General features: G+C 43.1%; 1 protein-coding gene across 2 annotated transcripts; it reads left to right on the plus strand.

The window, feature by feature from the left end:
- The first annotated feature begins 2,567 nt into the window (after positions 1 to 2,567).
- Positions 2,568 to 54,193, plus strand: LOC146990365 (uncharacterized). 2 transcript variants are annotated; one of them, XM_085772421.1, is made up of 3 exons: positions 2,568 to 2,927; positions 25,048 to 25,461; positions 52,118 to 54,193. In XM_085772421.1, exons 1-3 carry the CDS (start codon positions 2,735 to 2,737, stop codon positions 53,656 to 53,658), a joined length of 2,148 nt encoding a protein of 715 aa, XP_085628547.1. In that variant the 5' UTR covers positions 2,568 to 2,734; the 3' UTR covers positions 53,659 to 54,193. The 2 variants fall into 2 exon arrangements, with proteins under 2 accessions (XP_085628547.1, XP_085628539.1); XM_085772413.1 differs by having other exon boundaries at positions 25,048 to 25,509; positions 52,118 to 54,192.
- The last annotated feature ends 17,896 nt before the right edge of the window (positions 54,194 to 72,089 follow it).

The following is a 72,089-nucleotide window of genomic DNA, read 5'->3' on the forward strand; positions in this document are numbered from 1 at the left end:
CTGATGACGTTTCAGTAGAACACAAGAACACAAGAACGTATATTGAGAAAGGGCCCTTATCTCGTAATTACGAGATCCTGATGTTGTAATTACGAGAAAAGATCTCGTAATTATGAGATAAAGAAAAAGGAAATGTCTATAAATCCGCTCTTGTTGTCTCAATAGATGAATACTACGGTGGTGCAGTGGTTAGAGCAGTTGCTACCCCTACAGAATACCGAGGATCGAATCCTGGGTGGAGCACATCGTTCTTGTTTTGTATATTAGGCCACTGTAGCCTACATTATTAGACGGCGGGGGACACACCGGCCCATGTTAACCGATTGTGCCGTTCATACACACCAAAGACCCCGGTGCCTGGCCGCCGCCGCCGCCGCTGCTCTAGTGGCGGCCAGGCACCGGGGTCTGTGGAGCAGGTTCATGAAGCCTGGTTGTCCCGACATGACTCAACTCACAACACTGTAACGTTATGCTGTGTGTCTTGTAGCCGAAAAGTAGGCTATAACACACACAACATAACGTGACAGCCGCAGTGTTGTGAGTGAGTCATGTCGGGACAACCAGGCTTCATGAACCCGCTCCACAGACCCCGGTGCTTGACCGCCGCCGCCACTGCTGCTGCTGCTGCTGCTCCGCGGGGAAGGCGAAGCTCACTGCCAGGATCACCGCCGGAGCAGCACCCGGGGAAGGCGATCCTGGCAGTGAGGGTGTGTGAGCCCGGCCGCCGCCGCCGCCGGGGGCAGCCAGGCTCACACACCCATCCTGGCAGTTAAGAGGAGAAACTTTCTGCTTCTAAGTTGTTGTTGTTAAGTTTAGGAGCAGCGGAGCGGCTCGCGGCTGCAGCTCTGTTCACTTCACACACTGAGAATGGAGTTTGTTTTCTTCCGGTAGACGTAAATACGTAACACGTGTACCCCCTGTCCAATCAGAACGCTTCCCGACCCCCAGACGTTAAGCAGAATGAAATAAAGGCTATTTAATATATATATAATGTGTTTTCCATGTTAACCCCAATTTGGAATTATTATTTCCATGTAAACTCGAAGGAGAATATTTTAATTCCAAACTATTTAATTCAGAATAATTAATTCCGAATTTTAAAAAATAATGTAAACGCCCCACCTGGGGTTCGATCCTCAGTCTCCCATATGGGAGGTATCTGCTCTACCCACTGTACCACCGGAGACCATTGTTTCAAAATGATACAAGAGCGGATTTATAGACATTCCCTTTTCTTTATCTCATAATTACGACATCAGGATCTCATAATTACAAGAAATGATCTCGTAATTAAGACATCAGGATCTCATAATTACGACATCAGGATCTCGTAATTACGAGATAGGTGTCTAAAAGAATTTTTATCCAGTGAATGCAATGCGCTTCCGTACTAAGGCCTAAATAGTGTATTTATAAATATAATTTTGATAAAAACTTGTTCCTACATTATTTTTCTAAGCATTGGTTTAAAGGGGGGTCTAACCTGCAATATGCTCTTTAAATTAAAAAAAAAAAAAAGAATCCATGAAGGAGAGTACAGTTGAAGTTTCTGTGGCCATCAATTCTCAGATATTTCTGGCAAGAGGAGACATGTTACTGAAGGCAGGATTTCTGAATGCAGCAGCAGTGCGTGAAGCTGCAGTTATTGAACTGTAGCTTGTCATAGTGAAAATGCATTGTAATAAATGTATGTTGTTTTATAAAAGTGTAACAAATTCTGTAAAATGTCTCTCTGGTGTATTTTGTACTACTTGATGGAAACATGTTCTGTTTTGTTAATAAATTCAGAGTTTATTGAACGAACTTTTTGACTGCATGCTGTCGGTTCGTCAAGATTGCATACTGGAGGATGTAAGAAGGGTAGATTATCCAGCTGTTAAGGCATATGAAACAATGGACAGTGTCAGCTAATGCTGATGCTGCGGTGCAATCACAATAATGTCCAAGGGTGTTTTTATTAGTTCATCCAGCTTCTGAACACGATCGCTGACTTCTCCACTGTGATGCTGGAAAGACTGGGCGCTGTTATTCCTGAGTGAGTGAGTGGTTAGCACTGTTGCCTCACAGCAAGAAGGTCTTGGGTTCGAATCCGGGGCCGCCCAGGGCCTTTCTGTGTGGAGTCCGGGTGCTCCGGTTTCCCCCACCACTAAAAACATGTCGGCTAGGTTAATCCTCCAGTCAGTGCCCCTGACCAAAGGCACTGGCTCATAATCTGGAGTTGGTCCCCGGGCGCTGCACCGCGGCTGCCCACTGCTCCATCAGGGATGGGTTAAATGCAGAGAAAGAATTTCACTGTACTAGCTGTATATGTGACTAATAAAGTACCTTTACCTTTTACCTTTACCAGGGGAAACTAATCACAGAGGCCTTCTTCTTGTTCTTCCAAAATGTTTCCCTACCTGCATGTACATTTTTCTTTCAGAAAAGGAAGAGTGAAGAAAGCCCTGTAAGACTGTCCAGTAGAGGGCAGTGATGCGCCTCGACGAGTATAGGTTACACTTCCGGAAACAACAAAGCAGAGAAGAAGCAGGAGGAGGAAGAGGAGCAACAATACATCCATGGGAGCAACGCGGGTCTCCTTGGAGGAGACAACAGATACCACGATGTCCTGTGGTTTAAGAGGTGTTTGTTGAAGTTGTCGCGGTTTCTAGGATGATATCTGTGTACGTACCTAGAGTCGCGGTTGAGGAAACAATAGAGTGATTTGGCGGGAACAACCGAGAGTTTGAGTAAAATGTCTGAGGTCGAGGATCCGAGAGGATTCGTTACCGAGAGACTCACCGCCGTCTCCCAGGAAACCTCAGCGGCCGTGGACGGAGTCGTAGCCGGGAACGAGGCGGAGGCTTCGGGCTTCAGACAGGAGATCGAGCGGCAGAGGAACATGGTGGATGTTCTCCTGCAGCCTCGGGTCGTCCTCCACAAAATCGGTTGGTGATTCAGTTTTAAATCCACGAACATCAAAATCCTGGTTTGTAGAGAAAGTTGACATGTTGTAGCATAGGGGAGAGTGGGGTAATGTGAGACACCCCCTGTATCTAGAAAACGGAACACATTTATGGTCATCTGACCATTATGTTTTCAAGCTCCTTCCATTCCCCCATGGCCATGAAGGAGAGGACCTCATGATGCTGTGGAAAGCATGTTTTTTTCACAAAAATATAATTTTGCATGTAAAAGTAAATTTTCTTGGTGTCAATTTAATCAACTGTTGTGCCAAAACAAATTGATTCAGGTAGAAAAACTTACTTGATACATGATGATGAACTACCAACACATAAAACCATGTGATGATGCTGGCTGAAAATTAGGCTGAATTTCTAAGAGAGGTTATTTTTTCTAAAATGGGGGTGTTGGGGTAAAGTGAGACAAATGCTGCGGGGTAAAGTGAGACCATGGATGTATATAATAAATCCATGAGTGAGACACTGTGAGCACACCACACACAAAGATTTAGCCTACACTAGAATCTCGTCCCCCAAGCCAGAAATCTCGCGTGATCAATGATCTGTAGCCACACTGCTTTGTTATGCTATGTGCTCTCAGTCAACTCGCTTATTTATTGGTTAATTAACTCAATTTTAGTCACATTCCACTTTGTCGGCTCCCCCCACACACAAGATGACTTTTGATCAAAATGGTCACATTGTCGGGGCCTACAATCTGACCCCCAGACTATCTAACTGGTTCTATCTGTCATTTGAAAGTTAATTAAAACTAGGGCCGGGACTCAATTAAAAAAATTAATCAAATTAATTAGAGGCTTTGTAATTAATTAATCGCAATTAATCGCATTTTAATCGCATATAAATATTTGACCTGAGCATTTTTTTTCACATGGATTTTAGTATACCATTGAATGACTGAATACATAAGCTTAAGCAACAAAACATTGTTTTTTTTCAAGGTGGTACTTAACCAAGACCAACAGACTAGGGATGCAAATTATCGATTAATTCATTAATGATATTTGATACAGATTAAATGGTCTTTCCTGCCAATACACTATGATAATTACTGTAGTATTTAACTAGGCTACTTAAATCACAGTAGCATAAACTGATTTGTTGAACTCAGCCTGATGTAAACATTAATAAAACTCAGTAACCAATCACACAGGCAGCTCCATGTTGTCCCTGTGTGATGTTCAGGGACAGGTCAGGACAGTCTGAAGACAGACAGCTCTGAGGTGAAGTCTTATGCACCATGAAACACTGACAGGTCTGTAGCTACATCTTGACCACATATCAGCTGTTCAGCTGCAGCAGAGGAAACTCCGCTGTTCTCAGCTTTTTTTTTTTTAAACATGCCCTCCCCCTCCCCTCCCCTCCCAGCGGAGCGGAGCAAGCAACAAGCCTGCTGCTGCCTGCAGAAACCGAATGCGGAGTAAAATGTCATATTCACAGTCACAACTTCCACAATAAAACCAAAGATTACCTGTTCAACATAAACTCAGCACCGCTGCTGCAGCAGCCTGACCGGGTCTCTCTGCACTGCGGCGCCGCGGAGCGACAGGTCCCGACTCTTCCTGCTTCTCTTCCCCAGACACAGGACCCTGTCCTAGGTCACCCAGCGCGAAGAGTCTCCGTGTAGCTCGGCTGTGCTCGGTGCTAGCCCACTAATAGCGGCGGTGCCAGCCCCGATGCCGCCGCTGTGCACCAGCTGCCGAGGCGGTGCCAGTTGCCGTCGTCGCCGTCCCCGGCAACGGGACCGCGGCGACCGCCGGTACGGGCAGCGCCGCCATTAGCAGCCATTAGCACAGCCTCATGCTACAGGGAGACTCCTCGCGCTGGGTGACCGGCCACATGGTGTTGTGTCTGGGGGAGAGGAGCAGAAAGACCGGGGCCTGGAGCTCCGCGGCGCCGCGGTGCAGAGAGACCCGCTCAGGCTGTGGCTGCGGCTGGAAGCGGCTGTGTGACAGGGAGAGGAGGAAGACCAGTAGCTCAGCAGGGCCGCGTGTATATCGGACCACAGGACCATAATCGCTGTATAAACTATGTAAATAATAATTACCAATGCTCCAAATCGTAGACCATAGCTTTAACTCGTTACTCACTGGTTTCTTAGCGATGGTACAGCCTGAGGCCAGTATACAACAGGTAACAGTGTTGTTGTCTCTTTTCACCTCCTCTCTCCCTTGCAGTGATCAGTGCATGGATGTATTATATTAACAGTGTCGGCGGCTTGTTAGATGATTGTGCTCAAGTGTAATCAGTATGCCTGAAACTCATCCAGTGAGAAACGTTCCGCGGTGCAAAATAAGTGCGATTAAATGCGTTAATTTCTTTAACGCGTTAATGTTTGTGTAATTAATTAATCGTAATTAACGCGTTAAAGTCCCGGCCCTAATTAAAACATTTTGTGTTGTATTTGGTTTTGGTTTTGAGTCACTTTGTGTTGAGAAAACAAAAGTGCTTAATTGACCAATCCCCATGATTCTGCTACTAGTCCGACATTAGTTCTGGAAAGTGTGGTTGTCATAGCCTCGTAAACCAGCCTCTTGCGGAAGTTCATTTCATTTCATTCCGAGGGAGAGTCTGGCCTCATCCCCATTCTAAGCGTTTGGACTGAAACCCTCAGAAGGCCGAGCCAATCAGTGTCGCCCGCTGTGATTGACACAGCACGTTGGCCAATCAGGGACCGACTGGTGCAACGCCCCGTCACTACACCAACTTGCTGATTGGCTGAATGGGGTTGTCTGTCAACGCTACTACCAAAGATATTAAACCGTCTTTGCTACTACTCCCGCCCAGCTCCCGCCCACCCCAAACACTTAGAGGGGGGATGAGGCCAGACTCTCCCGAGAAATGAAATGAAATGCATGTCCACGAGAGGCTGGTTTACGAGGCTATGGTTGTCAAGCTAGCTGTCAGGATTCTAACTGTGACAACATGTGTTATGGTAGTTTCAGAGTGGAAAAAGTAAGTGGATCAGTTTACCCCCTTGATTTTTCTAGTTTGTCTCAGTTTACCCCTGACCTGGGGTAAAGTGAGACACGAGACCACTTTTTTTAAAACAATCATATTTTCACTGTCCTTCGTCCTAAATACATTCTGATAATTTACATTGCTAGGCAACATCCTGAATTAATGGGAAATGTGTACATTTTACTGATAAATCATTTTAGCTCGCTTAGAGGGGAGCAAATGTAAAAAGTGTCTCACTTTACCCCACTCTCCCCTACTAACTTACATTTAACTTTTTTTGCGGGCATCAACAATTGTATCGGGAAGTTATTAAAGCAGAAGTAAGCGATATTTTTGTGTTAATATCAGGTGGCAACCCTCCGTGACGTCACCCATTGGTTTGTGAAGGGCCGTTTGTGAAGCCAGGAGATTGGCTTTCAGGGCGCCGCCATCTTTGATTTTTGGAGCCAGAAGAAACCATATTTGGACGAGGGGGCGGAGCTAAGGAGGGTCGAGGGGCGGGTCGGACCCGTGTCTCCGAGGCTGCTAATTTACCCAGCAACACCGGCTAACTGCCAAGCGGCTACGCTGCTAACACCATTAGCATCTACAACTCGAGGTAAACTTCATATTTAACAGTGAAAGTAATCTCAGTAATCAAGCTTATTAAATACATGTCATGTTTGAACTACACGAAGATCCCATGAGGAGTAATGTGTCACGTTATTGTAGCCGATGTTAGCATTAATAAGCTAATGTAAAGCTGTGAAACGTATTGTGATATTGTGTTTAAATTGTTTTACAGAAACGGGAGAGTTTCTGTCTCAAACTGTAAAGCTGCAACACATTAACTGTCATGGACTGAGACTGGTGGGTGACGGCTCCTGGACTTGATGTTACCTCACCTGCATCACCGATGATCGGCTGCTGGAGCTCCGACCTGTCGACCACGTTACACTGCATTCACCCAGCTATTAGCTATTATTTTACATTCCTATTATATATATGCACATTTTTTTTATAGGTTACCAACATGATGTTGTACTGGAAATTCAGCTAATATAATACAAGCTTGCCTTTTGACAGTATGGCTCACCTTTACATCATCCACAGCTTATAAAACGTTTTCAATGCTGTAAAATGCTAAAATTAGTGCATCTTAAACCTGAAATTAATTTATTTACTAAGATTTGCTTCACTGATTTTTAATGGGCCAGATCTGTACAGTAACATGAATGCCAAGACACACTGCTGTAATCAATAAATTCAGGAAAAACTTAGAGGACTATTTCTATGTATGCTTTCATTACACACAAGAAAAACACAAATGTTTAATGTTACCCTCCTTGAAATGATAATAAAGCATCCAGAGATGAATATCAGAGCTTGTGCTTTCCTGATGTTTCTTGTCAACTAATCTATGATACTGAAAACAATAATTCACCAAAGTGTCACATTATATTGGCCACGAGGTCATGTTAAATATGTAAAAGAAATACTACAGTATAATCACAGTAACTTTCTTTATTATTACATTTTCAATGATAACAATCATGGTCTGAATAAAACATTTGTATTAACTGGACTATGAAAATAGCTGCTTCAAAATCTTCACTGTCAATTTTATGTTCACCCTAAAAAGTGTGAGGTCAAATGTGGACATGGAATAATAAACAAACAGTTGGTCTGTTCTCTCATAGGAGGTTTTCTGGTTTCATCATCATCACAGCTCCACACATGATGTCCTCCTTCTGTTGGCACCGGTCACTCAGCTCTCACAGTGGCTCCTTAGAATCACAGTAAAACACAAGAACTTTAAAACATTGTTGAGAGGTGCAGGACTGTCTGCTTCAGTTTTTTGTGTGTGATTTTACAGCAGTAAATGACAAATCCCCACCTGTATTTATCAGTAACGTTACAGTATGATAAAGTTACGAGCAAGATAACAAGTTGATGGATAAACCTGGGGGGGTTGCAGCGTGTAGACCGATCCCACCGATCACTGTTCTGCTAAACATGACGCTGTGGTCGTTAAATATTAAACCGGATTTATCTCGGTCCGGTAAAAGTCAGAGACGAGCTACGGTTAGCATGGCTAACACGGAGCTAACGGCGAGCTAACGTTAGCCGTGTGTAGCAAAGTGAATCGGTTATTCACATTAACTCTAAAATTAACTTGTCTTGGACGGTGACAGTCTCGTGTTCTCCGGTCAAAACACACAGGAGAACACACGGGAAAGTAATCAGTGGTCTTCTGGAATATACAACAAATTAAATATAATTTTTACACATTCAGAAAAAAAAAAAATACTCACCAAATCGTGATATCAGCTGAAATTAAAACTGGCTGAAATTAATTAACTGCCAACACTGTACCTGTGCTATATATCATCCACACATATCGACAAAATATCAGAAATTAAATAAACTGACTGAACACAATAAGCAAACGACGGGAGCTCCCCGGTCCTCAGTGTCTGATCCACCGGTGTCTGACCTGTGACGTCTCAGTCATCAGGCTGTCAATCATTTTTCGTGCTGGAAGGTGATTGGTCAGTTATACCAACCTTTAAGGACTAATATCTAATTAATTATAGATTTTTTTTCAGATGGACCACCAGGTCATATTTAAGGATGAGGAACTTAAGCTGTTTAGACCGTTATCAGTTGTGAAAAAAAATTATTGATCGAGTATTTCATGATTGAAAATGAATGGGAGTGGATTGGAACCAGGGCTTCTTGGAAACACCCCTAGCGGATCTCGGGGGGATTGCAAGTAAAGTCACTTCCGCGTTGGCTTCACTTTTCAGACCGGAAGTCTACGTCCATTTTTTTTTTTACAGTCTATGGTTAATATAAGTCTTAAATAGTTGTATCTTCCGACAGCAATCACTTACATAGAGTGTTTGGACCGAAATACGGGTTTGTCAGTCACTCTGCTCTGCGCTGAGCCGAGGAGAAAACTTTTCTCGTATCCTACAAGTTTTATCCAATGAGGAGAGAGAACGGCATGAAGGGCTGTGTGTGTGCAGTCCAGTGCAGCCAAGGGATGCGCCTGAATGTGGTGACGTAGGGACGAGGACCAATAGATCCATGACGAGGGCGGGGGCTGCTAACTTCATCGGCTGACTAGACGTTATGGTGCGTTCAAGGCAACTTGTAACTCGTGTTTTTCCGACCTGTGAAGTCGTACCAGTTCGATCTGGTACGAGTTCACGGGTCGGAAGTTACGAGTGACCGTTATGGTGCACTTTCACAGGTACAGGGATGCAAACAGCGCGCCGAAAAGCGAAACTCGCCTCGGGGGGGGGGGGGGGTCTCAGCTTCTCAGCTGGGGTCAGTAAAATGTTTTTCTAACAGGCTGACAGTGACAATCACGTGAAACTGAGGCAAACTCATTCATGGTTGTCTCTGATTATACTGATAACAGCCTTCCTCCAATGTAGACGCGCGACATGCGCGCTCATTAAAGTGGCGCGTAGCCGCGTGCAGTCAGTGCGACGGCAACGCCGTTTTTTCCCCCCGTGCATGTCCATGGCAGGGGTCGCGTTAACCGGATATTTTCCGTCATTAGGCCATCCGTCATTTTGACAGATTGCAATTCACAGCCATGGCCGTCTGGCCATGTGCATTTGTTTACAATGAAGCCGGCGGATAATCAATAAATGGAGCGGTGGATAACGTTATAAAACATATACAATGTCACAAAGTCACTACGGTGAGAATTAGATTAAAAAAAAAAAAAAAACCTCACAGCTGGCTGGTGCGCTCAGTAGAAAACGCTGTAGTAGGCTACATCCTCTAGGCCTGTGTGGCGCTGTTAGTGCTGCCACACAGAAACACTAACAGCCGGGGAAGAAGACAGAAAGCTTCCCCGCAGTATTCAAACTCCTTCAAGTGGATTAAATGTTGACTGGGAGTCGTGTCAGTGCAAATATGACGGTCGATAATGATTTAACGGGCGAGATTTAGCTGCAGTGTCCGAGGGGCCGACAGTAGTCAGCTGTTAAGTTACGTAGCTGTAAGCTACACAGCGGTGTGTCTCGGTACAGGTAGAGCAGTGGGGATAGGACATCACCGTTTCACACACTCGCCGCGCACAACTCTTCTAAATAATAATAATAATTTTATTTATAGAGCACTTTCCCTCAAAGTGCTGTACAGTTACAGAACGTTTAAAAACACGTGAAAACAGACACAACAATAAAACAACAGTTCAAACATGGATGACAGAGAAGGCAAAAACACCTACTCATACGTGACAGTATACAAGTGGGTCTTAAGCTTAGCTTTGAAAACCTCAACTGAACATGACTGCCTGATGTCCAAGGGTAGACTGTTCCACAAAGTAGGTGCGCGGAAGGAAAAAGCCCGCTCACCTGCTGTCTTTTTATTCACCTTAGGGACACTCAGGTAATCACTCGCCTGGGAGCGCAAAGGTCGTACAGGTACATAAGTGTAAACAAGATCTGACATATAGATCGGAGCAAGACCATTTAAAATTTTATACGTCAACAACAGCACCTTGAAATCGGCTCTAACCCGAACAGGGAGCCAATGAAGAGAGGCCATTACAGGGCTGACATGTTCATAACGGGATGATCCGGTCAGCAAACGGGCTGCTGCATTTTGGACTAACTGCAGACCACGAAGGCTCTTTTTGGGCAGTCCAGATAAAAGTACATTACAATAATCTAACCTTGAAGTTACAAAGGCATGAATAAGAGTCTCTGCGTCTTTCAAAGAAAGGATAGATCTTATCTTAGCGATTTTTCTGAGGTGAAAAAATGCAATTTTAGTCACCTCCTTTAAATGTGACTCAAAAGAGAGGGTCTGGTCAAAGAGCACTCCAAGATTTTTTACCTTGTCCTTGCAGTGAATAACACATTCATCCAGAGATACAGTAAAGTGATCAAACCGGTGGCATAACTTTGCTGGTCCGATAGCTATCATTTCGGTCTTCGCTGCATTAAGCAGCAGAAAGTTTGTTGATAGCCAGGTCCTCACAGTGGCCAAACAGGCTGTAAGTTTATCAGAGCAGGACCCATTTTCTGCAACAACTGGCATATATATTTGTAAATCATCTGCATAACAGTGAAAAACAATTCCAAAGGAACGCATAATCAGACCAAGTGGTGCCAAGTATAATGAGAACAGTAATGGACCAAGGACAGAGCCTTGAGGAACCCCGTACCTAACAGGGCAAGACTCAGAAAATGTATTGTTATAGAGAACACAATGAGATCGATCTGACAGGTAAGATCTTAACCATTTAAGTACCTGGCCTGAGATGCCAAAATAGTTTTCGAGCCTGTCCAGAAGTATATTGTGATCCACAGTATCAAACGCAGCGCTAAGGTCTAACAATAGCAAGACAGATGTTGTCTCTGAATCCAGGGCCAATAATAAAACGTTTACCACTTTTGTGAGTGCTGTTTCTGTAGAGTGATTAGCACGAAAAGCAGACTGTAATGGCTCAAATAGATCATTTGAAGACAGGAACTGTAAAAGTTGGTGTGAAACCACTTTCTCAAAGACTTTGGATAAAAAAGCTAGATTTGAGACTGGTCTATAATTAGCTAAGGAGTTTGCATCCAGATTAGGTTTCTTCAATAAGGGTTTAACAACAGCGGTCTTAAAACATGATGGAAACACTCCAGTGGCTAGCGAGAGATTAAGGATATCTAAAATATATAGACCTAGCGTTGGCCAAAGCTCCTTTACAACCCATGCCGGGAGAGAATCAAGAGGGCAGGTCGTGCTTCTTGCGGCCATAACAATCTTAGTTAGTGTGGCCAAAGAGGTGGGTTCGAAAACAGAGAGAACTTGTTTTACAGAGCTACATATATTGACAACAGAGTCTGATCCCCCAGCAAGAGAATGCGTTACTCTGGATCTGATGTCCTCGACTCTATTATTAAAATGTTCCATAAAGTCCTGTGCTGAGAGGTCAGTGCTGATGACTAGCTGTCGATCTTGTGTCAACTTAGAGACAGTGTCAAATAAAAGCCTTGGATTGTGCTTATTATTCAAAATCAGATTAGAATAGTAGGCTGCCTTCGCGGCAGACATTCTGGACTGGTAAGTGGTCAAGCTGTTTTGCCATGTTTGATAATGACCCTCCAGTTTAGAGTGACGCCACTGGCGCTCCTGTTTTCTGCAGCTTTTCCTGAGACTTAACAAATCCTCATTTAGCCAGGGCATGGGATTTTTCTGAGAGCACTTCCGAGACTTTGCCGGTGCCACCAGATCCAACAATCCCTGGAGTGCACTATTAAAATTTTCAGTAAGACTGTCCACTGAAAGGGATTTGGTGAAAACTGAGTCAACTGTTGATGGCAGTCTAAGGTTAAGATCATTCAGGGCCCCAGGTCCTATATAACGAGACAACTTCATATTTGGGGATGTTTTTTGAGAGGAAAATAAATTAGGAATCATAATATCAAAAAGTAACACTGAGTGATCTAAAATTGGCAAGACAGAAATTTCATTAATTGACACAGACACCCCATAGCCTAGAACCAGATCTAATGTGTGTCCATGCTGATGTGTTGGTCCAGAAACAAACTGTATGAGGTCAAAAGACTCAATAACATTTAAAAAGTCTCTAACCAGGGGCTTGTCGTTACAACAAACATGAATATTGAAGTCACCAACGATCAGTATCTTTTCATAATGTAAAATAAATCTGGATAAAAAGTCAGCAAACTCCGAGATAAACTTATCGTTGTACTTCGGTGGACGGTAAATCACAGCAATTAGAACAACAGATGGTATATTTATCGTGAAAAGCTGCAATTCAAAACTAGTGACATGATCACAATATGAAATCAATTTGCATTTAAAACTATTATTAAAAAATGAGGCAATTCCCCCTCCTCTACCAGTCAGCCTAGGAGAGCTGAAAAAGCTACAGTCAGGAGGACAAAGTTCCAACAGGGGTGCAACTTCCCCGTCACGCAACCACGTCTCAGTTATAAACATTAAATCTAAGGCATGAGAGTTACAGAGGTCACGAAGTACAAAAGTTTTGTTGGATAGTGACCGGGCGTTTAGGAGAGCCATCTTGATTTTGGCCTCATCATCAGTCACTCGTGGGGTGCAGTCCAGCCGACGCAGGTTTTCAACATTCACACCACCGCTCCCACGCCACCTCCAGTTTTTTGGTTTATAGAGTCTGGGTTTAATCAATGTTGGAATATTTAAGGGTTCTTTAGTTAACATAGGAGGATGTGAGATACTTGCAGTTGGGGCAATAGTTTTGATTGGGGGACCAGCAGCTAAGGGGGTAGCTGACAGGGAAGGCCAGCAGGGGGAGCTCTCAACAGACTTAGCAGCCACAGCAGCAATAGCAGTAAAAGCAACAAGACCCGCACTGTCAAGGCCAGGGTTGTGAGGTGAACGGATGAAGGACTGGGCAGGGTCTTGCTGAAGAGACCATCAATTTAAACTGAAGGCGATGAAATTTATGAAGTTGCGACTCAGCCTTTCGGTTCCCATCCTGTTCAGGTGGAGCCCGTCTGATTTAAATAGGTCACGCTCTGTCCAGAAATAGTCGAAGTTGCTTATGAAGCCTAGCCCAGTGGCAGTTGCAAAGCTGTGCATCCAGAGGTGTAAGCTAAAGAGACGGCTAAAGCGTTCTGAGCTTTTTAACATGGTGGGTATTGGGCCAGACAAAACACAAATCTTTCCAAGACTTTCTACAGTGTTAACCAATGATTCCAGATCATAATGAAGTTGAGTGGATTGTCTGGACATAACATCATTGGTGCCTGTGTGTAGGAGAACTGTTTGTGCAGTGGGATGGAGATCGATAATAGACGGTATCAGCTCTACAAAATCAGTAGTTTTACCGCCAGAAAGGCAGTAAGTGATGGGACCTGGAAGATGGACATTTCTAATGATAGAGTCGCCGATTATAAGAATTTCAGGGGGTTGATTTTTGCAGCCATTATCATAAACCGCTAGTTTAGGCGGCAGGGATAGGTGGGCGGTGACAGGAGCATCAGGAATATCAGGAGAAGTGGGGACACCTGCGCCGATGACGTCATCGTTTCCGCTCGACGTGACAGGCTCTGTGTTTAGTCGGGGGAATGAGGACTGTGGGACAGGGAGAGAAGGCCAGGATTCTGCGTTGGATGATAAAGGAGGGGACAAACAACGGAGACGTTTTCCTTTGGACATTTGTGGACTGGATGGAGGAGTGCGGCGTTTTCTGTTTTGGGAGCCGAGCAGCGCTGGCTGCTGCAGAGCGGTGTGTGAGCATGTGTCTATGTGCTCGGTTAGGTTCTCTTCAGTGAGATAAAGCTTGAGGCAAAGGCAACGTCAAGCCTTCTTTTAATGTATTTTGCCCGCCGTGGCATTGTTTATAACACTTAAAGCTGAGTGGGGTTTGGTCCTGTCTGAATTTGTGCTGCATCTGGCTGTGTGGTCTATAGCTTCAGTTGTTTCAGTGATGCGCAATGGCTGCGTGCGTGCGTAAAAGAGAGATGAGAGAGAGAGAGAGAGAGCGAGAGCTAACGCCAGTGCACTATGCGGTGCCTATGTGAAAACGTGCTCCTTTGGATGTTTTGGTATAACACATGGGTTAGCATGTTGATTGTTGACAGAAAACTGATTTCATCATCACGTAAGTTGTATTTAGATGTTGAGTGGCAGAAAGTGACCCCCTCATTCACTGACTGACCCACGGTTAGATGTGCTCTGACGCCGACTCTGCTCCGGAGCATTCTCTGTTCAATTTGTTTGGACTTGATATGAATTAAACATGAATTAAAATTGAATGCTATTGAATATGGCATTATTATCATAAAAAAAAATTAAAGTGACCGGTAAAAATAGATTATGACGAATTTTTTATGACCCGGTCAGTCAAAATGACCGGCGACGAAAAAGTCTAGCGCAACCTCTGGTCCATGGAGCTGTGCGCCGCGGACATGCACGGTTCCCTACGTTGCTGTGTCAGGCAGGTGTTTCCCACGGAGCTCTGCCCCGTTTCAGAGGTGAAGGAAGCCCTAAGTGGAAAGACGTCGCCTCCGCGATGTAGAATGTAATGTGTTCAATTCAAAAAGTGAAACTAACACATTATATATATATATGTCCACAGTGGCGGCCTTAGACAGCTGGGGGCCCGTTTCAATATTTCATATGAGGCCCTACCCTGTTAAACATCAAATTATTTTCCAGCTATGTGCCCATGTGTCGCTGATGCTTTAAACCCTGAAAGGACGCAGTAAACGCACTATCCATGCATCCCAGGTACACACAACACATTAAGTGTTAAAATCACTATCAGGGCAAGAAACCAGGACTTAGCAGAAAAAAGTGAAGTTGGTTTTCATCAAAAAGCAAAATCATTATGTACATTTTCAGACAAACTACAGGCTTTAACAATATTCTGAATTTAAATTGGCAACAAAAGTAATGAGAGCAAAGTGCTCCGCGTTATTTCAGCACCACGACCACGGACAAGGAAAGGACAAGACATGCGGACAGACAGACGTCTACAGGCGCTGATCCTGTCGGTGCTGCGGTGCTGGAGCAGCAGACAGACAGCTGTCTCCTCCATTATTACAATCTGTAAATAAGCTGCGAATAATATCACATTTTAGTTGTGCTCTCGCTGTGTTTTATTTCTCTGTTAAGTTGGGACGTACTCATAGATCGCCTGTTTGGAGGCATTTTAACCCGAGGAAAAAAAGAAAAGAGGAGGAAAGTGATTGACAGACGTCAATCATCAGGTTACGCAACTGGGCGCACGTCAGGAGGAAAGCAGGAAAAACAAAAGGACATTAGAAACACTAAGAGAAAAGGAATAATACTGGGAGAAGGAAAACGAGGGTCTATTGATAGTTTGCGGGCCGTTTTCAAAGGTAAGCTACGTTGTTATTGATATTTCCTGCCTATTGTTAAATAGGAGCGACTAGTAGGCTACAGTCGCGGTGTGGCATGATACGCGCATCAGTCGTTGTAGAGCGGATCAGGGGTCGAGTGTGTGACCGCCCGGTGGACAGAGCTGTTTGTGTGTGTGTGGTGGATGTAGGCCTGTGTGTGTATGATAAGGTGAAACCTATGACTTATTGTAGCCTACTGTCTTTTACTTGGTGGCTGGCAGCTGGGGGCCCCCCTGGTGGCTGGGGCCCGTTTCAATTGAAACGGTTGAAACATAGGTAAGGCCGCCTATGTATGTCCATTACACACTGAATTAAACATCCCATGTCTTTATTTATTCAGTTTATTTTAATAGTAATAATTATGACTAACATTCAGTGAAGACCTAAAATTCAGTATCTCCAAAATTGAAATATTGCAAAGGTTTTTTTTGTTGTTTTTTTTTAAGCTTTTTTAATATAGAAATGTTGGCCTTCTGAAAACTATGTCCATCTATATGGACATGAGTGGGTTGCCTGGAACGCTACAAAGTCGTAAGTCGTGACTTGAAGCTGTAATTTGCGGTTTCAAAAGCCTGCCTGGAACGCAGCATTAGCCAAAACGACCGGATCGCTTACTTCTGCTTTAAGACTAAGGGACTGTTCATTATTTGATCATCAGTGCCACCGGAGGGATTCACGGGACTTTTTTTTTTTTTTTTTACATGACCCCCCTGTCGTAGCCAGTAAATTTGAACATGACCCTGCATTAAAGCCTTATCAAAAGATACATGTGTGTGTGTGAAAGAGAGGGAGAAAGTAGATAAAACCAGCTAACTGTTAGCTACCGTAGCCCAGGCGTCGGTCTCCCGTCAGGTAAAAACTGCCGTTTATTCCTCAAATGTAGTTCATGAAGTTGTTGAAGTTGTTGAAATGTAGTTCATGAAGTTGTCTCTGGTACAGTTATCCATCACTGCAGTTGAATTAGCCGCTAAACTGCTGGACGCTAAAACCGAGGGGGGTGTCTGTGTGTTTACAATTCACGAAATGTACCAGGCTGTAAATATGTTTTTTTAAGCTGTAAAGTTGGCTATTTTAACATGGGGCTCAATTGGAGCCCCCAGCGACAGCCGAGGGGATTGCAGTTTTTTGAACGCGGAAGTGAGCTTCACTTCTCAGACCGACAACTGCCCCCTTGGCTTAAAACATAGACTGTAAAAAAAAAAAAATCATGGTTTAAAATCATGGGAACTAGTAGGGTTGTCACCAGGACCAACACTTACTGGGGAACTGCCCATTGGTCCGACCTCCCATTGGTTCGACCTCCCGTTACTCCGATAAAATCAACCACAAGTCAGACCAATAAGAGGTCGAACCAGTGGGTGGTCCCGTTAGTTCGAACTGTCATCGCTACTTTGTGACAAGCTCTTCCATTGATAGGAGCATGCAGCTTTCTCTCTCTCTCTCTCGGTACCACGCTCGAGCGTGGCTGAACCTGTTCGGAGTGGGAGAGAGAGACAGAGAACCCAATCCACCTGTCTGTAATGTAAGTTTGATTTGATATGAGTGTCAAGGTTTAATTACGGACACCAATGAGCGCGCAGCAGTGCGTAAAAGTCGTGCGTAATGACAGCTCCTCGTTGGTGCAACACAATAAACTGCACCTCTTCTTCCACTTGTGTCTTATTGACAGGTGGAGCCTATATGAATAATGATATAAATGCATAGTGAACGGTAAGAATGGAGAGTTTGACTAATAACTAGTCCAGTTCGAACTAATGAGGACCTCCCATTAGTTCGAACTCTCATTACTCCGATTGTCGGACCAATGGGAGCTCGAACCAATGGGAGGTCGAACTAATGGGAGGTCGAACCAGTGCCATGGACCCCACTTACTGTAGGTACCAAGTACCGCGAGTCTCTCTCTCTCTCTCTCTCTCTCTCTCTACGCACATCACACACATACACGCGCGGCCCAGAATATCACCATATTCAGTCAGAGAGCCAGATCATGTCAGATCGCGCACAACCATCATAAATGCTGATCAAGATGTTTAAACTGATAATCAAAGCCCCCCCTCCCAGAGTACAGAGTAAAAGAAATACACTTTTTTTTCTCTCCCCCCCTCCGCTCGAGCGTGGCTGAACCTGGCCGGCTTGAGCTCACTTCACGGGCGCGAGCCTGCTGCAGCCGCTGCTGCTGCTGGCAGCAGACTGAGAGAGAGAGAGAAAAAAAAAGTAAATTTGGCTTTGGTTAGGTTCAGGCAATGAAGAAAGGAGTTGGTTAAGTTTAGTAAAAACAGCAGGTAGAGGCTAGACAGGCTGGAAGCATAATGAGCGTTATATGTTATTAATATGAAGTGCTTGTTTTGCAGTTAATTATGCACATGATCCGTTTGATCCCAGAAAGGAAAAAAGGATCAATGCGCAGCCTCTGTTTCCTTTCTGATTGCGTCCGTCTGTCTGTTCGGAGTGGGAGAGAGAGACAGAGAACCCAATCCACCTGTCTGTAATGTAAGTTTGATTTGATATGAGTGTCAAGGTTTAATTACGGACACCAATGAGCGCGCAGCAGTGCGTAAAAGTCGTGCGTAATGACAGCTCCTTGTTGGTGCAACACAATAAACTGCACCTCTTCTTCCACTTGTGTCTTATTGACAGGTGGAGCCTATATGAATAATGATATAAATGCATAGTGAACGGTAAGAATGGAGAGTTTGACTAATAACTAGTCCAGTTCGAACTAATGAGGACCTCCCATTAGTTCGAACTCTCATTACTCCGATTGTCGGACCAATGGGAGCTCGAACCAATGGGAGGTCGAACTAATGGGAGGTCGAACCAGTGCCATGGACCCCACTTACTGTAGGTACCAAGTACCGCGAGTACTCAGCACGGCGACCAAGCTTTGATAAACAAACCGGATCCGCGCTGGTTTACAGTATCCTGCCGTATTTTAGCCGGTCGCTACCGGAGCTTAATTGAAAAAAAAAAAAAACCCGCTCGTCGCGGTGGAGCGGAGAACAGCGGCGTTTCCTCTGCTGCAGCTGAACAGCTGACATGTGGTCAAGACGTAGCTACAGACCTGTCACAGTCACAGGTGTCTCTCATCTCATCTCATTATGATAGGACTTAAACCTCAGAGCTCTGTCCAGACTGTCCTGACCTGTCCCTGAACATCACACAGGGACAACATGGAGCTGCCTGTGTGAGTTTTATTAATGTTTACATCAGGTTGAGTTAAACAAATCAGTAAATGCTGCTGTGATTTAAGTAAATACAGTAATCATCATAGTGTAGTGGCAGGAAAGACCATTTCATCTGTATCAAATATTGTGTTGGTCAAGAACAAGTTCAACTTAAAGTCAGAGGAAAAATGTTTAGGGTGTTTTTACCGCTCCTAAATGTAAAAATGGGTCACATTGGACCCTCAACATTATTTAAAGGTTAAATAACGTGTTACTTAAACATTTTTCATTGTGCTGTGCTCTAAAAATAAACTAACAAATACTAGTGTAGAGTCCTGTATAAGGAATGTTGAGCTTAAACTTTAACCTTAAATTTAGGTTCTCAGGAAAATAGCTGCTCATCAGTAAATAGTTAATCAATCGATGAGGTCCATCAACTAACGATTAATGAATTAATCGATAATTTGCATCCCTAGGCCCTAGGTTTTTTTTAAATTGTGGTATCAAATAAGTATCGAGAATTGTGGAAATTTACAGAAATTCTGGTATCATGACAACCCTATTGGGGACCCATTGAATTTCCCAGGGACCCACCCAAATCACCACCTGTGGGTCCCGGGGACTCACACCAACAACAACATCACTGGGAGTTACATAGGGTTGGGTATCGTTTGAAATTGAACGATTCCGATTCCTATTCCGATTCCACGTTTCGATGCCGATTCCTATCGATTCTCGATTCCGATTCTTTTAAAAATGGGGGTTAAGGGGCGGTGCGTGGCGCAGTGGTTAAAGCAGCCGCCCCATGTAGAGGCTACAGGCGTCCCCGGTTCGAATCCCGCGTCGGGCAGACCTTTCCTGCATGTCATTCCCCCTCTCTCTGCCTCCCCCTTTCCTGTCTATCTCACTATGAGCTATCAAATAAAGGCAAAAATATACTTAAAAAAAAAAAAAAAAATGGGGGTTAAAAAAGTCTGCATGGTCTAAAATGAGGGAGAACCTGAGTTATTTTTCCCACAGAATTAGACTCTATTTGTGGTGCTGGCAGATAGGGGTCTTAAATGTATGAAGGTATAGCCTACATTATATCAAATGAATATTACATTAATTTAAATGACTTCACAATAACAAAATATTTGGGAAATATTTAATATTTTTAGGCTACAGTTTGTGTCAAATAACAAGTCACAAAGTGACCTTTAAGTGTTTCACTTTCAGCCAACTTTTTCATTGTTTTTTTGTTTTTTTTCCCCAACTGTGGATCACTTCAGCCAGGCTCTTCTCTGCACCAACAACAATCCTTTCTCTCGCGGATGCTCATGTTTTGACACGTGCTCCTTTTATTCTGGTGCCAAATGATTCCACCAGCCGTTCTGTATAAAACATACAAACAGAACACGGGATGCGGAGCATCGTTGTTCCGCCGTTAAACCGGCAGCGGAGGAGGTCGCCACGGAGCCGACTGGATGTCTCTGTGAGGGAGAGCCCCATGTAAACAAGCAACGCCAGCGTAATGAGGGGTAGGAAATATAACGGGATCTCTGTTTTAAACGGGCTTCAGTGAGTAGGAGAGGAGGGACAGTTCACAGACAGGTCCGCTGTCAATGTGTGTGTGACAGAGAGAGCAGGTAAAGGAGGGGCTGAGTGAATAGGTGCGCTGCGCGCAGCTCTGCGAGGAAATAAGATGTTACACGCCGGCAAAAAATAGAAAATCAATATGTGTTGGCCTGCTTAACGCCGCTGTTTGTGGGTGGTCTGTGCAGGCATAACTTTACTGTTTTACTGGCGGTCGTACTCGGCGGTCGGCGCGGCAGTCAGCGTAAATGAAATTGCTAAAGCATCGTTTTGAGGAATTGAAAATAAAAATTCTGAACGATTCCAATGGAATCGAAACTTTAGAACCGGTTCCATCCAATTCTCGATTCTCGGGACCCAACCCTAGAGTTACACCATGGCTACCCGGCGCTAGGGATAGCAACAACACAAACCTATGGGGGCAATTCTTAACATAACATAACAAACACTCAAAAAATCAAATATCTATGGTACATGACTGAAATCCTTATGACACACCACTGAACTCATATAGTGTACAGCAGAGGTCTTCAACAGGGGGTCCGCGGAGGTACTGCAGGGGGGTCGCGAAAATTTTTTGATTGATTAGACATTTTTTTATATTCACCTCCACAATTTTTTTTAAACACACAAAAAATTATATTAAGTTCTTTTTAAATGTTATACAGCTGTTCTTTAAGGTCTTGGGGATTATGGGGAAAAGAATCAAGGCTCTAACTATTATATAAAATATATTTATGGGCGATTTCCTGATAGTAGTGATCATAAACGGCAACAGAGTCAACCATCTTGATGTAAATAAACGATCTATGCTGCTGTGCCACTCACGAGGCCGTACGTGACACACTCTGTCAGGTTCCCCGTGAGCTCATTCATGCTAGTAGCTGGCAGCTGTTTTGAAGAGAGAAATGAAAAAATGGATCGATTTTTAACACGCCAAAAAAAAGATATCACAAGCACAGCAACAGCCTCCACCTCAGAAACCGCAGTTGAAAATGAAAGTGATGCTGTAGGCCCCGCAGCTGTAGAGGGTAAGCGTAAAAGAGAGAAGACCCGAAAATATAAAGACAATTATCTCAAGTTCGGGTTTAGCTTCAAAGAGACAGATGGCATTGAATTTCCACTGTGTGTCATTTGTTCTACTGTGCTGTCAAACGAGTCTATGAAGCCGTCAAAGCTGCAGCGTCACTTGGAGACAACCCACAGCCACTTAAAAGACAAACCTGTTGAATACTTCCAAACTTGTCTCACATCCCTCCAAGGCCAACAGACATTAATGAAAAAATCAGCCAGAGTTGGTGAGCTAGCTTTAAAATGCTCTTATCAAGTTGCTCTTCGGATTGCCCAGAAGAAACAGCCATATACACTTGCAGAGGATTTAATATTGCCTTCAGCAACTGACATGTGTAAAACAATGTATGGGAATGATATTGACATTAATAAACTGAAAACTATTCCACTGTCGGACACAACCATTGCTCGCCGCATTGACGAGATGGCATCGGATGTGAGGGTGCAACTGATAGAGAAGCTGAGGTCGGCAAATGCATTTGCTTTACAGCTGGATGAATCAACTGATGTTTCGAAGGACGCGCAGCTTCTGGCGTTTGTGCGCTTTGTGGATCAAAATGAAATGCAGGAGGAATTTTTGTTTTGTAAGCGCCTCCCTGAACGCACAACAAGTGCTGAAATCTTCAAAGTGATTGACGCTTTCTTCAGAGAAAATGACGTTTCATGGGCAAAATGTGTTGCACTGTGCACCGACGGCGCAAGAGCCATGGCTGGATTAAAAAGTGGCCTAATCGCGCTGGTCAGGGATGTGGCTCCAGAGGTGATTTGGACGCACTGCATGTTGCACAGAGAGTCACTTGTTGCTAAGGACATGAGCGCTGATCTGTCTGATGTCATGGACTCGGTTGTGAAAGTTGTAAATATAGTGAAGAAAAGTGCTTTGCAAACGCGACTGTTCTCTAATCTCTGTGCTGCTGAAGGAGAAGAGCACACTGCGCTACTGTATCATTCTGAGGTCTGCTGGCTTTCACACGGAACCGTGTTGGCACGTGTATTAGAATTACGCACGTCTATTCGGAAGTTTTTACTTCTCCAAAAACGCACAGAGCTGGCTGCACTTTTCAGCGACAATGTCTGGCTCACCAAACTTGCGTATCTTGCTGACATTTTTGCGGAGCTGAACAAACTTAACAGTTCCATGCAAGGTCGCAACACACATGCCTTTCAGCTGTATGACAGGATGGAAGGCTTCATCAAAAAAATCAGAAGATGGAGGGAGCGCGTCGGGGAGGGAATCTTTTCTATGTTTCCATCAGTGGATGAGCTGGGATATTCTGCTGTGCTCGCCTCCCGTAACACACGTGATTCTTGCCCATCTGGAGGCGCTCCACGGTAAATTTGGGAACTACTTTTCCGAGGCCGACTCCTGGCGCAGGGACAAGACATGGATACAGTTTCCGTTCAGAGACAACGCAGCAGACGGCGCACGCCTGACGGTGACGGAGGAGGATCAGCTCATTGAACTGTCCACTGACAGCACGTTCAGAAACATATATGAAACGAAACCACTCACCCAGTTCTGGATATCATGCCAGAAAGAGTTTCCACAACTGGCAGCAAAAGCAATGATGAGCCTGTTGCCCTTTGCTACAACTTATCTTTGTGAAAGTGGATTCTCCTCACTCACCTACCTGAAAAACAAATACAGGTCAAGACTGCAGCCTGAGGCTGATATGACTCTCTGCCTGACAACCTCCATCCATCCAAGGTTTGACAAGTTGTGTGCTACTCATCAGGGTCAGACATCTCACTAATGTGGGAGTATGTATTCAATGATTCACTTTTCACAGGATTCACTGCCCATACTACATGTATGTTTAAAATTAAGACATGAATCTGTCAATGTTAGGTTAATAGTTAAGTATTGTATGCATATGCACATGTTTTAAAAATGTCAATTTCAATATTTTTTGTGCATGGTTACATGCAATTGACAGACATTGATAATCTTGGTAGGTATCAGTTTGAGGTATGTTTATAAATGACAGTGGCACGGCCACCCATACCACTGTACCTTGCATGTTCAAAATAAAAACATGAATATATTAACCTGTTTGTTATTTGAATATCTTAGTATTGAATGCAGAACAACAAGGTACATTTCTACAAGGCACTATAGGACCGGTTTAATATAAAACACAATTTTATACAATATATATATAAGTAGGGGGTCCCCGCTCCATCTCTCCATCAGATTGGGGGTCCTTGGCCTGGAAAACGTTGAAGACCCCTGGTGTACAGTATAAACAGTATTGTTTTTGCATGTAGTCACTCACCTCAGATAGCCTAACTCTGAAACATCCTGGAAAGACATTACTATTTGATCGCAGAGTGCCTGCTCTCCCCGCCACAGAAACAAACACTTTTTCCTTGTTGTGATGATTTCTTTACAAAAAGAAACGGTGGAGCAGTGCAGTGGTAATGTCCAAAATATCTCTGTCCGTTTATTTTTGTAAAGAAATCATCACAACAAGGAAAAAGACACGGAAGCGCCGAGAAGCGGGGTCATTTTCATTTCGGTGTCCAAATCCTCCGCGGCCAGGTCGAGAAACACGAGAGAATCCGGTCAATTTTCAAAACAAAACACCGCGATTGACAAATACATGAGGCCAATGTGTATTTGTAGCCTATTTGTGTTTATTAATCTAAACAGATCACGAGAGATGAACACACAGAGCTGAGGGGCAGAAGCACTTGTCGACCCCCTCCCCCGTCGGACGGTCTGATGGGGGGCGGATATGCGATTTAGCGCATATTTATTACCGTCACCACACGACCTGCCCTTCTGCCGTGTGTGTTTGTGTGCGTGTGTGCACCAGCGTGAGAGAGAGAGTCGCGGCTGCCACAGACTCGTTTATTAATGGTAAACGCTGGATGCGCTGGTCGATAAGTTTCGTTTTTACTGAGGAGGAGCTATGAAGAACTTAGCTGTGATTGAAAAGCACCTAAACCGAGTCGAGAGTTGTAACTGTGTAGTGGAAAGGGGTGCAAAGTACCTAATGGTAACTGGTAGTGGAAACATTGCTTTACATTGTTTTAACATAAAAAAAAATCATCATTCTGAAGGTGTAGTGGCTTTTATTTCGCTGTGACGGTGCGGCACAATCAATTACATGTAGCGGAAACCCTGATGTTGATGACATGTTGATGTATACATCAACAGTACAACACACCGTTGGGTTGTGAACACATGCAGCAGAAAAACAGAAATGGCATTCCACAGCAGCACCATGGCGATGAACGAGCACCTGAAGCAGCAATATCATTCCGTTCATTCATCTCCGCATAGCGCTCTTTCGCCGTTATTGGCGTTTACACAGAGAAAGTAAAAGCCCCCCCCCTCCCCGAGCGGGTCGATAGATTAATCGGGAGAAAAATAATTGTTTCCTAGACAGTTTGAAGACAATGTTGTTCATGATGTGTGTTTCATTGTTTCTGCAGGTGATCATCGCCTGTTCTTGATAAAAGCAGAGGATCCTCCTGAGTTGACCACTAGTCTGGATCAGGAGAACCCAGAGAGTCTACATATTAAAGAAGAAAAGGAAGAACTACTGACCACTCCAGAGTTCCTCCTCACCTCTGTTCATGTGAAGAGTGAGGATGAGGAAGAGAAACCTCAGTCCCTACAACCTCATCAAAGACAAACTGAGGCAGAGCCTCCATCCAGCAGCTCAGCTGAACAGGTAGAGGTAAAGATAGAGGCTGATGGAGACGACTGTGGAGGATCTGAACCAGCCAGGAACTCAGATCAACCTGAAGATCTTCAACCAGACACAGATGATGAGGTCTCAGAGTCGTCCTCTGAAGCTGAAGACAGTGATGATGACTGGAGAGAAACCAGAGCATCTGAGTCCGGTTTGACCAGTGAAGCTGCTCCTGTAAGTGATGAAGAATGTAACAGTGGTAAGAAGTCTCGACGTAAGAAGTCTTGCCGCTGCTCAGAGTGTGGGAAAACATTCAACCAACCATGGGCTGTGAAGAGACACATGGCAGTCCATACGGGAGAGAAACCATTTGACTGTGCTACCTGTGGTAAAAAATTTAGGTTCACAGAGAGTCTTAAAGAACATATAAGAACCCATACAGGGGAGAAACCATTTGTCTGTGCTACCTGTGGTAACAAATTTAGATACAAAGGGAGTCTTAAAGATCATATAAGACTCCATACAGGGGAGAAACCATATGAGTGTGCTACATGTGGTAAAAAATTTAGACAAAAAAGTGATCTTAAAGATCATATGAGACTCCATACAGGGGAGAAACCATATGACTGTGCTACATGCGGTAAAAAATTTAGACACAAAAGTCATCTTAATGAACATATAAGACTCCATACAGGGGAGAAACCTTATGACTGTGCTACATGTGGTAAAAAATTTACACATAAACGGACTCTTAATGAACATGTAAGACTCCATACAGGGGAGAAACCGTTTGACTGTACATTCTGTGGTAAAAAATTTAGATCTAAAAGTAATCTTAGACAACATATAAGAGTCCATACAGATGACAAACCAATTGGTTGTGCTATTTGTGGACATAGATTTGTCCATCTGATAGATTGTTTCTCTCACACACGTGCCCATTCAAAAGTGAAGCCATTTGGTTGCAGTGTTTGTGGGAAAACCTTCATGGACCTGGGGAATTTTGGTTTGCACCTGAAATCCTATAAAAGATGGAAAGTATTTGATTGTAATGATTGTGGGAAAATGTTTTTCAAGCCTAGTTCTCTTAAGCGCCACATGGAAGTTCACACAAGAGAGAAAGCATTTGATGATGCACATGATGATCTTGAGAAGCACAAGCAAGTCCACGCAGAAGTGGAACTATTTGTTTGCAATGTGTGTGGGAGTACATATTCGAAAGCATGGAATCTCAGAAGACACATGAAATCCCATTAAGGAGAGAAATCATTTGTATGCAGTCTCTTTGGGAAAAGATTTGTTCAAAAGAAATATCTGCAGACACACACAGGAAAAAAACGTACAGTTACAGTTTTTGTAGCTGGAAATTCTCTTTTATTTCTGGCAAGAGGAAACATATGAGTGTATGTAAACTCAGGAATGTTACTGAAGGCAGCAGCAGTGAGGCTGCAGTTATTGAGCTGTAACAGCTCTTCACTACCCAGTGAAAATGAGTTTCACTTGTAAAATATTTTGTTAAAGTTTTGTATGATTTTAAAATGGTATAAAACAGTGTGTTCATGGAATTAATGCTACAAATACATGTTACAAATCTGTTGTACATGGAAACGTGTATGTTAATGAGGCAGCATTAGACTACCTATGGATGCAGAGTTGTTGGTTGAGCTGAACTGAGACAGCTTATTACAATACAATTAAATGATTTGCATGTGTTATATTTTTTATTGTAGTAGGGTGTATGAAAGAATTTCATTCTGAAAAGGCTCTTTCTGGTATAATTGTACTTGGTGGAAAAATCTTTTGTTTTGTTAATAAATACTGTAAATATGACCTTAACCTACTTTAAACTCGTGCCATCAAAGTTAAAGCGTTCATTTTGGAGATTAATTTTAAACACACAGCGTTGAAAAAAATGAACGCTGCTTTGTTTGTTTTGTTTATCAACGGAAGAATGTATTTTGTGTGACGACCGCTCTACGGCCTACAGATCTGGTGTCCCACAAAAAATACGGGCGCATGACGTCTGTCCGACTACCCATTTCTCCGACCACCCATTTCTCCGACTCCGACCATACATTTCTTTATTTTTGCGTCCATCAGTCCGACCTCCCACTTCTCCGACTTAAGTAGCCCTAACCCTTAACCTTACCCTAAACCTAACCTTAACACTGTAGAATGGGTCGTCGGAGAAATGAGCCGTCGGACTTGTGGGCAGTCGGACTGACGTATGCTCCCCAAAAAATACGTCACCAACTGACACGGGAAAGAGCAGCATCTGGTGTGTTAAGAATTTTATTTTACAACAAACTGCTGAAACGCATGAACGGCATGAAACGCAATGTTTTAAACAGGTAGAGGTCATGTTTTTTTCTCATGGCACAATTCAATTGGATCACAAAATTTTGACTCTGCTTCCGCTTAGGCACTCTATTCAATGTTTGGGGCGGGACACGCCGGTAACATCTTAGCAAGATCGGACTAATATACTTAAGCACATTTTATGCTTGTCTCGTCCTTTGTGTATAGGGTATATATAGTAACATTAATCAAGAGGTTACAAATCTCGCGAGATTCGAGATTCTGCAAATTGCGCAAGATTTGGACGGACCAGGAAGAGGAGCTTCCGCTGCAAACAAGCTTTAAGTATAGACTTATTTAATTTTTCTCGGAACAATTTCGCATTTCGGGGCTTCAATACAAGACGGACATTACATACGAGCACTATGGAGGTATTTGGATGTTTTCTGGTGTGTCTTTTTGTTACGAAGACAGTTGGTATCCATTTGCAACCGTTATATGGACATGCGCTGCTGCACGGAGCCCCGCTGTAACTCAGAGAAGGCACGGAGGACTCTGACCCCCAATTCCAATCCGCCCCCTAAAGACTCAAGCCCTGAACCCTCACTGACTTAAGTGACGTCAGCTGTAAGTGACAGAGTGTGAGAGTCTGTGAGGGTCCAGATGCTGTAAATATGAATGGAACAGCACTTACCCACTCTCACGACACGTTACCTTGACAACAAAATGTTGTTGACTCCGGTCTTGGGCCGATAATTTACCGTACTTTCAACGCGCACAAGGTGTGTGAGGTGGATGGACTCAAAACAAAATGTTCCTGGATCAGATCTGATCAAATCATCATCAATAATCACAAACTGCACACGTTAATACTGACAGTAAACTTCTTCTTTTTTTTTCTTTCTTTCTTTTTTTTGGTTGTTGCTCTTGTCCATTAACAAAGAGAGCGGCGGAGCTCTCTCTAACTACGTGTGGTAATTTACTTTTTTTTTTTTTTTTAACACTTGCGTTCCGACGGCATCTCATGTGTTTGACTTCACAACGCTATGAACTGTGGGTAATTCCCCTACCCAAAGTCAGCATCGGTGCTGACTTACGGTAAGGGGGCAGTAAGGGCTCATTCACTGACTCACTGACTTGATGATCTGACAATGGAACAGCCCTCACACACTCACGGACTTCCCGTGAACGCGCCTCTAAGTCAGTGAGTCCGTGAGGGGTCGGATTGGAATTGGGCCTGAAACTTCTCTCAGCCCTTAGTCAACATGAGGGTGAGTAGATAATAGTTGTGTCCCAATTCAGGCGCTGCAGCCTTCGGAGGCTGCATTTGAAGGCCGATTACGTCAGCGCTGCGCGAAGGCTGTCCCAATCTGTAAAAATTTGAAGGCTCCTCCAAATGTAGCCTGCAAATGCGTCCTCCTTTCCCCTGCATTCGGAGGATGCACCGCTACTATCCTTCGTGGCCTCCCATATCCCAAGATGCTTTGAAGCTGTTAAACAACAATGGCGGCGAACAGCAGTAGCAGCGGTACAGGCAGCAGCGGCAGCAGTGCCGAGTACACATCTAAGTAACTGGTTTTTGGTTAACATCAGAAGTTCAAGGGGCTTTAAAATATATTTGACTGTTAAAATATGTGAAGTTCATAATGCTAATACGTAGGGCACTGGAACGTAGGGCCAGCTCTGTGATGTAGCTTAAGGCTAACCTGTTGATACGAGGAGCTCAGTTAACGTTAGCCTTTAGAAGTAACATTAAAACCTAAAGATAGAGGATGGTAACTTATATCCTATTAACTGTGGATATGTTGTAGGTATACCTCACATCAGGTTAATTTGTTCTTGTTGTAAGTTGTGTAGGCTACAGTTCGCTCCTCTCCTGCGCCCAAAGCTGAACGCAGCTGAGCATAATAACGCCAATGATGGGTTGTGAGCAAGGGGGCAGTTGTCGGTCTGAGAAGTGAAGCTCACTTCCGCGTTCAAAAAACTGCAATCCCCTCGGATTCCTCTGGGGGCTGGTGTCAGAAGGGAGCATTCCCCGTAGACCCCCATGTTAAATTCGCCGATTTTACATCCTCAATAAACATGTTCCTGTAGCATGCGGACAGGTGGCTGCACATTCTCCAGCACTGAAGGGGCTTCCAGGTAATGATCACCATGTTCTTCACAAATGTTGTGCAACACACAACATGCTAGGACCATCTTCTTAGTGAGGTTCACTTGTGAATCATTCCTCTTCAGGAGACACCTCCATCTGCCTTTCAGTTTTCCAAAGGTGGTCTCCACAATTGCCCTGGCCCTGCTGAGTCTGCCGTTGTAGATGTGCTGCTCCTGGGTCAGCCGGCCTGTATCGGAAAAAGGCTTCATCAGCCAAGGTTGCAGTGGGTAGGCAGGGTCTCCGATGATGTAGTGCCCTATATCACGTCCAGCAATGTTGATAGTATTCTGTTGGAAGAGCTGTCCATCACTCACAATCTCCCAGAAATGAGACTGTCGAAGCACGCGTGCATCGTGTACACTGCCAGGGAAGCCCACACACACGTCTCAGAACAGACCCTTGCCATCTACAACACCCTGTAAAATGACAGAGTGCCATCCCTTTCTGTTGTGATAGTCTCTAGGGAACATTTCAGGAGCTAAAATTGGGATGTGGCTGCCGTCTATTGCTCCAACACACTGAGGTGCCCCCCACCTGCTGTCAAAAAATGTAGCCATCTCCATCAGCTTTCTGGCATCAGGGGTCTTGATATGGTCCGGAAGCAGCACCTTAATTACAGCACAGCAGAAGTCCTGCACACAACGGCAAACTGTTGAAATACCAACGCCAAAAAGGTGACTGACGCTCCTGTATTCATTGTTGGTGGCCAGTCTCCACAGGGCGATGGCGATCCGTTTATTGACGGGAATTGACAGACGGTAGTTTGTTGTCTTCCTTTGCAGGACGGGGCTTAGGCGACGGCAGATGTAGGTGAAAGACTGCCTTGACACTCTAAAGTTGCGAATGAACATGTCATTGTTGAAGCCAGGAACAACAGCATCCCACCACTCCTGTGAACGAGGATGTGCCCACACCCTCTGTCTTCTTCTCATGGCGTTTATGATTGCCTGTAGAGTTGAAAGGTCCATTAAAATTATGTTTTCTTCCCATGCTTTGTTAGATACGGTGTAGGCTAACAGTTAGCCAGGCTAACGTTAGCTACGTCTGCATAACCGTTATAACGTTAAACATATAAATATAGTTTTTTACATACCATTCGCCTTATCCGTGACCGTCTTCTACGTCTTTATCGTTATCAGTTGGTGCATGTTTTTGTGTTGTATGCGAGCAAACAGCTGCAGTAGCAACACAAACACTCGTAAGTAGTCAACAAAACAGGGGCCGTTGCTAGGGCCGCTCTGGCCGTTGCTGTGTTTACTTCCGCCGTGTGACGCGGAATGACGTCCTTCCACTTTGGTTCCACTTAAACTGGTGTGAAAGCGGGCTGGTTGAGAGGGGTCTGTCTGCGGCCTGCAAGAGGGAGGCGTTTCGCGTTGAGGCGTGACACGCCCCCTCCACACGGGAAAGTCACGTTGAACCACGCAAGATGTAAAATGAGACCGTCAAAACGGATAACAAAACAGGAAGTAAACCAGTTCCGCCGTAAAACTTGACTAGTCTGAATGGCCGAACATATGCAGACTGTAAGTGTCAGTGTAATTTAATTAATTCATCGATTAATGTATATAATAATTGTGTTTAGCGATGGACTAAGGAAGTAAGGCTATATTTATCCATATTATTAAATATAAGTGTATAAACAGAACGAAGCCAGCCCGTTGCCGACTCAGCAAAATGTAACGTTAGCAAAGTTTCAGAGGGTTATTTGCCTGTTTGATAAGTGACATGCAGCGTATACATACGTTTTATTGCAAATGATCCTAAAAGGTAACTTAGCCAGCAATCTGGTGTAACTAATAAATTGTAACTCTGCTATAATATTGACCAGCTCATTCAAAAACATTATTCTCACCGTGGTCTAGTGCAGCAATAGTTTGTTTGAAATTATTGTTCACATTTACATTTAAACACGTACTTCCTACAGTCACAAAAGTGACCATTTCAAGGTTAGGGGAAGGGAACAATAACACAATACCAGACCGTTGCTAGGTAAAACGAGCCGTTGCTAGGGACTCAATAAATGCGCATCACCCTGAGTAGACGAACAGGCGATTAACAGCCACTCTACTCAAGACTAGCTCACTAAATATTATGTATCAAGAAGTGATTCAATACAGTGCAGAGGAAGCCATTTGTACGTATGGGTTTCTCCTGAGGGTTTAGCTATGTGCCATCAGGTTATGCCAGTAACAGAAATATTTGGCCGAACTTGATCGTGAGGTTACATCCTTGTGTTTTTGATAGTGTTGTGTGCACACATTTAAAAAAAACTTTTATGTTTGCTTTCAGCTCCATCCAACAACGCAGATGTGTGATGTTAAAATTTTGAGAGCATTCAGACCCCCATTTTTAGAATATTACTTACAGTGCCTCTTACAGTGTAAGATTTGACAAAAGGAAAAATAATTGCAAACTGGACACAACATGAGGCTACATTCAGATCAGTGACTTTTTCATTTAAGTTAACAAATGTCAATCATCCTGCCAAGGCAACGATTCAGACCCTGGCGGAGAAATTCAACATAACAGTGCCAGAGGCTGTGGCGAGATTCCGAATGGGACCTCAATATCAACCGTGGTAAGATTAATATGTAAAGAATTGATGATAGACACATGACACATCAATGTGTGATGTAACATGTAATTGAAAACCTTTATTGTTCTTTTTTGACAGTGAGTTAAATGTGATGGCCGAAGCCCTGGTGGGCCACATGTCCAAGGAGGGAGCAAAGAAGCTCCAAATTTACAAGGAGAAACTGGAAGAAGCCCTCTCCTCTGAGGCATTTCTGAGCAGGCTATAAAATAAAATAAAAAGAGCCTTGAAATGTTTTGGTTTGGTTTTTTTTAAATAGATCTCTTCTTCACTACAAATACGTTTGACAGACCAAATATAGTTGAGATGAATTGCTACTTGTCACAAAACGACCATGACAAAGAAAGTTATGGTCTATGATCAGTGCTGTGAGTGCATGAGTACAGTAGTGTGTGTGTTGTAGGGTGAAATAAAGGAAATCAGAATACCAAACAAAGCCCAAGAGGTGTTGCAGGTAGGAGAGAGGGCGAGGGCCAGCAACTCAAGCTCCAGGAGAATGCTGCTGATGATCCCTGCTGATATCAAGAGAGAAAGCAAGGGAGCAACACTGCTCAGTAACCTACAGAATGGAGAGATTCACAAATGAATTCCCCATTAAGGAATAATAAAAGTTATTGTCATCACATTATTTTAATTTTGTTATGTAGGCCACTACTTTTATTTATATATATATTTATTATCTACACATTACGCTCTTACTCCCACATAAGCACTGACATTATTATTTACTACTTTTATTTATTTATATAAATAAATATAGGGTAGGCCACTACTTTTATTTATATTTATATATATATATATATAATATATATATATATATATATATATATATATATATATATATATATATATATATATATATATATATCAACACATTACGCTCTTACTCCCACATAAGCACTGACATTTAGCTCATGAATTCCTGTCTGTTAATTATCTTGTGTTTTCTCTTGTGACAAAGTCAGAAAATTTTACATCTAAATTTTAATATAAATGAAATCCTGCCTTAATTGTTTTTACCCAATTAAAAATGTAATAATAACATTTGTAAGCTTTTGAATACATTCATTATAGGGCAAAGAACGCGTAGGCAAAGTCGTACTCTTGTTAACTTTTGCATGCAACATGCAACTGTAGTGGGCTCATATCCCTTTAAGAACCGTGTGTAGGGCGTTCCCTGTAGTGGCGGGGGGCGTGTCTCGTAGTGACGTCATTACGCGACACGCCTCCTACAGTGCCTACTACTCGACACGCCTCCCTCTTGCAGGCCGCAGACCACCGCAGACGGATACACTTGGGCTGGTTCGCCAGACAGCACCGAGGTTCTGACACTTCCGAACTGAACCAGTGCCAGAACCAGAACCGGTGGCCTGCAACAAGTTACAAGTCATTTATCTGACATCACAATTAGTCCGAAGCTGTTTAATGAAGGTAAAAATGAAACATAAGGTAAATATCCTGCATAGTTCTTCTCCTCTGTGTCCTCTGGTCTGACCCCCCCGCCCCCTTTTTCTTCCAAAATGTTTCCCTACCTGTTTGTACCTGCATAATACAATTCTTTCAAGCCTCTTAAACCCCACAGAAAAGGAAGAGTGAAGAAAGCCCTAAGACTGTCCAGTAGAGGGCAGTGATGCGCTTCGACGAGTGTCTGCTACACTTCCGGAAACAACAAGGAGGAAGCAGGAGGAGGAAGAGGAGGAGCAACACGGGTCTCCTTGGAGGAAACAACAGATACCACGATGTCCTGTGGTTGAAGAACTGTTTGTTGAAGTTGTCGCGGTTTCTAGGATGATATCTGTGTACGTACCTGGAGTCGCGGTTGAGGAAACAATAGAGTCATTTGGCGGGGACAACCGAGAGTTTGAGTAAAATGTCTGAGGTCGAGGATCCGAGAGGATTCGTTACCGAGAGACTCACCGCCGTCTCCCAGGAAACCTCAGCGGCCGTGGACGGAGTCAGAGCCGGGAACGAGGCGGAGGCTTCGGGCTTCAGACAGGAGATCGAGCGGCAGAGGAACATGGATGTTCTCCTGCAGCCTCGGGTCGTCCTCCACAAAATCGGTTGGTGATTCAGTTTTAAATCCACGAACATCAAAATCCTGGTTTGTAGATAAAGTTGACATGTTGTAGCCTACTACATTTAACTTTTATAGTTTTGTGGGTATCAACAATTGTATCGGAAGTTATTAGGACTAAACTAACGTCTTTGTTGAGGCGACTTTAAGGGGCCGTCCACACGAACGCGGGTATTTTTGAAACCGTGTGTTTCTCTACACGGTTTGGCCTTTCGTCCACACGTAACCGCAGTTGTGGGTTCCTGAAACCGGAGTTTTTTGTAACCGGAGTCCAGGGTGAACTTTTTTCGAAAACTCCGGTTTCAGCAGTCATGTGTGGACAGGAAAACCGTACATTTTTCACAAAGCCCCGCCCCCCCAGTTACTGTTGCTAGCACGTCAAGCTTCTCGACGCTGACCATGCGCTGACCCATAACAAAGATATTCAATAAATGGAAAGATACTCCATGAGCGGCTGCTCCAATCATAGACATATATACATAGACGCCGCATTGACTGCTGCCTCCCACTAGAGCGACGTGCCTACAGGGCGGCCATCTTGGAACAGGACTACTCACTCCTACAGTGCATTACTTCCATAGAGGTATGATAGAAAAGTGATCATAATTCGCTCAACTGTCAAGCTATTTTCACGGGGTTTGTTTGTAACAAATGCCTGACATGATAAATATGTAGATCCGGTCTTTATTTAAGGAGTTTTTTTTAAGGGTATATATTATTATATTATAGGCTATTATTATTAACTTAGTGCCTCGTGCTGGGCAGCCAGCCAGCCTCCCCTCCAGAGCTCTGATGACACACAAAACACACTTTGCTCTGCACCAGCAACGATGATTGTACCGGTACCGATACTGACGACGGCAACAAATTCACGTAGTCTGCTCTCAGGACACAACCACAACACAGGCAGCAGACAGCTGCCCCTCATCAACCGGAGTACCAGCACCACGTAACCGGGCCGTTGCTAGGGACGCCGCTTGTTAAACTGTGCCGGTAGTTTTCTTTTTCAGAGGTAATTTATAGATTAATAACGTCGCATTTTAACCAACATTTTGTCTCAAATGAGTTATTTCAGCAGTAAGCAGCTGTGTAATAGGCGGGATGATAATAGTGAGCTGGTTATATTATGAATGGAACCTGGACTCAGAGCTGATGGGGTTCTGTCCATCCTGGGTTTATTTCACTAGGCTATATAACAACCTGCTCACAATATAGTATCCTTAACTTACATCTGACCTGTGTAAAGTGATTCTACAAGATCTGTTTTTTATGTTCCCCTTATTAACACATCCACATGCTGCACCGAAGTCTGGTATATTTTCCGAAGCTTGTCTGCAGTGCTGATAACATAGAATTTGTAAAACCAGCATTTTCAAAATATCCAAGCATCCTGTATCATACCTACATGTCTGACGTTTTTAACAAATCAAACCGTTTGGAAATCGGTCCAAAATTCAGCGAATTAGAGGTTGAGGAGTTCCTCTTTTCCCCATAGCTGCATGCACTGCTGCCTCTGTCAGTCCTGTTCCAATATGGCGGCGCGTAGGCACGTCGCTCCACAGCCAATGCGGCGTCTATGTATATATGTCTATGGCTCCAATGATATGAAATGGTATACACTTCCTGTCTCTCTAAGTGGGCGTGGCCAACCGTCACCCCACCTCGTCTGTGAACGTGTGTGTGGATTTATACAATTTGTAGGTAGATGAAAGTGAGATATTTATATTTTCTTATGATAACATTAAATATTTACACTACTAACAGTAATATTTAGCATGCCAAAAATAATTTAAATCATTTTCACGGGAGTTCGCGGGCGTTTGTTTGACGTTGCCTAGGAGATCTGTGCCAAATCTCGCGAGAGTGTTTCGTAGAGACAGAGACAGGTCTGGAACAAAGTGGATTTTCTCCGGATCTCTCCGTCTGAAAATTACCATTTTGGTGTCAAACTGTTCAGAAGAGATGTGGCTTGTGAAAAATGAGTCCAAAATTTGCTTCAGTGACCGTGGGGAGAAAGGCCCGACCATAATCGGTGTTCACATTAAATTGTCCCATAGGAATCAATACACTCCAAGCTGCCTCTGGTCTCTCTAAAGGGGCGTGGCCGTGCAGAAGCACACGTGACATGCATACAGGAAGCTGACTCGTCATGAAAGGTCTTGGTTTATAAACCGTCTTTGCCCATAACCCGTTACGCAAATACCGCCATTTTTGACATCGCGCAATGCATTGTGGGTATGCACCGATGCACTCTGGGATTGAAAGCGTCCAAACAACACCGCAGCACCGTGCTCCGCGGCTCTGACAGACGGGCCACGGCCGCAATGGACACAGAAGTTAACTTTAGTAAGTTAGTCATAAATGTAAACGGAATCAAAATAAAACTAGTGAAACTAGTAAATCAACTTGGAGCTCGAGCGTTTATAAGAACCAGGCGCATATTTGCAACAGGCTACTTATTTTTGCCATGACCAGCACCCATTATGCACAGAACAAGGAGGTCACTGCACTGGAACAAAACTACTTTTTCCACCGACATATCTTTATTGACATCAGACAATAAATACGACAGCTTGTCTGTGTTACCACGACACAAGGAGCTGATCAGGGGTTTACAATTTTTTTGTGTGTCCAACAAAGACTTTTTATTTATTAATTTAAAACAATTCTTATTCAGCACAGAAAATCTATAATATAATCGCTGTTGTTACTGTTCAAAAGAGTCAGAATAGAAGTAAGGGTCGGATCGAGAGTAGCATTAATTTACAAGTTTAATCTGCACCAATAGCCTACACCTTTTCTGAATAAATGCTCCGGCCACAGGCTACCGGCTCTTCCCTTGGCTCAGTCATCAGACCGGGCAGAACACGACCGGACACACCGGGTTCGGATCGAAAACATTTACTAACTCAGACCAGGGTTTTTTTTTCTGAATTATAAATATTGAGGCGACCGCCTCGCTGAACTGCGTTACTACGGATCGAGATCGCGCTGATCCGCTGCTGTTGACTTTCTCTCTGAGCGTCTCTATGTTAAGCTGAGGGAAGACGCTGCTCACCTGTTGAGCTGAGCGTCAGCAGCAAGTTGATAGCTTCGTACCGTGTTAACTCGGACCGGGGCTTGAGGTTTTGTTAAGCTGGAACATGAACACAAAGCGGCTATGTTGAGCTTCCTTCGCAGGCCGGAGGAGTCGGTGTTGTTGTTGTTTTTTCCCCCCTCGGCCTTTATTCTGTAGGGACAGCTGGAAAGAGACCGGTAGGCTACGCGGAGATAGAGTGAGGGGGGATTGACACGCAGTTCAGGCAACATTATCACCCCTAAAAATATATATTGGTGAGAAATGATCGAGGAGGAGGGAAAAAAAGACGTGTAAACGGCTATTGATTTTTCTAAACGGTTATGATTTGTTATCCGTGTATCCGTGTAGATGTTGACACTCCTAGATCAGCGCTTCTATTAGTTCAGCACAACCTCAGGTCTCTGTCTGTGTGCACCTGCATGCGAGAGAGCGAGCGGGAGGAGCCGCTGACGACGCTGTAACACAATAATATATTAGCCTACTATACTGTGAACATGTACTAAAATATGTACACGGGTTCGTCATATTACAGCAGCTATTTTAGTAGGCTACATGTTCACATCCCTTAATAGTAATATATTATTGTGTTACAGCATCCTAACCTGTCAGTCAGCGGCTCCTCCAGCTCGCTCTCTCGCCTGCAGGTGCACACAGTCACACAGAGACACACAAACACGGGAGCGTGACAGGTTGTGCTGGACTAATAGAAGTTCTGATCAGCTCCTTGTGTCGTGGTAACACAGACAAGCTGTCGTATTTATTGTCTGATGTCAATAAAGATATGTCGGTGGAAAAAGTAGTTTTGTTCCAGTGCAGTGACCTCCTTGTTCTGTGCATAATGGGTGCTGGTCATGGCAAAAATAAGTAGCCTGTTGCAAATATGCGCCTGGTTCTTATAAACGCTCGTGCTCCATGTTGATTTACTAGTTTCACTAGTTTTATTTTGATTCCGTTTACATTTATGACTAACCGTCATATTACTAAAGTTAACTTCTGTGTCCATTGCGGCCGTGGCCCGTCTGTCAGAGCCGCGGAGCACGGTGCTGCGGTGTTGTTTGGACTATAGATATATAAACGTTTATGTAAGGTTTGGACGCTTTCAATCCCAGAGTGCTTTGCGGGATGTCCAGGATGGCGGTATTTGCGAAACGGGTTATGGATCGTCATGCGCTGACCACTCAGACGCTGAGTGGACTATGATGGCTACTGTGAATATCAATAATCACTATGCGGACAGCCGGACACTAATACAAAATCGCGTGGTCACCATATGTAAACAAAATGTTGATATGGCGAAAATAGGCTTTTATCAAATTGTAAATTGCGGTCACTTCCCCACTGTTTTGCTTCCTCCCGTCCTGTACATTTGTTTTCAATGAAGCCTTTCAGAATCAATCAGTGGATCGATGGATTATCGTTACGATGTGTATTTGTGTTTTCGTATCTGTCATAAACAAGCGATTACGGGCGGGGTGTGTTAGTATAGCGCGGACTCTCGGTGCCAATCAGTTTGAACCTCCACCAGAGAGGACTTTGGCCTCCACTCTATTTGTACAAGTTACAGCTGCTTTCCTGTAGGAGTGATATCGCCACCTACTGCTTTGGAATGCACATGACATTGTTTGAGACGGATTTGCTGTCTCATGTGGACGGAGTTATTTTTTATCACATCGGTGGTGTGGACGCAAATTTTTTTTAAACCGGGGTCCATAAAAGTTCGGTTTCAAAAATACCCGTGTTTGTGTGGACAAGGCCTAAATCGACTTGTTTCACGCTGTTTACTGCTCGGTCAACGTAGTTAACGTAAGCATGTCTGACTATGACACAAGTCATAAAGACCCCTCTTTTAGCAAAGGGAGACCTTTATGAACGTGATTACAGATGCCAGATCAGTCAGACGGAGTTAGAGCGGGCCAGGCAGAGAGAGGAGGGACCAGGGGTGAAAGTAGTTTTCAATTCTTGCCGGTACTATTACCAAAAGTTATTTTTCTCTGCATTATTATTATTATTACTGATCTTAATTGGGACATTTTGCAACAAACGTTAAACGTGTGGTACACGTTTCGAAGGCTGGGTCAGCGGTAGACAATAAGGGAAATTTTGAAAATCACTAGCCCAGGACAATGTCAGGTATTAATCCCCATAATAACGAAAAAGAACATATCCTATCGAGGCTGGAGCTTTCTTATATAAGTTACCGATACCAATACTAGTAAATTTCCACGATTCTCGATACTAATTTGATAACCATGATTTAAGAAGAAGAAAAAAAGCCACACCGAGACCCAGCGCGTGCTCTGGCCCGCACGTAACGTCTGCGTTGGTGCCGACAGGACTCGACACGCCGAGGGCAAAGTTTCACGGTACTGAAAGTCTTCAGTCAGCAGCAGTGAGCTAGCGGCACGGGTTCCGCGGGGGCGAGCGAGCTGCAGCTGCAGCTGCAGCTGCTTGCAGGTGGTGTGCTGACGTCCAAGGGCGCAGCGCTGCGCACAGAAAGTAGATCATGTCTCTGTCTTTGATCGGGCCGGGATCTCGTAACACTATGTGTTAACGGTAATTACCGAGACGATTTCACAGAAATCATTTCAAACCACAGGGAATTCATGTGAAATTAGATTTATTACATTTTTTACTTGTTACCTTTTCTTTTCTTTTTCTTTTTTATCTCTCTCATGATCTTCCTGGAAGTGAGTACCGCCTCTGAATCTTTTAGTGGTACGCAGTACCGGACCGTACCGGCTTACTTTCACCCCTGGGGGGGACAGAGAAGTGACGGGCAGTCGGACCCGCAGCTGTAGCTGTGAGAGATCAGTCCGTGATGGAAGATCAGAAAGACAAACGTACACAGACAAACAGCGATCAAAGGAGTATTCCTGCCATCTTTTACCCCTAAATCGTCGTCCTGATGGTCACCCAGTGTTGGGGGGAGCAGAGAACGCGACTAAAATTGATACAGGCAAACCAGAGTTACACCAAATATCTATGGTACATGACTGTAATCCTTATGACACACCACTGAACTCATATAGTGTACAGCAGGTAGGGCTGCCACAAACGATTATTTTGATAGTCGACTAGTCACCGACTATTTTTTTCGATTAGTCGACTAATCGGATCATACGTAAATTGAATGTAAAACATACAGCTTATCGCATGCAGCTGCTCTTATACCATCATTAGCTTTCAGCTTGAAGTGTTTAAGGTATATGCTAACTAAAAATAAAGACAATTAAGATGATAGTTCATTAATGAAATATGCAGCTTTAACTGTAGCATAAAGTGCAAACAGCTCAGTAAAATAAAGATAAGGCACTGGCCTAAACAACACCAAAATAAATACGTTTTATAGGTTTTTCTTTCCTTCATTTGTCTCTGGCATTTAACAGCTACATTTAAATAAAATGAGGTAGACACCTGAAACTAAGGAATTATTCATAATAATAAAGTTTTGGTAGGCCTATATTCAAATATAACTTGTGCTCAGTGTAAATAATAGGCTAGTCGTTCTGTTAAAAAAAAAAATTGAATAGTTTATAAGACAATCGTCTTGTCTGAAAAAATGTAAATGTGCCTTTTTACTGTCACAGAAGGAGAAACATGGAAAGACTCAACAGAAAGTTCTGTGTGAAACTCTGTCAAATGAAAACAAGTGAAACTGAGGTGCAGCTCAAACTCTGCAAGGTGCGGACTGTGATGAGAAGCTACCGGAAAATATTGACGTAGATTTACGCCGGGAGAGAAGACTTGCTCGTTAAGACGAGCGCTCATTACGTGACCAGGACGCTGTGACCAGACGCGGTAACGTTCTAGTTCTCCAACACCCAGTCTCAAAGTCCGCGATTTTATTTTTAAATGACGAACGGCTGTTTTTCAGTCCGTGATTTAAAACGATGGACCGGCGGTAGCTACCGCTCCTAGTATCGCTTCTCATTTAAAATGACAGGAGAGAGAGAGAGAGAGAGGGAGAGGAGCGGTGGCGGCGGCGACGGCGGCGAGGGAGGGAGGGGGGCTACACCGGTGCCGTTTGATGAGGGACAAGACAGGTAAAGAGAGAGAACACCTATGTGTACTCGCCTTGAATGAGTGAGTGCACGTGTGTGTGTGATGCGCGGCTGTGGCGGCGGGTGCGTGTGTGGAAGGTGCTGCAGCAGTTTTGAGAGAAAAACAAAGTAAAAAAAAACAAAACAACAACGCATCGACTATTAAATTAGTTGTCGACGATTTTAATAGTCGACGTAGACGTGACTAGTCGACTAATCGTGGCAGCCCTAACAGCAGGGGTCTCCAACCTTTTTTCCTCTGAGAGCTACTTTTACAAAATGAAAATGGCCGAGAGCTACTCATGTTTTGTAACATTAATTCTTTATGTTCGTAAAACAAAACTGTGTTTCCCACTCTTTATGAAAATAGTAGCCTATATGTTTTAAGCCTCTAATGTCAATTATTATTGTCCCTTGTCACAATACTAAAATTTTCAACTCAATACCGACACTCAGGAAAATATTCGATACTCGATACCATATTCGATACCACAGGGATAAAAAAAAAAAAGAGAGAGAGGGAAATCCCTCTCCCTCACCTGCTTCTTTACTTTCTTATCTGCTCAAGGGAGGGGGGGGTGTAGTTTCTCTCTCTCTCTCTCTCTCTCTCTCTCTCTCTCACAATTATTTTTTTTTTCGTGCATAGGGTTAGTTGTCTTCTAATGAATGATGTGTAAATTTCATCAATATTTTTTATAATGTATCCCTTTCATGGGCTGTTTTGGCGAGGGACCGCTAATATCCTTAATAAAAATGTTGAAAAACCGCAATAAATAATTATTATTATTATTTCTTCCAACTATTATGAGAACAGTCACATGTCTGCCTTTGAACAGGGCCAACATTGATTGATTTGTTTACTTATAGTTTGCTGGAGCATTTTTTTTTTTTCATTTTATATGGCCATGTCCTACCATACAGTTTTTTGTGACAAAAAACGTGTGGTCACGTGACTCTGTGTAAAAACATGACATCATAATACACACATGGCTAGAGGAGAGTTAAAAGACCATCATACTTTTTACTGGACCTCAATCGACCAAGGGAAAGTGGTATAATCTGATATTTTAGATCGGAGTTTTGAAAAAAGCGTCAAATCATCCAGCCCTCTCCCTCACGTATTTTACCCGGGCGGCGATGCACCATTCTTGGGGAGCGCTCTGGCAGGGCCCCCTCTCTGGTTCTCCGGGCCTGGAGCTTCTGGGACTGGTTCTCGTTTTACAGCTGCTGCTTGCAGATGATGATAATTTTTCAGTAATTTAAATGGATCGGCTGGGCAAATTTTGATAAAATGTTAAATCTGGTGAAAATCAGAGGCAAAATCACTTCCAGCATCATCAGCCCGATGAAATCCCACAGCTCGACCCCCCCCCAGCTCGCCCCAGCTGCGGCTCCGGGGGGCGGTGATCCCAGCCACCCCTGCCGCTGCTGGAGCAGAGCTGGACCCGGCCTGGAGCTCCAGTCGGACCGTGGTCCATGTCATCCCTCCACAGACGAACATGACCCGGGCGTATTATTGTCGGTGGGCAAGGGGGGAGGGAGAGACGCGGAGCGGTTACCATCTGCGTGGGACCCGCTGTCGGAGGAGACAGCTCTGCTCAGCGGGGAGGAGGAGCAGCGTGTATTATTGTTAATGTTTTTTCTAATTAAGACATCCATTTTGGTGGTTTATTACATAATGCACCAAATTATTACATTTTTTTCATAAAAAAGTGTAACACCCGCAATATGTAATAAGTGATGCAAAATGTAACAACTTATTACAAAATGCGGTGAAGTTTATTACATATTGCGTTCAAGATTTTTATTACAAAATGCGGCAGATTATTACAAAATGCGGCGTTATTACATAATGACGTGAAGATTTATTACATTATTACATAATGCGTCATTATTACATATTGCGGCGTTACAAGGTGTTTCCACGGAGCTCTGCCCCGTTTCAGAGGTGAAGGAAGCCCTGAGTGGAAACGTTGCCTCCGCGATGTAGAATGTATTCAATTAAAGTGAAACTAACACATTGCAAAGGATTTTTTTTTTTAAAGCATTTTTAATATAGAAATGTTGGCCTTCTGAAAACTATGTCCATCTATATGCACCCAATACTTGGTTGGGGTTGAACTACTGGAAATTGACTTTTCCATGATATTGTAATGTAATTATTTGTTAATGGTGAGCCCCCCCCCCCCCGCCAGATAATTCCTCTCTTTTTTGGTCCTGACCCGTTTGCATCCCTGATACATAAACACATAAACACAAATACACTGCAGACATGTCCCCAAAGGACTGAATCACTGTGGAATACAGTGGAATACACTGTGGACGTTTCAGTTCAATATTCACCCGTTACATGGTGTTTTTTTTCTTACTGTCTTTTGTTGTTTACATAAAAAAAAGTTCTATATGCTTATTAAGAAGTGGAATGTGTATTTGTGGCCTGAAAATGTTTTCCGGCACATGTACCACATTGGACAAAAGTGTCCGTGTCAGACATAAAGGTTAAGGCCATAAATGTTCTGCTTTGTGGCACTGCACTTTGCAAGACAGCTGTAGGCTATTGAATAAATACAAATACTGTGAACAAATACTTTTCGCCTTCTCAGGAATATTTTTTCCTCTTCTGTTACACATACATGATATCATAGATAAATTGTCTTGTGTTGAACAGAGTATCTCAGAATCACTGTATCATGATACCATCGTTATCATGTACAAAATTGTATTGTCGTGGGGAGTACACTAGAGTTGTATATTGCGATTTTTATTTCCTCGCTAAATGCTGCAAAGTGTCCTCCTTTTTGGTGTTGTGGAAATGGCCACCCTAGCTGTCACAGTAGGAGACATTTCACAGGAGGCAATTGATGATTTTTGGAGACAGAAAGATTAAATATCATCTCGTAGTCACCAAAACTTAACTTAGCTTTACTGCTATGGCTGTCGGTTGCCGCGAAACGCCGATAGCGACGGGCTAATTTCTGTTAGCCTGTCTATGGAGTTTTACATTATACGTTAGCATTAAGCTAGCGGACTTTACAACATCTAAACATCTCTGACAATATGTTGCCTCAAATACGTTGTTGACTTAACTTAGAACAGATGTAGACATCCTTGTTAATTTTATCCACGTTTAGTTGGTGTTGCAGGTCTACCACATAACTTTATCCAGAGCAGGCACTTCTCTCGGTTGAGATGTGGCTTGGGAAAAGGTAAAAAAAAATACACTCCGTCGCCCAGCCTCTCGGGATACCTAGTGTCGGAGTTGCATGTACCCCATGCTCACCGTTTGACCATTTTAAACTTAAAATGTCAAGAAAAAACATATAAAAACGAATGAAAACTGACTAACTGCAATGCACTTCAATGGACGTGGAAGCAGAGAATGTCCGAGTGTACGGGCTAGCTATGTGCACTGTGATTGGCTCATCGCGTTTGGGGGCGTGGCTTAGCCATAGGTCAATTGTTTTGATAAAAGCAGTCCATTTCTCCCATTTCCTGGGAAAGGTTGCTCCTCTAGATCGGGGAGAGAAAGTCATCTTTTCCATTAAACACATTTCCTTCACTTTGTCCATCCCTCCATATTGTAGTCTTTTACTATCTTATTCCATATTGTCAATGTTTGTTTAATAATTTCATTTTTGCTTTGTTGAGCCAATTTGTTTCTCATGTCCCCTAATATTGCCTGAATCTGGAAACTTTCCATCTTGGCCTCTATGTCTTTCCATCTTGCCTGATATAGAGGGCAGCATGTAGAAACCAGGAACTTTACTTGAGCTGCGTAAAAGTATTGTTTCAGATTAGGCAAGGACAGCCCCCCCTCTTCTTTTGGTAATTGAAGTGTCTTATACCTGACCCTCGGTCTCTTACCGGCCCAGATAAATCTAGATATAAGTTTATCCCAGTGTCTGAATTGTGTTTCTGGAATCATCTGTGGGATGGATTGGAAAAGATATAACAGTCTCGGTACCACATTCATTTTTATTACCTCGATTCGTGTCTCAAAGTCCATGTTAAAGGCAGACCACCGCCCGATATCTGTCTTGATATTATTGTTAATGTTTTTAGAATTAATAAAAAAAAATTTAATGTGGTCTTTTGCCAACACCACACCCAGGTATTTAATTACTTTGGAATTCCATTTTATTTTATATTTTTCTCTAATTTCTTGGCCTGGGGAATAATTCAGTGTAAGAATTTGAGTTTTTGCTATGTTTAATTTATAGCCTGATTATTTGCCATAATCTTCTAATATCGACATCAAATTAGGAAATTAAATTGTGTTTTATATTGTTTTCATATATTTCACTGATCGCAATTATAAAATGTGAGTGTGTGTTTTACTGAAAGCGAGGCTGGATGTGCGTATGAAAATAGGTTACAGTGGATTTTTTAGGTGCTGTGGCTACAAGCAAATCTCATGGTGTTTCTGTACAAAGACAACAAAGACCGTTTTAAAGGGATAGTTCACCCAAAATTCAAATTTCAATCATTGCCTACTAGGGCCCGACCGATATGGATTTTTTGGGGCCGATGCCGATTATTAGGGGGGAAAAAATCCGATAACCGATTATTATTTTTTTTAATAAAGTTTTACAATTTTATTAATTTAAGTAATATATCTACATATATTATATAATATATAAATTAGGGCTGCCAAATTTTCATTGGTCAATTGGTTGAAAAAACAACAACATTTGGAGTACTGTCTTGTCAAAATTAAGTCAAAATCAATGACTGAACTGTGAAAGGCTATAGGGCTTTTATTTTGAAGGGCCAGATACAGGAAGTCATGACACGTGACACTTTTTTGTTGTTGTTGTTGTTTTTACACGGCACGGCGGTCTCTCTCTCTCTCGCTCTCTCTTTTTTTTTTTTGAAAAGCGACTTTTTCCAGTGTTGTTCCAGACGTTTCTGGTTTGTTGTCTCCGAAGTGGAAGCACGTATCACCGCTGTTTTCAATGTTTAGCGGGTGCTGCCGCGAGCCCCGGTCCCACAGCGCTCAGTGTGTCACGGAGCAGAGACATGATTGAGACCCGCACCGCCGCCGCCCCCGCCCCCCAGTCTACACAGCCTGAGCTCAGTCACTCACCCTCCTCATCCACTGTGTTTATTGATAAAGAGACATGATTGAGACCCGCACCGCCGCCGCCCCCGCCCCCCAGTCTACACAGCCTGAGCTCAGTCACTCACCCTCCTCATCCACTGTGTTTATTGATAAACGGGCGTAGCTACTGCCGGTAATAACTGTAAAACCCGACCGGCTTGTTGAATCTCGGACCCAACACGGCCGGAGTCACGAGCATTAATTAATTAATTCACAACCCGACCGCGGTGTAAAAAAAAGTAAAAAAAAAAAAAAAAGTAAAAAGAAAGCCAGCAGCAACACTGGTTTTGAGCCAGTTAACAGTTAATCAAGTTGTTAATAAGCTGTGTGATGTGTGTGAGTGACAAGGCTATGGCGGAGCGTGTCCTGCTGCAGATCAGTCACTCTGCTGTGCTGTGAGGTGGATAGTGGATGCAGTTGGATGCGCCCTCTACAGGATAAATAACCTAATGTCGGGGGATCTTTTCAAATGGGGGAACATTTTCAAAGTAAAACCAAGTCTTATTCCCTGCATTTTATTTCTGAAAATATCGGCGACAATCGGCGAGTTTTGGCCGATTACCGATTATTCTCAAACGGGCTATAATCGGCCGATTTAATCGGCTCGCCGATAAATCGGTCGGGCCCTATTACCTACTCACCCTCATGTCGACTAAGGGCTGGGAGAAGTTTCAGAGTCCTCCGTGCCTTCTCGGAGTTACAGCGGGGCTCCGTGCAGCCGTGCGTACCGAATGTGTCTTGGTACTTTACCTCATTGTTGCTCTTTCTTAACCTGTTCACGCAGGCCCCCTAGTGGTTGGGACGCCGGCGTCCCAAATTAATAACACATGAAGGGCGTCCTTAATACAAACGAAAGTAGGCCTGGTGTAATTAAAACTCCACCACAGACCTTTTAAGGACACTTTCGGCAACATGTAGGAAAAAAATGAAGTTTCTAGGTGCTACGGTTTTTTCACAGTCACTGAAAATGTCTCAAACAATATCAGACTACGGCAGCCCACAAGTGACGTCACGTCAACAACGAAGGTGATTTAAACATATGTACCATCTGTACACCTCTTCTTTCACCACCAAAAAATCGTATACTGTCATATAAACAAAAGCAAAGAACAAAAATGCAGTTTTTACCCCATCAAAGTTTTAAACAAGCCTGCTCACTGAACACAAACAAACCCGGAAGTCATTTTCGAGTGCCGAAAAATACGGACAATCATCAATAATAGACCCACTAAAACACTGAATAAAATTACAAGCTTACCCTCTTGTTAAAGCTGAAGATGTGCTCGACAAAACGGGCATGTCCGATTTTATCTATCGTGACCAGATAATCCATCAATGGTTACGTTTACCCGCAGTGCTAATGCTAATGAGTCAGTCTCCGTCAGACTGCGCACCTGCTTTGCGCATCTCTCGTGCCCTGTCAATCATAGTCACGGGGGTGAAAACTTTTTCGTCCAATAGCAGAGACCCTAAGGTGTGACCTGATATATAATGATCCCTGATTGGGCAAAGCTTAAGCCTGCACCCAGCTGGTTCCTGTGGTTCCCTCGCCCCCTAGTGTCAACAAGTAAGCAATACAAGTCTCCACACAAGTTTTCCCCCCAAAAAAATGTATTTTCAGAAGCTCAATTTTTTATGGAATGACTCAATTCAATATTTTATAGATATAGATGCAAAGGGACAAAGGTTGTCTTTCATTTAAGCCATAAACCATAGTTGTGGGATTAGTACTTCTGTGGTTATAAAGCTTTAAAAATGGCCTCTGCATGAAGAGGTTAAGGTTGCCTTTTCACATCAGGCAGAGGGACTGGCGATGGAAACTAGCTTTTTAGCTAACTCGGGTACATTTACATGTGGTTTTTTTTTTTTTTACAATGTTTTATTAATGTACATTGTCCCTTGACAAATAAATTAAACTGAAACTGGATGTCCATATGACGGTTACGAACGTAGCCCACTTTTCTTCGTCCAAAAAGACACACCAATAACCATACAAATACCTCCACACAGCTTGTCTGTAATGTCTGCCTTGTATTGAAGCCCCAACATGAGAAATTGTTCCGAAAAAAATTAAATAAGTATATGTTTTCGGAATATATTTTAGGAACAATTCTTTCAGTGGTGACTGACTGCTCTAACAGCTCTAACCACCAAATAAATAAAATCAAAACTTACTGTTGTCACGATACCAACATGTTGGATACCGGAATCGGTACCAACATGTTTTTCGATACTTTTCGATACTTTCCCAAATAAAAAGAGAACACAAAAAATGTCATTATTGGCTTTATTTTAATAGAAAATCTTAGAACTATAACATATGCATGAGTAAATAATCAGTAAATCAGTAAACAACCACTGTTGCTGCAGGATTAAATTTCCATCTATATTAATCTGAACTCTTCCTAAATTAAAACATTAGTGGTCTGTTTTTTTTTTTTGTTTAAAAATGAATATCAACTTGTTTTCTTTGCATTACTATTTGAGGTCTGAACACACTGCATCTTTTTTTGTTATTTTGAACAGTTGTAATTTTTGGGAGAAATTGTTATCAGTAGTTTATAGAATGAAACACAAACGTTCATTTTACTCAAACACACACACACCTATTGTTTCCCATACGTAGACCAAATTGATTCTGCCCCCCCCCCCCCCCATCAAAGCCATATCGTTCCGTTAATTCATCTCCGCGTAGCGCTCCTTCGCTGTGTTCACTCCAGGGTCCAAAACTAACACTCGCCACTCGCCAATTACGGGTAGATTTTGTCTCTGGCTGGTAAATTTTTAAGACCACTCGCCACTCTAGCGAGTTATTTTTTACAGACGAAAATTTCATTTCTTCGTTACTGGTGGAGAACGATGCTGGTATGTTGTTTCCTGACAGAGTAATGTGTCTTTCCAGCAGAGACGATCTTTGGTCAGGTATGCGCGTCAGGCCGTCATTCACAGCGACAAGGTGGATAACTGTTGTTACTGTCGCACCCGTTTGTGTGGTTTAGCGCGCCCGGTAAAAAATGCTCTCATTGCTTATAGGGCAGTGATCAGCTCCGGTGACCGCGGCGCTGACTGTTTATCCCCGTATTAATTAAAACCAGACGCGGCCCGACACACGGGTGCTGAAGCACGGACCAGCACGGTCCAACTTTTAATTCTCGGTCCGGACTCCGAACCCGCGCGTCTGATTGTGTTGGTTGGACACATGTGAATCGCTCTGGTCGGACATCACCGCTGAGAACATGTGTGCGAGAGAGAGAGAGAGAGAGAGAGAATCAACACTACATTACCCCCCCCACACACACACACACACTCTGAGAGCAGACAGGAAAGACAGTAGAGCAGTGTTTTTCAACCTTGGGATCAGGACCCCATGTGGGGTCGCCTAGAATTCAGATGGGGTCGCCTTAAATGTCTAGTAATTGAAAAAAAGAAATTACTGATAAAAATATTACCAGCCAGGCTGGCTGGTAAGTGAAAAAGTTAGTTTTGGACCCTGGTTCACTCAGACAGAGAGAGAGAGAGCGCTTCGTTTGTGGCTCGCTCACTCGCTCACCTTGGCTCAAATTACAATGCGGCGACTTCACGTGGCGACGTCACCGCTGCCGGCGGTGCAAAATGAAAGTACCGGTCCCATCAAAGCGCAGTATGGTATGGTACCGTTTTAAATGCGTCAGTACCCCGGTACCAATCTAGTACCGGTATACCGAACAACCCTACTTACTATATTAGTCCAAGATATAACAAAATATAAGTAAATAAATCTTTCAAAAGAGTAATACATTTGCATGACAAAACTGTTGTCCACGACGTCAGACCTCATAATGGCGAGGCACTATTTTCTCTCCATATCACTGTGCGCTGCAGCGTGTTGACAGCTGTGCACGTTTCCATTACCTGTTTCACGCTGTTAACTGCTCGGAGTTAATGTAAGCATGTCTGTCATTCAAGTCTTCAAGTAAAAAAACTTCTTGGTGCATGTTTGAGTAGCTCTCTGATGCTGTCTGCGGAAAAAACTGTACACTTCAAGCAAGTCAAGAGTTGATATTCCTGTATTCAGGGTTTCATGGTTTTTAATGCACTGATCTTGATCTCGAACGGTGGATGTATGAAACATAATTTCGTTTTTATGTGACGCATAAGAATGACAAATAAAACCTATCTATCTTCCCCCAGTGTATTATAAGCCTGGACGCACCGCGGCGGCGAATATCGCTACATTTTTTTTTTTTTTAAGACGTTAGTTTAGGCGGCTGCTCTTTGTTGTTAAGGCGGCCGCCTTAACAGAAAAGCGCTGCGGGAAACCCTGCTGTTAGCTGTTAGCACGGCGTCCCCTGCAGTGTCAGAGCTCCGGACTCCTGTGAGCCGCGAGGCTTTGACCTGATGTGAAAATGATCCATTGTTTCATTTTTCAGCTCGTAAAGTTTGTGATCACACACGTTTGTTTTCTCTGGTCCAAACAGTAAATCCGCGAGTGTCACGTTTCCATGACGACTGACTGGAAAAAGAGCGTGGTACGTCATTACGTGACTCCAGATCTTTTACAGTCTATCTATGCTCCAGATGTAAAAAAATCTCGGAGAATAAAAACAATAAAATCTGAGAGATAAAGTTAAAGGAGACACCAGGCAGTTGTTTTTTTTAGTTTTTAATGCAAACAGTTGATGCTATTTATTTAAATATTATTTTATAATTATAATTATTATTATTTATTTATTTTTTGTGGTTATTGAACAGCATTTCAAGAGTGCCTTTCTGCAAGACTCTGCTATAGCTGGTGTTTAATATGTTACATAAATGTCTTATAATAACAGATGTTTATGATAATATTTTCAAATTTCCAGTCAACTTTTAACATTGATCTTAAGGCCTTATGGAATCACGCCTTCTAAATGCTACTGCTCCATTAATGAATCTGTTACCTACAGGGCCCTGCCATCAGTCAATGGTCAGGGTCAGGTCCCTGTCACAAAAAAACACGCTTGGGCACCGGTGGCCCGCCGATGGGCCGCCGGTGCCACCCTACCACCGGGCTTAACAAGTTTTCTGGGGGAAACCCTGTGTATTTATGACACAAACGGTGGCTTCCTACTGCACGTGAACACACCGAGCGTCAACTTGGGCCTCGCGCGAGACTCCGGAGACTTTGAATTGGATCCAGTTTTACAAACATGTCGGCTTGCTTGAAGTAAACAAACTTCTCGGTGCATGTTTGAGACGCCATCTGACGCTGTCTGTGGAAAATAAAATGCGGCTTTGAGGGATGTAAACAGCCTATGCAGTGGAACTTGCATCCGCCCCCATTCATCGCTGCCGTGGCGATGCGGGGACAGACACAACTACCGCAAAACAGGAGCAATTAAACTGAAAATCTTCAGATTCTTTCTTTTAGACCTAAAATGTTAGGAAAATACAGCCCGAGTTGAATTTGCCCGGAATTGTCCTTTAAGTGGGAGAAAGATAATCGTTAGGGACAGCCCTAGACAGTATGAAGACAATGTTGTTCATCATGTGTGTTTCATTGTTTCTGCAGGTGATCATCACCTGTTGATGATAAAAGCAGAGGATCCTCCTGAGTTGACCACTAGTCTGGATCAGGAGAACCCAGAGAGTCGACATATTAAAGAAGAAAAGGAAGAACTACTGACCACTCCAGAGTTCTCCCTCACTTCTGTTCATGTGAAGAGTGAGGGTGAGGAGGAGAAACCTCAGTCCCTACAACCTCATCAAAGACAAACTGAGACAGAGCCTCCATCCAGCAGCTCAGCTGAACAGATAGAGGTAAAGATAGAAACTGATGGAGACGACTGTGGAGGATCTGAACCAGCCAGGAACTCAGATCAACCTGAAGATCTTCAGCCAGATAAAGATGATGAGGTCTCAGAGTCGTCCTCTGAAGCTGAAGACAGTGATGATGACTGGAGAGAAACCAGAGCATCTGAGTCCGGTTTGAACAGTGAAGCTGCTCCTGTAAGTGATGAAGAATGGAACAGTGGTAAGAAGTCTCGCCGTAAGAAGTCTCACTCTAAGAAGTCTTGCCGTAAGAAGTCTTGCCGCTGCTCAGAGTGTGGGAAAACATTTAACCACCCATCGGATGTGAAGAGACACATGACAGTCCATACAGGAGATAAACCATTTGACTGTGCTACCTGTGGTAAAAAATTTAGACATAAAAATCATCTTAAAGAACATATAAGACTCCATACAGGGGAGAAACCATTTGTCTGTGCTACCTGTGGTGAAAATTTTAGATACAAAAGGGGTCTTAAAGATCATATAAGACTCCATACAGGGGAGGACAAACCATTTCAATGTGCCACCTGTGGTAAAAAATTTAGATATAAAACAAATCTTAGACAACATATAAGACTCCATACAGGGGAGAAACCATTTGACTGTGCTACATGTGGTAAAAAATTTAGAAATAAAAGTCATCTTAATGAACATATAAGACTCCATACAGGGGAGAAACCATTTGACTGTGCTACATGTGGTAAAAAATTTAGACATAAAAGTCATCTTAAAGAACATATAAGACTCCATACAGGGGAGAAACCATATGACTGTGCTACATGTGGTAAAAGATTTACACAAAAAAAGACTCTTAATGAACATGTAAGACTCCATACAGGGGAGAAACCGTTTGACTGTACATTCTGTGGTAAAAAATTTAGATCTAAAACTAATCTTAAACAACATACAAGAGTCCATACAGATGACAAACCAATTGGTTGTGCTATTTGTGGACAAAGATTTGCCCATCTGATAGATTGTTTCTCTCACACACGTGTCCATTCAAAAGTGAAGCCATTTGGTTGCAGTGTTTGTGGGAAAACTTTCATGGACCTGGGGAATTTTGGTTTGCACCTGAAATCCCATAAAAGATGGAAAGTATTTGATTGTAATGATTGTGGGGAAATGTTTTTCAAGCCTAGTACTCTTAAGCGTCACATGGAAGTTCACACAAGAGAGAAAGCATTTGTCCATGCAGAAGTGGAACTATTTGTTTGTAATGTGTGTGGGAGTACATTTTCGAAAGCATGGAATCTCAGAAGACACATGAAATCCCATTAAGTAGAGAAATCATTTGTATGCAGTGTCTGTGGGAAAAGATTTGTTCAAAAGAAATACCTTCAGACACACAGGAAAAAAACGTACTGTTGCAGTTTTTGTAGCTGGAAATTCTCTTTTATTTCTGGCAAGAGGAAACATATGAGTGTATGTAAACTCAGGAATGTTACTGAAGGCAGCAGCAGTTGTGAGGCTGCAGTTATTGAGCTGTAACAGCTCTTCACTACCCAGTGACAATGTTTCACTTGTAAAATATTTTGTTAAAGTTTGTATGATTTTAAAATGGTATAAAACAGTGTGTTCATGGAATTAATGCTACAAATACATGTTACAGATCTGTTGTACATGGAAACATGTATGTTATTGAGGCAGCATTAGACTACCTATGGATGCAGAGTTGTTGGTTGAGCTGAACTGAGACAGCTTATTACAATACAATTAAATGATTTGCATGTGTTTATATTTTTATTGTTGTAGGTTGTATGAAAGAATTTCATTCTGAAAAGTCTCTTTCTGGTATAATTGTACTTGGTTGAAAAATCTTTTGTTTTGTTAATAAATACTGTAAATATGACCTTAACCTACTTTGAACTTGTGCCGTCAAAGTTAACGCGTTAATTTTGGAGATTAATTTTAAACATTTAATGCGTAAAAAAGAATTAACACAGTTAACGCCGTTTTGTTTACTTTCGGTGGTGGCTGACCCGTTATGTGTGCAGGCAAAGCATGTACCGGCTGTAGCGCTGTTATTCTTCACTTTATTGGGTTTTAATATTTTTTCATGCGAGTAAGTAACCGTTTAGATGACCAATATGCGGTTAGTTTATCCACATGATGATGAAGTTTGATCCGACGACGTTCTCGGAGCAGTGACGCTCCACCAGCAGCAACCGTAGCGGAGCATCACAGAGGCAACAGCCTGGGGCCTCATTTATCAAAGAGCGTGTAAAAGTCCTCTTAAATTTTCAGTACGACGGAAAGGCAAAATGTGCGTACGACCAAAAAATATACACTCTTTTCAGATCTATCAAACTCCGCGTACACACGGCTGCACGGTATTTCCCTTGATAAGTCACACCGGACCTGAGAAAAGCGTGGATGAGAACACGCCTCATACCCAGCCCCCTAAACAGCCCCACACAACCATATGTGGTCAATGCAAATCAGTTACGTGCATATTAAGTAGCCATGTGCACTCTGGAAACGTGTGGAATGACGTCAGTGGAAGACGGTGAAGACAACAGACGGACGGAGAGCGGAGAAAGAAGCGGAATTTCTCTGAAAGCGAGATACACGGTAACACGGCAATATCAGTCAGAAACATCATCTTGCATTGAAAGGCTTCAATAAAAACAAAAAACTCCCAAATCTAAATGAAACAGAACAGAAAGAAGAAGAATCATATTTATTCTGCCCCTTATTTTAGATTATGTCATAATAATTTAAAGCATGGTTTCCACTGCCAGTCAGTACTAGTAAATGGGGGCGGGACTAGATAAGCTTTTGCTTCTCCCGCTTTCCCTTTCGGCCATGTAATTTGATGATGAAGTGTGATGATGATGATTTAAATTGACATGCCCGAAATAAACAAATTGATTGATTGATTGATTGGTACTACTTTGCACCCCTTTCCACTAACCCCCAACTTCCGTTCACTGGAAGACTTTGATTTTCATTTGTGCATAGCTATATATTAAAAAAAAAAAAAAAAAACATTGAAGTCCACCAGTCTGTGACTTTTCCTGATGTTGGGCAGCTAGCACCCATTTTTGTTAAATACAATAAATATTATTCACACAAAAAATATCGATCATGTTTTCTCATTTGCTTTGATTTGCGCCGACATTATTGTGCTTGCTGCTTGCTTGTGTGTGTCCAGTCTGGCTACGTAACACACGCACGTCGCAGAAATTATTTTCCAGACTGGACAGACGGGTTGTGGAAGAGGTGTAGCCTACATGCAAGGGAAAAATATCAATATGATATCAAAAGAAAACGAAATTCGTTTTATAAAGCCAGTATTTAGGAGCAAACTAGTGTAAATGCACAGGGGAAAAATCTGAGTCGCTGTGCTTTTCATGTAAGTGCCGACGTCAACACGTGTGCGGCGGTGGTGGTGGGGGGGGGGGGGGGGGTCATCATCACCACCACTTGCTACTTCAAACAGTGTCCACGCTCCTCTCTCCCTCGCATACTGCAGTTCTCTGACTCTGCAGCGGCGTCGCCAATTCCTCCTGTTCTTCAAAAAGCGTGTAAATGCCGGTACGCCATGGTCGGACTGGTCGTAAATTTTTGCACTTACTCCCGACAAGTTTTGGTTTGATAGATCCCAAATTAGGCGGAGAAAAGTGCGTACGCACAAAATGGGGGAAAGAGCGTGTAAAAAAGCGTGTATCCACAATGATAAATGAGGCCCCTGGTCTGCGGAGCCGGTCGGCCGGGTACACAGTGTCGTCCCCGGGGTAAGACAGAGAGCCGATTAACTTAACCGCAGGTCTTTAGAGGTCCACCGCCGGCTGGTTTGATTCTTTTTAGATAAGTTATTGAATGTTTGTTTAGTTGTTGATTAGTTTGAATGAAAAGTGAGGCTTCATGTGTGAATTGGACAGAAGAGCAGCGCTGCCTTGGAGATGTACACATATCACCACCTACAGATCAATAAATAAAACAATGAACCGATCGGTCTATAGCTAATTCAGTTTAATTTACGGAGGGAAATACAGTCATGTGGTTGTTTTTTGTGCACGTCCGCAGCACAGCTTGGTAGGAAAAAAGGAAAAACAGTATGTTGGCACATGCCTGTAAGTGGTCTGGAGTGGTCTTTATGGTTTTGATATTCAACCTGCACTTCAACACATGTAGCCCTGGGTTGTTTTGTTATTATTTATGTTGGAGAAAATAAGCAAGTGGCCTTTTTTGTGCCAAATTTGTCACAGGAGAGAAACTGTGTTTAAAATTTTAAGGAGGCCATACAGTAAAATAGTCTTTGAATTTAAATGTACTTTTTGTGTTTATTCTACACTAATTTGATGATCATACGTGAATACATTTTTCATTATAAGTTCAAGTTGTAAGAAGACAAATGCAGTTTATTCGTTGATAAATTAATCGCGACTAATTACAGAAAATTGTGAGATTAATTAGTTGTTGTTTTTTAATCTAGTGACAGCCATAGGCTACTTTAAACATAACGTTTCATGCCAAAAAATCTGCAGTTTATCGTAAAACGGCAACGGAAGAATGTATTTTGTGTGAAGACGCTTTACGGACTACAGATCTGGTGTCCCACAAAATGTGTGTCCCCTTGATGCAGTTGGCCTTGGCATGAACGTGAATCCTGGCTGTCTAGGAGGAGCTGAAACAATTAATAATTTGGAGATACTTTTCTAATGGAATTACCATCAAACTTGTGATATATTACAGTAATGCACATGGGCGTGGTAGTGGGGGGAAAAGTGGACCTGACTACCCAGGGCCCGAGTAGAGAGAGGGGCCCATGAAAATCCTGATTTTTTTTTTTTTTTTTTTTTTTTTGTGTGATGTTTTTATTTCGAATGAATTGGGCCCTCCAATTAATTGGTGTCATAATTTATTTCAAATATATTGATAACATCAAATGAGAGAATGAACTTAATGTCACAGTTCTCCCAACATATTAGACATTCTGGGGCCCCCCTCTTGGAGATGCAAAATGGTTTAGTCCGCCCAACAGCGACCGGCAACAAGTGTAAGGTCAGACAGTGCGCCCAGATCAGAGACCTGTGTGCAGGACATCATGCTGCCCAAAAAACATAAATCGGGCTATCAGAAAAAGAAAGAGAGGAAACAAAAAGAAAGACGGCAGAACGAGGGGAGGCAGCTGCTGACTGCTTTCTTTCCCAAAGGTGAACCAAGTTAGCTTGTCATGCAAAGTCCAATTAAAGTTAACATAGTTCACTCCAGACAGCTGCTGCTTATATTTGTATGCTCACGTGAAGTCTTTAGCTTAGCTAGCTGCCAACCAGGCTGCTTGCGGCTGTAAGTATAAAGAATTACAGGCCAGCTAACGTTAGTTGTCAATATTAACCAGTTTCAGAAACAGAGAGTGGCGCAGCCGCAGCAGCTGGAGCAGCAGAAGCAGCAGTGGTCAGTCCTGGCAGCTCTTCTGAAGATGAGATTAGAGATGAGCAAAGACAAGGTGAGATCGTTGTTCAAGTATTCAAAGGCGAGCTCCCCCCTCCGACCCCCCCTTACGTTGGTATATTGGTTCGCGAGGTGGAGAGAGAGAAAGAGAGAGAGTGGTCCCACACAGCACAGCGACGTAGCGCCGCCGTAAGTGCGACGTATGGTGAAACGTAGATGCTATGTAGCGCAGAGATAGTTTGCCCATTGACACGACGTCGCGACGACGTCGCTTACCGCTGCTCCGCCGACGTTCCAGCGCGAGTGGGTAACGGCTGCGGCCGGCTGCAATACCAACGTCTGCAAGCGGGAGGCGGGGCTTGACCGGCTGGACGGTCAAGCCCCGCCCCCACCCCGAAGTTAGTCCACCCCAATTGCCTCCTTCCCGCTCCTTCCCTTCCGGCGAAACTGGAGAAAGGATTAACTATATGAAAAGTGATGTCGGTGAGTGAAATTACGTTGCTACAATAAATGCAATGAATGAAAAAATCTTTTTCACATCTTACGGCGCTTCTGTTGTTGTATATTGCTGTTTAACGTTTGGGTATTTTGGCATTTTAATGGTCAGCATTCAGAACGTGTACTATCCATGGTGGTATCCTATCGACGGTAGCGTTAGCATTAGCTAAGACTACTCGAAGTGAACTGATATCAATGCAGACGCCGTACTGTTTGTAGGACTGCAGCCGATATCCGAGTACTCGCTCGGCTTGTGCAGTATCCGAATGCCACTTCACTAACCATCCTGCCAATTTTGGATGCTAGAAAAATTCGTTTAGTAGGTGAAATTGCCAGGGACTTTAAGGGAAACGCTGGATGCGCTGGTTGATAGGCTACGTTTCGTTCGTTTTTAGAACAAATAGAAAGTTATCTAATGTTGAAATGTTTCATGAATTAACATGGATGTAAAAAAAATAATATTAAGTTAATCCTAATAGGCCCTGTGTATCTTGAATCTAATGGTCAATTGTTCTTCTGTTTTTGTTCAGCATCCCACCTATTTCCTGGCCACCGAGGAGCCAGTTGTTCCACAATCAGAGGCATATGACTGCCCTTGCTGTCAATTTCATACAAGACAGCATCACACAATAATATACCATGTCAGGAACCATTTAGAAGGTGCAGTCTGCCATGGAGGTATGGTCACTCTTTGGTCTACAGAAGCACATAGTTTGTGTGAGGCTGTCAGTAACTCTAATGTAATAAATATTTTGTCTTGCAGAATACCGTATCTGCAAATGCAGTTTGAAATGCAGAGACGCTCACCATTTCCACTGCCTCACCTGCGACACAACCATCATAAGGAGAAATCATTTCATTGCTCACTTGAAAGTCTGTACTGGAAGATCTGTTACCCAGAGTCCTGTAGCAGCCAGTGTTTCCCAGAGCTCAGCCACTGTTACCCAGAGTCCTGTAGCAGCCAGCGTTTCCCAGAGCTCAGCCAGCGTTACCCAGAGTCCTGTAGCAGCCAGCGTTACCCAGAGTTCTGTAGCAGCCAGTGTTTCCCAGAGCTCAGCCACTGTTACCCAGAGTCCTGTAGCAGCCAGCGTTACCCAGAGTCCTGTAGCAGCCAGTGTTTCCCAGAGCTCAGCCAGCGTTACCCAGAGTCCTGTAGCAGCCAGCGTTACCCAGAGTCCTGTAGCAGCCAGTGTTTCCCAGAGCTCAGCCAGCGTTACCCAGAGTCCTGTAGCAGCCAGCGTTACCCAGAGTCCTGTAGCAGCCAGTGTTTCCCAGAGCTCAGCCAGCGTTACCCAGAGTCCTGTAGCAGCCAGCGTTACCCAGAGTCCTGTAGCAGCCAGTGTTTCCCAGAGCTCAGCCACTGTTACCCAGAGTCCTGTAGCAGCCAGCGTTACCCAGAGTCCTGTAGCAGCCAGTGTTACCCAGAGTCCTGTAGCAGCCAGTGTTTCCCAGAGCTCAGCCAGCGTTACCCAGAGTCCTGTAGCAGCCAGCGTTACCCAGAGTCCTGTAGCAGCCAGCGTTACCCAGAGTCCTGTAGCAGCCAGCGTTACCCAGAGTCCTGTAGCAGCCAGTGTTTCCCAGAGCTCAGCCAGCGTTACCCAGAGTCCTGTAGCAGCCAGTGTTACCCAGAGTCCTGTAGCAGCCAGTGTTTCCCAGAGCTCAGCCACTGTTACCCAGAGTCCTGTAGCAGCCAGCGTTACCCAGAGTCCTGTAGCAGCCAGTGTTTCCCAGAGCTCAGCCACTGTTACCCAGAGTCCTGTAGCAGCCAGCGTTACCCAGAGTCCTGTAGCAGCCAGCGTTACCCAGAGTCCTGTAGCAGCCAATGTTTCCCAGAGCTCAGCCACTGTTACCCAGAGTCCTGTAGCAGCCAGCGTTACCCAGAGTCCTGTAGCAGCCAATGTTTCCCAGAGCTCAGCCAGCGTTACCCAGAGTCCTGTAGCAGCCAGCGTTACCCAGAGTCCTGTAGCAGCCAGTGTTTCCCAGAGCTCAGCCACTGTTACCCAGAGTCCTGTAGCAGCCAGCGTTACCCAGAGTCCTGTAGCAGCCAATGTTTCCCAGAGCTCAGCCACTGTTACCCAGAGTCCTGTAGCAGCCAGTGTTTCCCAGAGCTCAGCCAGCGTTACCCAGAGTCCTGTAGCAGCCAGCGTTACCCAGAGTCCTGTAGCAGCCAGTGTTTCCCAGAGCTCAGCCACTGTTACCCAGAGTCCTGTAGCAGCCAGCGTTACCCAGAGTCCTGTAGCAGCCAGTGTTTCCCAGAGCTCAGCCAGCGTTACCCAGAGTCCTGTAGCAGCCAGCGTTACCCAGAGTCCTGTAGCAGCCAATGTTTCCCAGAGCTCAGCCACTGTTACCCAGAGTCCTGTAGCAGCCAGTGTTTCCCAGAGCTCAGCCAGCGTTACCCAGAGTCCTGTAGCAGCCAGCGTTACCCAGAGTCCTGTAGCAGCCAGTGTTTCCCAGAGCTCAGCCAGCGTTACCCAGAGTCCTGTAGCAGCCAGTGTTTCCCAGAGCTCAGCCAGCGTTACCCAGAGTCCTGTAGCAGCCACTGTTACTGAGATCCACGTAGCAGCCCCAGCCCCCGTTGCTCAGCCACAAATGCATGTGCATACACGCCAGCAGGCTAAGATCAAGTGTGTGCACTGTGGCCTTAAACTCAACAGACGCAATTTGAGGGTGCATGTTAAGCGGAAACACTCTGGGAAAAAAGACATCACAGCTGAAGCAGCCACCGTTACTCAGAGCTTAGCCACTGTCACCCAGAGTCCTGTAGCAGCCACTGTCACCCAGAGTCCTGTAGCAGCCACTGTTACTGAGATCCACGTAGCAGCCCCAGCCCCCGTTGCTCAGCCACAAATGCATGTGCATACACGCCAGCAGGCTAAGATCAAGTGTGTGCACTGTGGCCTTAAACTCAACAGACGCAATTTGAGGGTGCATGTTAAGCGGAAACACTCTGGGAAAAAAGACATCACAGCTGAACACCATTTAAGAGGTCAGTGTATTGACCCCCAAAATGGTATTTTTGCTGTTAAAAAAACATTCACTGGTCCAAGCAATCCAATTCATGTCATCAAAAAAACATATGGCACAAACCTACAAGTTAGGTGTGAAATGGACTTGTGCAAAGCCAATGCTGAGTTTGCTGAAAGAAGCAATTGTTTTGCATTTGAATGTGATCACCAGCGGTCACTCACATATTGCCCACCTGGTAGTGACACCATTGCACTTGAGCAAAACATTTTAAACCAAATGGTGCAGGAAAAATGGTTTGGTGAGGCCAAAAAACAAACATGCCAGCAACTACAAATGGAAGCAAACAATAAGGGGGTCCCTCTGTCGTGCCTGGTTGATATTGGAGGACCACGCAGCAAAACTTTCATTTCTGTATATGAGCCGCACATTTCTTACTATAGTAGATTAGGACGTGTGATGGTGGCATATGACAGCAACAAAGTTGAATGGTGCTGCCCATGTGCAAAACCAAGGCAGACATGTACCCATAAATGCATTGCCAAGTGGCACTTGTTTCAAACAACCCCAGACCTATTTAAAAATACCCCTGATATTGATGTTGAAGCCAATGAATCAAGAGAAAATTCTCCTGAGGATGTCGAACAACTGGCACAGGAACAAGTGCAGTATCCACCTGAGGATCCAGTGTTGACCAAAATGGTCCGGTACATCTTCCGGAAGAAAGTCCCTGCTGATCTGCCTCCTGATCTTCTGAAGTCAAAAAGTGACTTTCCACAACACTTGATCCCAACTGAGAACAACTGCACAGAATGCACAGGCCTGCCACAACTGGGAAAACCGCAACTTATCACCTCCCAAGCCAGAATTGTGACTGTGACTGAAATAATAGAAGGTTTAATTCTCCTCTTCCTTTTTTTTCATAAACCATTGCATATTTGACAGTTGTGGCTTACATACCCTTGTGTGATGTTAAAAGCATCACAATTTGGTGTATATTACAGTTTTTGTGAAAAATGTTTTCCAAACAGTCTGAAACATTTATAGTAATCAATTTTAATATTAAATGTTGTCCACGGCATGCAGTAAACATGTATCATTCAAACTGATTGAAACTATGCTGACAGATCAACAATTTTAATGCTTGTTTATTTTGTTTTTCTTTCTAGGAATATCCACGTACTGCAAACATTGCTCGAGCTGTGGAATGATCTATCGATACCAAGAGTGGCGGGATGGAGTTCACAACTTCGATGACCACACTCTTCTGTCGTTCAATGTTTGTGTATTTCTTCAAAACTGTCTCCAGGTAAAAAACATTTTCACAAAGTAAAATTCTTCTAGAAGCCTAAACAAACTAATAAAAGACTAATTTGTTTTACATTTGAAATTACTTTTTATAGACCCACCAGTCTATTGGAAGTGCAGTCGATGTACTTGAAAAGACGAGTGGAAAATCGTTCCCCTCTAAACAGAGGATTTTAAACGCATATCTGCATTATGAGGCAATGACAGATCACACATACAATTATTCATGTGTGACGTGCGGCTACCATCCCGTGACAGTTGTCATTGACCTTCATAAAAAAGGTGTTTTTAGTATGCCTGGTAAGAAAACACTTTACATCATCATCATTTCATACATTTTAGTTTGTACTTTTGTCTGTCGTCTGAGGCTTGTTGTCATGCCATGGTTGTTTTTTGGTTTTGTTTTTTTACATCAGAAATGCTTGAAACAGATTGCCCCCTGGGGACTAAAAAAGTTGTTTAAACTTTAAACTTGACACCGTTTGCCTATAACTATCCATTACACTTGGAATTTGTTGTTCTGGTTTTTATTTCTAGTAAGCAGCATTGAGCAACCGCCCTCTGATTACGACGGGAAAGTAAATGTGGAGGAGTTCTGGGAGTCTGTGTCCCTAGAAATGGTCGGTCGTGGACTTGTGCAAAGTAAGTATAGATGCCGTGAAGATTTTTCTGCTTATCCACTTCCTTTTTCCCCACATCACTTCCTGTTTTCTTTCTTTCTCACTTGTTGGTTGGTTGTTTCACACTTAGATTTTTTAAATTTACACACCTACACTCAAGACAGCACCCCTTTTATTATGTTTTTTCCTTAACACGGGGTGGCAGATCTGGTAATAATTTTCTTTAGTTCTTATTTTACCTAGTTAATTTGAAGCTTAATTAACCCCTTAAAAACATAATGATTAATTAATTTGCTTTAATTTAATTTTATGATACCGGTGTTGACACCCTGAGTGTTTTTCTTTCCCTTTTTTTCATTGCCATAATCCAGAATATTGAAATAAAGCTATTGAGAGTGAGGTCAAGTTTCATGGTCATGAAGTATGTACTTAGATTTTCTGAAACGTTCCTGCAGGCAACAGGCAGAACCCTTTTGTGGTACGACCCAATTTCCACAATTGGGCGCCATGGATTGGCCGAAAAACAAGAAGCTCAGATGTGGTCTTCAACACCGAATACAAAAAAATCCACCAATCACGTCAACCAAATGAAGCAGCAGAGTTCTTGGTTACAGAGGAAAGACTCACTGACGAGATCCTTAAACTTAAGGTATTCACAGTGTAACATTTTTTTTTTAAATAGGTAAGGTCATTGTTGAATCCATAAGGACCATAATATCTGCTATTTAACATATTAGATGGAAGCTGTGCGTAGTCTTTGCAAGGAATGTGGCATTGACTCCAAGGGCTCCAGGATGGACCTAGCTATGAGGTTGAGAAAAGAAATGCAGGACCGCTCAACATATGATAAAGTGTTTTCAAAGGTCTGGGGGGCCTCTGGTGAGTTGAGTCATTTTTATAAATGTTTTCATCAGTAATTAATTAGTTTTTACTTTGAATATACTCCTAATGATAATAACTTTCTTTCAATAGGTGGATGGGCTGTTGTCACATGCCCCTGCGCTGTTGTATATGGTGTGAAGTTTAACTTGAGGGCTGAAAGCCCTCGGGATTTCACAGATTTGCTGCTATCGATGAAACACTTCCCCAATGTGACTTTGTATGACTTCGCAAGAGGACTTGCAACGCATACAAACATTAGGGAACCACAGTCATTGCCTTTCAGTCCTCACGAAGGTAGACTGATGGATGCTACTGAGGAGAATATCAGATTGGCCTCTGCAGGTCATGTGAAAGTCAGCTTGCCATGGCTAGCATCAAAGAAGCCAGTACCAGATGAAGGTGGCCACCCACTGACAGGATCAAAAGAACATTATGCTCTTTACGACCGCTTCCATGAGGCAAACACAAAAGACAAAAAGGATGTGTTGCGGAAAATAGACCTTGTTCCTGAGTTATGCGGCTGGGTAAATAGCCAATGTGCAGAACAGCTCTTCAGTGGAATGAGGAAGAATAATCATTTTTTAAACATGATGACACCCTCTTCTCATATATTCCTAATGAGGAACATTCTGCACCATTATAACAATCGACGCAATGCAAAAAGAATTGATGACATGAAGAAAACATTGGGGAGTCAGCTGGAAATACAGTTGAACTCAAATGGGCAAACAGTTGCAGGTAGGTAGTTGCACAGTATATTGTGGCTTTAGGTATTTTTAATCCAGTTAGTACAGTATAGGTAAATGCATCCTGGTGTTGACAAGTCTTGATCTCAATTGTTTCCCTTGCCTATCAACAGCAACAGCAGCCACGTCCACGTCATCAGCTGCTCTCATCACTACACCGTCAGCTGCTCCCATGGACACACCGCTGGCTGCTCCCACACCATCGGCTGCTCTCATCACTACACCGTCAGCTGCTCCCATGGACACACCGCTGGCTGCTCCCACACCGTCGGCTGCACCCACACCATCGGCTGCTCTCATCACGACACCGTCAGCTGCTCCCATGGACACACCGCTGGCTGCTCCCACACCGTCGGCTGCACCCACACCATCGGCTGCTCTCATCACGACACCGTCAGCTGCTCCCATGAGCACGCCGCTGTCTGCTCCTACGTCCCTGGCTGCTCCCACACCATCGACTGCTATCATCACTACACCGTTGGGGGCCTCTGAGAGCATGACCACTTCCATCCCCATACTAAGTATGGATATTAATGCATTTTTAACAAATGTAGATTGTTCCTACATGTATTATGCCGTTCAGGTAATTGGGCTTATCTTGCAGGTCGATTTCAATTGTGCAGTGAAAATTGTGTTGGCATCAAGCACATGCTCCACACAAGTGTTGGAAGCAGTGTGGCGGACATCCAGGTAAGAATGAAGGCCAGGTTCTATGGGTATCTATATGTATTTTATACTACATTTAAACAAAGTGTTTTGAAATTGTATATGATTTCCCATCTTGTGCTATTTAAAATCATACTGTCATTTTCCAGCTCAACAATGTGTTGGATATCCAAAAACCAAAGGATGAGGTTATAGGTGTTGTGGGCCCCTTTGTTTTAAGAAGGCTGGACTTCCTGGGACTTGGGTTAAACAGAGAAGTGGAGGCAAATGTTAGTACACTTTTTTGAGTTATTTGACTGTCTTCCAGGCTTAATTATCTATAATCCATACAACAATACAATATGTTCTTATGTTACAGATCATCAACTGCTGTTTGTGGCTGGTGTCACAAATTGCAGGACCCAGGGTATGCATGGTTTTTTTGTAATGTAGTACAATATTTGATAAGTGAAAATACTTTATTTTTAAGATACATAATAGAAACTTGTCCTCTATGCTTTAAGGGAAAGGCTGTTTTTGCTGTAGATGGCTATGTCATTTCCACGTGGAAACAACCCTTCACTACAATACCGCTTCTTGCACTGCCAGTAAGTTTTTACTTTACCAGGAAGAGTAGCTGCTACCAGGTGTAGCAGCCAATGGGGATCTTAATCAAATCAAATCAAATGATGAAACTACAAGCTGTTGTTGTCATGGCAATTATGCAGGTTGATGCATCCTCCAAAGACTGCATCTTATTCCCAATATGGAAACCAGGACACTGGATACTAGGCGTAAGTGTTAAAGGTGTTACATCAGAGTGCATGTATTCATAATAAATTTATACTATTTTATCAAATTGTCACATCTTAACATCTTTTCATTCCACTGGACAGCCACACAAAAACATAAGAGTTGCTGAGTTTTTGTCACAACTGTGTTAATATGAATGCTGTGCTTATGCAGGTGTCATAATCAAAAATGTGCTTCCATTATTGTGATATATATTTTACAGACCCTCCAGCCTAAACAACGAAAGATATGTGTGCTCGACTCCACCAAGCCCACGGGTTTTGGAGATTTGAACTATTTATCAATGCTCAGGTTTCCAGTTACTGTTGCATGTGAAATTGCGTCTGAAGTTTAGGAACCGTTCACTGTTCCTATTAGAGTTGCATATTTTGATATTTTGGGAACCGTTCACTGTTCCTATTAGAGTTGCATATTTTGATATTTTGGGAACCGTTCACTGTTCCTATTAGAGTTGCATATTTTGATATTTTGGGAACCGTTCACTGTTCCTATTAGAGTTGCATATTTTGATATTTTGGGAACCGTTCACTGTTCCTATTAGAGTTGCATATTTTGATATTTTGGGAACCATTCACTGTTCCTATTAGAGTTACGTAATTCTTTTGCAGTGTTGTAAGGGAGCTCTCATAGACTGTATTGTACATGATTTATCTGTCTGGTGATGTGTCCATTTTATTTGTGGTAGCAATCTGCAGACCTAACTGTTGACACAGAAAAAAAAGATGATAAATAGTCATTGCAGATGCTAATTTATTCAAAACCTGTAAATATCTATCCATATGTAATGCTGAGGTTCCATGTACTATAATATATATACTATTTATATAACAATAACATTCCATCAATTGTTCGTGATGGATTCACTGGTAATGCGGTGGAGATGTACACTAAGGGTGGTAGAGGCTACTCTTACATTTTAGATCAACCATTTCATAACAAACATCTTGATTGACTGTCTTTATTGCATGACAGAGAGATTCAGAGATCCGTCATACGCACAGCCGTCAGGCTTTTTAATTCCCTTGCAAATGATAAATGAGCTGCAAGAGAACTGAATTTAATCAAGTCACTGTTATCTTATCTTCCAAAATTATAAGTGAAAGACCAAGTTTGGTGTCCTGTGTTTTAAAATATTGCCCACAAATATCATGTCACATCCTGACAGATCTTGCATAGTGTTTCCTAGTTTTTTTATTTCATGGTGTGTTGTGTGTTGCTTTATGTTTTCTCGTAGATCAATTGCAGCACAACTAATACCTGGACCATGGGCATTTGTTAATAAAAAGGTTAGGGCTGTTTGAAATTTGATATGCCCTGTGAAATGTGCTATGTAATCAAATTATTATAAGTAATATGTTTGTTTTTCAGAATGTCCCAGCACAAGGAGCAACCCCTGAATGTGGTGTTTTCATGCTAATGGTGAGTTCTGAAGTCAATGAAGTGGTGGGATTAGACCTCAGCATCAACACTTATACAGTAGCGTATACAGGTCCCAAGAAAAATTAATAGTCATAATTTGAATAATAAGGACTTTCTTTTCATTCCAGTATGCACTATACATGGTACTGGGGTGGCACTTCGACTTCTCCCAGGTGAGAAATCTTTAAGTGTGACTTACTAATGACCATACTGTATTTAAGGTTTGAAAGTGCAATGACATGTCCGTCTGCATCTAATAGAGAGATATACCACATCTGAGGAGGTGGTGGTGCCAGCTCCTCCTGGAGAACATGCAGCAATGCATGTATGTTTTTATTTATGTATTTATTCATTTCTTCTTTTTTATATCTTTTTTTTTGGGGGGGGGGTGTTCTTGCTCAGTGGTCTGATATCTGAGCGTTACTTTTAGGATGAACAACTCCCTCCATCACTCTCAGTCGTTCACAGGCCATCAGCTGCCTGAGCCCGAGGCCAGAAAGGAAAGGTACTGTACCAAAGTGACTGTTAAACCAGGGTATGAACCCAACCGTGAATTCTTGTCCAGTACTTTCCAGTTTTGTTTGTTAAACATTTATCAGTTTAAAATGTTAGTATGACTGCTATGTGAAAATTTCCATGTAGGAAGAGAAGACGTTTGCATGAACCTCAGCCACCAGAAGAACCACTCCACATATCTATCGATATGGTATTTCATTAATAACTTTACTCACTAATATCTGAACTGGCTGTAAAATATTAACATAATAGTAATTACTCACACTTTTAAATTTTCTATAAATGTCTTTTCCAAAAGAAAATATAAAAATGTAATCTTCATTATTTCAGTTGCCACGTCTTGTGTTGGAGGAAATTTTTGCATTCGTTGTCCTCGATGACGGAGACGTGGCCATCCGTACCCTCGCCCTCGTGTGTCACCACTTCAAAGAAGTGGTGTCCACCAGGGCTTTCAGGAGAAAGGCGCATTTTCTGTGGCTGGACAGTAAGATTTTGAAACACCACACATATGTTACACCCATAAACCGCACTTTTTTCCAAGTTGAATGAATTGGTCAAAATTGTCTTACAGGTGTGGCATCTTGGAGCAGCTTCTCTGTGAGGTATCGAGCTGAATTCTATAAAATGTATTCTCTCGATACCTGCAGAGAGTGTCAAATAACATTCAAAAACTGCATTCCAGGTAAGCAAAATGTTAATATGATAGATATTTTTGTTATTACCTCCCAGAGATTGTAGAGCACGAAACATTGAAATTGTGAGTAATAATATTCAAGATACCCACCAATTTAAAAAAAATGAAGTGGGGACTCAAAAAAGAACCCTTAATAAATTAATAAATCTTTTATTTACCCACAGGCTACGCAGGAAGGGGGGAGAGGGGAGCTGCAGGGGATTTACTCCGACAACTCGCACCCAGGCTTCTGCTCAAATTTCTGCCACATGTGCGCAGCGTTCCCGGTGTAGGGTTCGATCGGTGAGTGTTTCTTATCTCAAAACAATTTTTAAAGCTCTGACAATATTTTTTCTTTTTTTGAAATGTTTATTGTAGTTACTTTGAAGACAGAATGACTACAAGCTATCTGTGATTTTTAACCAATACTCATCTTCCATGATGGAAAGCATGCAGACCTACTTCAGGCAGATGACTCAAGCTGCGCCCATCCTGATGAGCTGCTCAGTTACATGCTCTCCTCATTCAAATAAGGCGAGCTACTGTATTTAAACCCCCCAGCTTACCTGCTCATCCCAGGCTATGCTGCTCCTGCTTAGATCTTGCTGCTGCTGCTCCTATGGGGTTTTGGAAACCCACCTCCTACCTAGCATCCACCTGTGGGCTCTGTTTTTATGTTTCCCTGTGGGGCGGGGGGGGGTCTGCAAAGTAGATCATTAAGGGAACGAATAACCAAGGCAGAGCCTGATGCCAAACCTGCTGCAGCTATGCTCAAGGATATGCTATGGCAAATTGAGTAACATGTTATGCTTTCCTTGCAGGAGTGACAGAGATGACGCTGTCTTCTGAAGCAGAGACGTTCTATCTGGCAACACACAATGAGACACTTTGCAATACTTTGTATGCCTGCACATAACAGGGTCTGTGGCCTTCAAACTGAATGTTATCGGAAATGCAGCACAGCAGCAGAGCTTCAGGCATTTATGGGTTATAAAACAGTCGTTAATGTGGATGAATCTACGCCACGGTGTTACGGTGTGCACGGAGGTAGTGTGAAAACCCTTCCCTTTTCAAAAATTCTCGTTGTCCCTTTAAAGGGATCTGTTTGTTTTTTCTTGCTGTTGGGTTATTTTTTGTGCCAGCTGAGCTTTTTAGTTGTTTTAAAAGGAGCTGGGATGTTTGTATGTTTTACTGATAAATATTTTACTTGAAATAATCAGAAAAAAAAAAAAATAGAGACGTTCTGATTCAGTCATCAGAGGGTGCGGCAGCTATAAACTGTGCTTCAGCCGCAACTACCTTGAATCTGTTTTTTTCTGTGTGTTTTGAAATAAACATTCATTCATTCATTCATTTATTATTGTTCCTCTTGAATTCTTCCTCTTGAGTTGGCTTTCTACTGCTTCTATTGGTCAGTTTTGACCCAAGTCTGAAAAGACGCTATATGTGTAACACAAGAGAAATAAATGAAAAACAATTTTCATTGTCATTTTATCTGTAGTAAGATGCTGCAGATGATTTTTCAGTCTGTGGTGGCAAGATTGTCTTTTTTTCCCCCATTCTGCTGGCGAGGTGGCATCAGACACAAGGATGCAAGGCAGCTGGGTAAACTACTGTACACTGAAGATGTGAGAGGCCATTCAGAACAACCACCAGGATCATCCACTTCATAACATCTTAATTATGGATCAAGAAAAAAGGCAGTGGTGGACATCTCCCCTTTCTTCACTGCAGGATAGATAAATTGTCTTTTTTTTTTTTTTTTTTTACAGGGAAATGGCTTGGTCTACATGCTGCACCTATAGATGTATTTGTTTTGTTTTTTTTGCCTGACCTACTGCTAACAGATTTCATAGTTTGATCTGAAGTGTCTGTTCATTGTTATATAAATAATAGAAACATTTCTTTTGGTAATGATTTTCAGTTTATTATCACTGGCTTTTTTCATCATCTATCATTATGATATTCCATGAAAAGGATTGCACTTTTTTACTTATTTAACCAGTCAACTGAGAACCACTGCCCTTGATTATCTGGACAAGTCTCAAAATACATTTCACACACAAACAGGGACATACAGTAACAAAGGCACATTAAGTTTTCCAAGGTATGTTTTTTAGACTGATGCAGACCTACATCATTGGGAGTTAGGAAAATTTTATAATGCTTTCTTTGATTGATGATGCGTACATGATACATGCCCATAAAATAATCACTCACTTCTCTGCATTTTGCTGTTCTCAGTTTCCGTTAATGACAATTACAATTATTAGCAAAAACATATGTCGCTGCAAAATACATTGCAAAGACAGTTTTTATGTTCACAAGCTTATTTAAATTATGTTGCTGCAAAATACATTGCAAAGACAGTTTTTATGTTCACAAGTTTTATTAAAATTTGTGATCAATCTTCCGTCGAATAGTCGTTTAGTAAATGTACAGCAGTAGGGGAAAAATCCTCCATCCAGGCGCTGTTTCTATCGAGTTTCCGAAATTACGACTGTCCCTGAACTAACCACGATGACGTAGTGCACTCTAGGCAGGCGGGGAGGCGGGGCTTGCCTCCCGCTTGCAGACGTTGGTATTGCAGCCGGCCGCAGCCGTTAGTACTTGTCCAGCGCTCTCTGCGCGATCTTCATCCTACCAAAGATATTCAATAAATGGAAAGATACTCCATGAGCGGCTGCTCCAATGATATGAAATGGTATACACTTCCTGTCTCTCTAAGTGGGCGTGGCCAACCGTCACCCCACCTCGTCTGTGAACGTGTGTGTGGATTTATACAATTTTTAGGTAGATGAAAGTGAGATATTTATATTTTCTTATGATAACATTAAATATTTACACTACTAACAGTAATATTTAGCATGCCAAAAATAATTTAAATCATTTTCACGGGAGTTCGCGGCCGTTTGTTTGACGTTGCCTAGGAGATCTGTGCCAAATCTCGCGAGAGTGTGTCGTAGAGACAGAGACAGGTCTTGAACAAAGTGGATTTTCTCCGGATCTCTCCGTCTGAAAATTACCATTTTGGTGTCAAACTGTTCAGAAGAGATGTGGCTTGTGAAAAATGAGTCCAAAATTTGCTTCAGTGACCGTGGGGAGAAAGGCCCGATCATAATCGGTGTTCACATTAAATTGTCCCATAGGAATCAATACACTCCAAGCTGCCTCTGGTCTCTCTAAAGGGGCGTGGCCGTGCAGAAGCCCACGTGACATGCATACAGG

The sequence above is a fragment of the Trachurus japonicus genome, chromosome 3 (genome assembly GCF_045865225.1).
Source record: "Trachurus japonicus isolate A0001 chromosome 3, Traja_1.0".
NCBI lineage: Eukaryota > Metazoa > Chordata > Actinopteri > Carangiformes > Carangidae > Trachurus > Trachurus japonicus.

Coding starts and splice junctions, on each gene's coding strand:
- LOC146990365 (XM_085772413.1), top strand. CDS start 2,735: ATGTCTGAGGTCGAGGATCCGAGAGGATTCGTTACCGAGAGACTCACC. Junction 2,928..25,047: donor GGTCGTCCTCCACAAAATCG/GTTGGTGATTCA, acceptor TTGTTTCTGCAG/GTGATCATCGCCTGTTCTTG. Junction 25,510..52,117: donor TGATGAAGAATGTAACAGTG/GTAAGAAGTCTC, acceptor TTGTTTCTGCAG/GTGATCATCACCTGTTGATG.